The sequence below is a fragment of the Phascolarctos cinereus genome, unplaced genomic scaffold (genome assembly GCF_003287225.1).
Source record: "Phascolarctos cinereus isolate Bilbo 61053 unplaced genomic scaffold, phaCin_HiC Scaffold_726;HRSCAF=1367, whole genome shotgun sequence".
In the NCBI taxonomy this organism is placed as follows: domain Eukaryota; kingdom Metazoa; phylum Chordata; class Mammalia; order Diprotodontia; family Phascolarctidae; genus Phascolarctos; species Phascolarctos cinereus.
Genome location: NW_027556098.1, coordinates 181,035,364 through 181,107,452, shown reverse-complemented (window position 1 = coordinate 181,107,452; position 72,089 = coordinate 181,035,364). Strand labels below are relative to the sequence as shown.

General features: G+C 36.7%; 3 protein-coding genes and 1 pseudogene across 3 annotated transcripts; 2 read left to right on the top strand and 2 right to left on the bottom strand.

The window, feature by feature from the left end:
- Nucleotides 1-9,424: 9,424 nt before the first annotated feature.
- LOC110207077 (olfactory receptor 8A1-like) lies at nt 9,425-10,366 on the top strand. The gene has a single exon (XM_020984693.1). It carries the CDS (start codon nt 9,425-9,427, stop codon nt 10,364-10,366), a length of 942 nt encoding a protein of 313 aa, XP_020840352.1.
- Nucleotides 10,367-16,048: 5,682 nt separating this feature from the next.
- LOC110207129 (olfactory receptor 8D1-like) lies at nt 16,049-16,984 on the top strand. The gene has a single exon (XM_020984711.2). The coding sequence runs from the start codon at nt 16,049-16,051 to the stop codon at nt 16,982-16,984; it is 936 nt and encodes a 311-aa protein (XP_020840370.1).
- Nucleotides 16,985-35,627: 18,643 nt separating this feature from the next.
- LOC110207128 (olfactory receptor 4N2-like) lies at nt 35,628-36,691 on the bottom strand. The gene has a single exon (XM_020984710.1). The coding sequence runs from the start codon at nt 36,609-36,611 to the stop codon at nt 35,628-35,630; it is 984 nt and encodes a 327-aa protein (XP_020840369.1). The 5' UTR covers nt 36,612-36,691.
- Nucleotides 36,692-54,186: 17,495 nt separating this feature from the next.
- Nucleotides 54,187-55,127, bottom strand: LOC110207126 (olfactory receptor 10D3-like; annotated as a pseudogene).
- Between the last annotated feature and the right edge of the window lie 16,962 nt (nt 55,128-72,089).

The window sequence follows — 72,089 nt, the reverse complement described above, 5'->3', positions numbered from 1 at the left end:
TTATTAGTTTCTCTTCTTTGTGCTCTGGAAGGCCTTTCAGACACAAACTCCCTTTTACGTTTTGTCTGGCCTTAAGTTATAAAGACCTGGATGCCTTTGTCCTGAACAAATATTATCATGTGCTGAGGTATAGTCTTCACCCACTTTAATTTGTAAAATAGTCATTTCCTTAGGAAACTTTCATATAGAATGATACATCAATTCAAATGAACAGAGATTTGTTAAGGACATAATATTTTGCAAAATGACAGAATTATAAATCTGAAAATAATTTTAGTGATCTACCAATTTTATCAAAAAAAGAATCTTTCTATATTATTGTACATGGTCAACTGATTAGTTCACTTCCACTTGAAGATTCCCATTAAGGAGTATCCAAAATATTTCTATGACAATGCATTTCAAATGAGAGGTCTCTCCTTGTCAGGAGGAAGTATGCTAAAAAAAAGTCTATATTTGTAATCAGTGGATATGAGTTCAAATGCTGACTGCCACTTACTAGCTGTGTGATTTTTGAGGTCTTTTACAAAGCCTCTCTTGGTGTTAGTTTCCTCATTTCTAAAATGAGGGCCATAAACATAATAACCTCTAAGGAAGGTCTTTTCCAATTCTTTATTAAAAGCCTTAAAATGTTGAAGACTCTTCAATGTTGGTAGTCCACCAAAGTTTTCTTCTCTATGTTAAATATTCCCTTGGTCTTCAATGTATCCCCATATTGCATATTATCCAGCATCTCTAACTTTGCTGAACACCCTCATTTTACTTCCTGATTTTGACATTATCTGGGTGATTTTGAAAAAAAAAATCACTTATGAAACTTCTCGAGACTTTTGTTTACTCATCAACAAAATGAAAAGATTAAACAAGATGACCTCTGTGATTCCTTCCAATGCTAATTCTATGATACAATGTTCCTATGAAATTGGGCTTTATACTGAGTTGAACCTTTCTTCTCTGCAACTTCTGCACATTAATGCTATTTCTTCCCTCTGGGGCAAATGAAAACAAATCTTCTAAGTATATATGCAAGAATCGGCACAAAAATATTTTTCTAGAAAGTTTATGGTTAGAAAAAAGAGGTGGGGCAGGTCAAACAATAAGGTTAAGGGATTCAATTCAGTTCAATCAATCAATATTTATTAAGTGCCTCTTATGAGCTAGCATCTTGCTAGCATTGAAAAATCAAAAATTTAAAAATCCTTGCCCCCGAGGTACACACATTTTGTGGAAAGGAGAAAAACAAATGCATACAGACAACTGAATAAAATATATCCCTGTAGGGGCAATTAGGTGGCAGTGAATAGAGCACCAGCCCTGAAGTCAGGAGGACCTGAGTTCAAATCCAGCCTCAGATCAAAAGACTTGACACTTACTAGCTGTGTGACCCTGGGCAAGTCACTTAACCCCAATTGCCTAAAAGCAAAAAAAAAAAGACGTGTGTTTTATGATATGACATGATATGATATTTATGTTAAATAGTCACTGTGGAAGGGAACATTAACCACTAAGGGAGATCAGGAAAATCTTTTTTATTAGAAGTAACACTTGAGTTAAGTCTTAAAGGCAACTAGAGAACCCAAGAATCAGGGTTGAGGAGTTAGAGTATTTTTAGAATGGAGGAGTGCCCTGTAGAAATGTATGGTCCTAGAAGATGGAATGTTATGCATGAAGAACAGCTAATAGGCTAGTTTGTAAAGCATGTGATAGGGAGATATGTTAAATAGTAAAATCAACTGGATCAAGATTATGACAATTTTAAGTGGAGAGAGAGAGACAGAGAGACAGAGAGAGAGAGAGACAGAGATTGTATTCTGTACTAGAAATAGTAAAGTGTCACTTAAGATTCTTGATCTGAGAGTAGTGATATAGTTAAACCTATGCTTTAGAAATACTACTTTAAAGTCACACTGGTGAAAGATTGGATGAGTATGAGATGTGAATTAAATAGGTGTCTATAAGCAATGCAACAGGTGAAAGGTGGAGGTGATGGTGGCCTGGACTGAGGTGGTGGGCATGTGAGTGAAGAGAAGGGGATTATTGCAAGAGATATTGTGGAGAATCAACAAGACTACTGATCTAAAATACAACATCACCAACTTCCTTCGGGACATCTTGAACTGAATGTGTAGGCATCTTAATCTCAACAAATCCAAAACAGATCTCAATGTATTTCCCCCACAAACCTTTCCTTCTCACATTTTCCTTCTCCTTCAGAACTCCCCTATTGTTTTCAAAGGTATAATGCAACCCTGACCTTAAGTTTAATTCACTCACCCCACATAGTGGATCCGTTGCAAAATTTTGGTAATATCTCTCATATACATTCCTTTCTCCCCACTCATATAGCCACCCCACTAGTTCAGGCCTTCATTACCTTCACCCTTATGATTAAAATAGCCATCTAATTAGTTTTCCTGCCTCAAGTCTCTCTGTTCTCCAATCCATTCCCCTCTCAGCTGCCAAACAGAGCTTTCTTTTTCCCTATAGTATAGGTGCACCCACGTCACTACCTATTCCACAAATACCGTGGCTTACTTATTCCCTCTGAAGTCCTCTATCTGACATTTAAGGCCCTTCACCACCTGGCTCCTTTCTACCATTTGTGTCCTTCCACACACTCTGTGATCCAGCTACACTACTCTCCATGTTATTACTCACACAAGATGTTACATCTCCCATTCCCATTCCTCTGAAAGATTAGATTGTTCCCCATGTCTGTAACAGTCTTCCTCTTCATTTAGCTCTTTTAGTTTTCTTGGTTTCCATCAAGGCAGCTGAACTAATCCTTTGCATGAGGTGCAAGGCCTTACCTGCCCCACCCCCCAGCTTCTAGTGTCTTCCCCACAGAGATTACCTTCAATGTGTTTTTATATACCTACTCACTTAATTGTTTTTCCTCCATGTGAGCTCCTTGAAGGCAAGGATTACTTTTGCCTTTTTTTTTTAATCATCAGTACTTAGTGCAGTGCCTGACACATGGCAAATAATAAGCACTTTAAAAATGCTTAATGATTGATTGTTGACTGTAATAGCTGAAGATGTTTTATGACTTTCTTTTAACAATTGTTATCATAGACTTCACAAGAAAACTGAACTTGATTTCCCATTCAATAATGCTTTTTTGCCTATTAATGAATGATAAAAACCAATTCTACCACCTCTCTTAATTGTCTCTTCAAAGAGAGCCTCTGATCCATTTCTTTCATCTAACCTTGCTGCTTTTTAATTTTTTCCATCAGATTTCACTTAAAGTAAATATGGGGTATGTTATCCCTCTAAGACCCTTTTCATATGGACCAGTTTAGTGATGAAAATGATAGGAAAAAGTATTTTTGTGCAAAAGGAAAATATTTATATTAATTATCAAAGGATGAGTGGTTTTGCCACAGTTGTATAGAAACATTCTGACACATATGAGGCATAGGGAAAGAAATTTGTTTTAATTTCAATTGCCAATAGATTTATGAAGAAAAACATATTTAAAGTAGAATTTCATAAGTCTTAGAAAGAAAATAAATTCTGATGTAAGCATTATACATGTTTGATGTTATAAAGAAACAGAGAATTTTTAATTTATTAAAATTTGGAGAATATAAATATAAAGTAACACTTTCAAGGACACCAAAAGAATTGTTAGACCAAAGTTCTGGGCACTATATTCTTTCAGTCATTTGCATATGCGTAGTTTATGACTTAAGAGGATAAAGCTAAAAAAAGAGTCATCTTATAAATGTTTACAGACAAAAGTATAAATTTTTGAAGGACTCTTACTTTGAGAGGTGAAAATTGTGGAGTTGTGAAATTTTAAATGTGAAAGATGAATTGTTGAGAGTCAGGAATCTGCCATTTTAACCACTAAAGTATGTAGGAACTTGGTATAGAAACATGAAAGAGCATCTGATATAAAGAACTGATGACGATGGAACAGGGCAACGGAACTCAGTGCAGCAGCTTTGTTGCAGCTACAGCTTTTAAAAGCAATCATCTGGCTGAAGGGTTGAGCTAAGTGATTCCTGCTTGGTCACAGATAATTGACTTCATTGGTCGAGAGCTTACTGATAAATATTTGGTTTCCCCACCACCTAGAAATAGATGAAAATGAAGGGCCTTTTTCATTCTGCCCTTACTCCATGCTTGGTGGAGAAAGCAGAGGGACCTTTATAGCTGTTTTGGTATTCTATTGATCTGGTTAGGTTTGGTTTTGGGGGTTGTTTGCCTGTTATAGACTGAACTGGAACTATGTTGTTGTGACATTCATGATGATTGTGTAATCCAGCATCCAAATGAGACTAGGGCTGGTTACTATAGCTTTGAGAGAGTCATATTGCTAAACTTTTCCAATTTTCTACTTTCAAAAATTTATATTCACATTAAGAGATAACTTTTTTTAAATTTTCTTTTAAAGGTTATGGTAAACTGAATGAGCTTGTAAAGCTATATTTGTGTAGAGAAGAGAAGAGGATTTGCCCAGCAGTAGATTAGGGAGGCCAACAGTAAAGCAGTAATCAGAGATTTGTGTAATGTAGACATTCTTGAGTGAACTAATAATACTGAATCCTGTAGACTAAAGTTAGCCCTCTGAGCACAAGAATTTTCCTTCTTTATTTGCTTCTGTGCCAAGATGTGTGGCCATTCTTCAACAGAGATATTAAGTGCATTGATAGAGAGAATGACCCACTAAAATGTATTGTATTTTATTATTTATGCATTGACTTTAATGTAGGACCTATGATATTATTTCTATGTCTTTTTATTAAATAAATGGCTATTTTAAGATCTAAATGCATCATTATTGAGAGTGGCTATTGTATAAATATGGGGGCAGGAAAGAGAAAAAGCATTTAAAGGAATGTACCACTTACTATGTGCCTGACACTGTGTTAAGAACTTTTTAAAATATTGTCTTTTTTGATCCTCACAGCAACACTGAAGTAGACACTATGGATTTCCTCATTCAATAGTTAAGGAAGCTGAGGCAAAGAGAGGGATAGGAACTTGCCCAGCTAGCAGTATCTGAAGACAGATATGTACCCAGGTTTTCCTGACTTCAGGTTCAAGGCTCTCTCCATAGCACCAATAGCTGCTTCAAATTTTACTCTGTATTGGCATTTTACAATAAAAATGGGAGATAGTGAATATAGGGAATGCATTGGATTTGGGCTTAAAAGCTAGAATGGTGAATAGGGGAAGCATATTCCTCCTCAATAGGATAAACCTTAAGACATTGAGAGAAATTTAGTGTAACCATGCAGTGGTGGTCTATCTCTGGGAATCTGGACTTTCTAGGGTAAAAGCAGGATGTAGTGGGGAAAATAACTCAGAATGTTTGTGGGTTTTGTCACAGCACATTCAAGACAGAAATATATTGTGTGACATTGGTGGATGATTAATTTACACGTGACTTTTTCTGTTACCCACTGTTTGTCCAATAGCATCAAGATTAATATGATTCACTTTCTCCATCATTATGCCTATTTGCTAATCACTGGACAAGAATCTCACTTTTCTAATAGCAACAGAAAAGTTAATGTTTATAGAGTCTGCAAATTGTTATTAAAATCATTTGCCTGATTTTTAGTAAGTTTTAGTGTCACTGCAAATTTGAAGGAGCCATATAAGATTGATGAGCATTTTAAGTTTTTGTTTCATAGTTTGTTGTGACTAAAGAGTGTATCACAAGCTGCCCAACTTTCTGTACTTTGGAAGATTGATCCTAAGAAATAATAGATAGCCTGTTTCTATTACCGTGCTTGAACCTTTTCCAGCTTGGCAGAGCCTGTCAATGTTTGTTTTTTGCTGTACTAGCCTTTGGGAACTCAGGGTCACCTAACACAACAATGGAGTGTCCAGGGAGGGCTTTCTCCAGTATAAGAGACTAGAATCATCATTAGTGATACATCAGTAACTGCACAACAGTGATGCCAAACAAATCAATAAATTTCAAAACATTTGCGTATAACTGTGCTTGCCTATCTTTTCCCTGATGCCTCAATTCTCCCCCACCCCAATTTTTCCTACTCCATTATTTTTTGCATGAATTGGCAATAGGAATTAATTCCACACTGAATTTATGTTAGAAAGATCCACAAATTAGAAATACCACTGGTAATTCCTCTTATTTTCAGGGAACTGTCTGTTCATCAAAATGAGGAAACTGTGTGTGAACTTAATATCTGGTTCCTAAAAGCTCTATCCGTATAGTATTTGAAACTCTACTACTACTTTGTCAGATCTTGATATATTTCACAGGAAATCAAGAGATCATCATCAAGTCCATTTATATGGCTCACCTGATTTTCTTTCATGTTTTGTATATGTCCAGGGCTATATGTTGAAAGCAATGGTATTCAGCATTTGATTGTTATCTGTCACTCACTGTTCTCTGTCATGTCTGAATGGATTTGGTTTCTGACATAGTGTAGATGAATTCCTTGTGCATTGAATTGCTGTATGGGATTGTTGTCTATGGAGTATTAATATCTACTTGTTTTTCTAGCACCTTCTCAAAGGAATCTTACTCCAGTACCTATATCAATGTGTTTTGGTGGTGTTAATGGGATATTCATTGTGCATGGGTGGGGGATGAGCAAATTAATCAATTACCTTCCCTCCCATCAAGATGATCTAGCCTAGATATCTTTATCTGGTAAGAACACCTCTATTAAATTAATAAGTCAATCAAAGGCATTAAACTAGATTGTGAAAATTCCTGAGTTATCAATTTTGTAGGAGTTGGATGAAATGAAATGATGCTACATGGGAAATGCATTGGGATTGGCTTAAGAGACTCCATCATGCCCTGTGGGTCTTGGATAAGATAGCAAACTTTTTCAGACACTTGCATTCCAGTAGCAGTGAGGGGAATTACACCCTGAGAGCCATTGCTGGACCAAGGGTTGAGGGTGGGAGGAGTATCTAGGAGCAAATCTCTGTCTCTTTGCCATTTCTCCTCAAACCAGAAGATTACTTTGTGAACTGGGAGAAAGTTTGGAAGATTTTGGACCTCCATGGGTACTCTAATAGTGACCCTAGAAGAACCGTAGTCGATGACAGTATCTGCACTGGGAGACAAGAACATGCTAGACACTAAAAAAAAGTCAGACTTGGGACCCAAGGAGTCCAAAATAAAGCTACAATAAACCTAAGGAGAACTTGATAAGAATCTCATTAATAGAAAATATACAAGGACTTCTACCAACCAGAGCAATGAGTTATTCCTTTGCCACATGTGCTTTCTAAACTTGAACTTATTTTCTTCTCAACTTTTGAAGTACATGTGAGAGAGGTGACCAGTGGTTTGGAGGGATGACATATTAATTGTTGTTACTAAACCAGATTAGGGGCAGCTAGGTTGCATGGTGATAGAGCTCCGGGCCTAGAATCAGGAAGACTTTAGTTCAAATCTGGCTTCAGACACTTACTAGTTGTATGACCCTGGTCAAGTCATTTAAGTCTATTTGCCTCAGTTTCCTCATATGTAAAATGAGCTGGAGAAGAAAATGGCAAACCACTCTAGTACCTTTGCCAAGAAAATTCCAAATGGGGTCATGAAAAGTCAGACATGCCTGAAGAGCAGCAAGAACAACATACCAATTGGTAACTACCACTTTCTGAAATCTGAATTAATCTGGCTATTTATTGTTTTCAACTGATAATTAATGGTGGAAGAACACTGGTGTGAGATCATGACAAATAGCATTAAAAAAATAATTCCTTAGGCTGACCCCTAGAAAACTAAGGGGAGAAGTAGTCAACTAAGGTCTAATGGCTGGCAACTTCCTTTGGGAATGAGGAAGTAGCTCTAGAGGCTGTGCTACAAATATATTGGATTTGTAAACTCCAATCCCATCCCTCTTAAAGCAACTAGCAGGATGATCAGTGCAGATAATCCAACTAAAATACAATATCTTAAATTTTTAAACCTTATTCCTCTGGGATATCTTTCTTTATATCTGTTTTGCAGGATTAATGGTCTAACAAAAGTGAAGTTGGTGGATATGTTCAATACAAAAGAAGATTTTTTTTTTCTCATGTTCCTCTAGATCAAGTGTTGTTAACTTGGTTTTGTAGATGCCTTGGGGGTCTATGGAGAGATTTCAGAGAGTATGAACTTGGATGCACTTAGAATCATTATTTTGAGAAGAGGTTCATAGGCTTTACCGTACCTCTGTAAGCTCAAACACTGACAAGGGAACCTGTGAGAGATGCTATTCCCATTTTAAAGGTGAAAAAGCTCAAGTCAAAAAGCTAGGTAATTTGGCCGTGATTGTCCAGTAAATAACAACATTGTGACTAGGACTTTTTTTTTGCTTAGTATAAGACTTAAATCAAATCCTGCTTTCTTTGGGATACCTTTCTTGGTCCCCACTCCTTACCTCCATCTTCTGATACCTTTAATTAAAAAATTATATGCAATATAGGTTATATTATATTTACCCAATTATTTAAGTGATTCTTCCTCCCTTAGATTGTGAGTTCCTTGAGAGCAGGGACTGATTTTTACTTTCTTTTTATCTCTAATCCTAAGTGTGTGGCACTTAGCAGATGCTTAAATAGTGATGACATGTTGACTGGCTAGGACAATACGTTTCCCCCTCGATTAGTCCTAGTGCCAGTTCCAGGTAAAATTTTAATAGACACAATTTGTCTTTGGCATTCTCCACTTTAACTTCTTGGTCTCAATTTCTTCATCTGTAAGATTCAGAGGTAGAAGAACTAGAAGATTTCTAAGGTAATTTCTAGCTTTTACATTTATGATAAAAGTATAGAATAAATCTTACAATTAGAAAGGATTTTGGAAGTCACGAAGGTAAACTGCTTACCTCATGCTTAAATATCCTCTAAATAGCACCATCAATTCCACTTGGTCATTCAACATCTGTCCAAACATCTTCATTGAGAAGAACTTACTACTTCACACGAAAGTTTATTCTGTGGCTGGACAGTTCCTAGGTCACATTAGCAAAGTCCTGTGCTTTTTGTTATCTGCTTGACTTTATTGGACCATAGCTGATATAGCTGCCTTCTTCACAGGTTTTGGCTTTTTTTGTAGTGTTTCTTTTTTTTTTTTTGCCCCATTTAACTTCCAAACTCCCTTGTCAGAGATGAAGTACAGAGGGTTCCACTTCACAGTTATTGAACTAGACATGACAAGATAAAGTGGTTTTCAATTCTCCAGTTCTATAATTGTATGAGTAGGTTCATCAGATGCAATACCTAGTCCAGGTTTTGATAAATTGGCACTAGTCATTTGTATGATAAACAAGTAAAAATAAAAGGGAAGGGTGTGTGTGCGCGAGAGAGAGAAAGGAGAAAGAGAAACGGACAGATAAAGTGATAGAAACAGAGAATATAGAAATCATTTTGGTTACTAAGACTTTTCTCTCACTCCTGTGCAGATTTCCAACCTAATTACTGGAGAAGAATGGCAATGGGAAATAACACCATTGTGACAGAATTTATCCTCTTGGGCTTAACAAACCAAACAGAACTCCAGATACCACTCCTCCTTTTGTTTCTAGGAATCTACTTAGTCTCCATGGTGGGGAACCTCAGCTTGATTTTATTAATCTGGGTCAGTTCTCAGCTTCATACTCCCATGTACTATTTCCTCAGTAATCTGTCATTCATAGATCTCTGCTACTCCTCTGTCATTACACCCAAAATGTTAGAGAACTTTGTATTAGAGAAAAACATCATCTCCTATCCAGGGTGTGTGGCTCAGTTCTTTTTCTTCCTCTTCTTTGTGATTGCGGAATTCTACATGCTGACAACTATGGCCTATGATCGTTATGTTGCCATCTGTAGACCCCTGCTATATGATGTCACCATGGTGCCATGGTTCCGTTCCCTGTTGGTGGCAGGTGTATACATAACGGGGGGCATTGGGGCCATTGTTCATACAAGCTGCCTAGCCAGACTTTCCTTCTGTGGGGACAATGTTATCCATCATTACTTCTGTGATGTTCTTCCCCTTCTGAAGCTGTCCTGTTCTAGCACCTACATCAATGAGCTTCTGGTGATGATTGTTGGTGGATTTAATTTGTTGGCCACAACTCTGCCCATTTTGATTTCTTATATTTTCATTCTTCTAAGCATCCTTCGCATACAATCCACAAAAGGCCGTTATAAAGCCTTTAGCACCTGTGGCTCCCATCTGGCAGCTGTTTCTGTGTTTTATGGCTCCATCATCATCATGTATTATATACCAGGTTCTAACAGTGTGGCCCAGGGGAAAGTAGGTTCAGTATTTTATACCACAGTGATCCCCATGCTGAACCCTTTGATCTACAGCCTGAGGAACAAGGATGTGAAGGATGCACTAAAGAAATTCATGAAGAGCAGAGTGTTTTCAAGGTCAACATAGCGAATACCAAATCTAAAACCCATTAGACTATTGACTTTTCTTTTTATTCTTCTTATACAATAGAAGTTACCCTTCAGACTAGGCCTCATCTTAGAGAAAATTATAACGAAGGCAAGTACAACTTCTTGTTTCTCTGTCACTGCTCTTGTCTGTGTCTGTTCTCCACAGGCTACCTCCAGATGCATATAGCCTTCTACTCCATAACTATGCCTTCATACCCTCTTGTCAGTTGCACTTGCATATTGTACTTCAAATTATTTCAAAACTCTTCTCTCACAGGAGGAACATGGTAATGACTTTGTTTAGGTTTCAAACTGGAAGCCTGAACAAGATAACCTTTTGGAATCCTTCCAAGTTCTGTGATTACAGTGCTATACAAATGCTTATTACCTTTTTCTTTATATCCTTAGTGCCTTAATACATGAGAGATGCTTAATAAATACTTGCTAAATTATATTTGAGGAGCAACTTTATCTAAAAGGAAATATTGGGCTCATTTGAAGGTTTTTATAGTAATAGTGGAAAAGAGAGAAAAACTCAAACAATCTGACTCAATTGTGAAGCAAAGAATGAAGAGGATTTAAGGAATAGAAGAAACTATATTCTATGAGAAGAAGTCTTCAATTCCTAAGGTCAAAGGATGCAGGAGAGCAGTGAGCTCAGGGAACAGGAAACCCCTCATAGAACTCTTCGGGGAGGTTGTTTTCACTGAGTCCAGCCCACAACTTCACCACCATACTTAAGTGTGACTCCTACTCCTCCTACCAGAAGAAGAACTCCATTCTCTAGTCACCAGAAATGCTCATGAGAATGTCATTATCTCGAGACAAATGCATTCAATGCAATTGCTTCTTTCCCAGGGACATCAATCTCTGGAGTGAAGAAATTTTGAACAAGTAACTATTCTCTTTCATTTCATTAGGGAAATTTTCCTTGAGATAATCATTAAGCAAATGGAAATCCCCCCTTATCTAGACTAAGCATCTCAGAGAAAAGGTTGCTATTATTCTTGCTTCTGCCTGCTAACCCTTGAGGTACTGAGGGGAGAACTTCTTTCCTTCTTATGCCCTCAAAATTATCTACAAATTTATCAGAAATGTTCCAAAAATCTCATCCTTGAAGCATTGTCATAAAAATCCTGACAGTTGAACAATTATGTGGCAATAACCTTTATGAGTTATTCTCACATTATAAGAGATTGAAGAAAATCATCAGTCTGCTGACCTCTAACTCTGAAAAATGAGGTAAGTAACCAAATTTCATACATGTGAACTAAAAAGGAGTTGTGAATTGAAGAGAATATAAGGATGCTTGAGACACACACTTATGGTTTGTCTTATTTATTTGTTTTTGTGTGAATTTTTTACTCATTTTAAACTTAAATACAAAATAAGGAGAAAAAAAATCACCATGTACACAGCATAACATAAGAGAAGATTCAATATAAAACAATAAATTTAAATTCCAAGAAAACCTATACCATGAATACTACATATTGTTTTCCAAGCTACCCAGCTTTTTTTGTTTCCTTGTGGGTTTTCTTTTCTCTGCTGTGCACTTTTTACTTTATTTTTTGCCACTCTTCCATCCTCCCAGGAAGGCTGCAATTCAACATATATATGAATAATTCAAATTTACTTTGCCAACAGCCAGTATAATATTCAAAGTTAACACAAACCTTACATTTCTACTATTACAAAATCAAATTTGGAAGCTTTTAGACCATTGATTTTACATTTTTAGGTTAGCCAGTTATCATGTTGTTATATCCAAGAAACTCAGATACAAAGTGAACATTAGAACCCAATTTTTATGCTTGGCATTGTTCTTTACACACACACACACACACACACACACACACATATATGCATATGTGAATTTTATTTCTATATTTTACCTCCTTGAGATACCAGTGTCATCATCCTTCATCACTATATATGGTGAATGGAGAGATTAGGAATGATGAAAAAAGAGATAGAATGATCATAAAACATAAAATGTATAATTTGAGTATATAAATTCAAAAGCATTACCATAAATAAAATAAATGAAGATAGACTTACAAGCAATATGGTAGAGTTGGAAAAAATATTTGTAAAATATGCCTGGTATACAAAATATTCAAGGAATTGACATAAATATATAAGCACTAATAGGTACCTGGTCAAGGGATATAAATGAATTGTTTTAAAAAGAAGTATCAAAGGTATAAATGGCTACATGAATACATATCCCAGATGACTAATAGTATGAAAAATGAAAAATAGAACACGTCGGAGGTTTCATCTCATTCCATGCAAATTGACTGAAAAAAGATGAAAACAAGTCAATGTTGGGCTCTGAGAAGATAAGCACACTGATGTATTATTAATAGACTTGTAAAGTGGTTCAACATTCAGATTTCATTTTGGAATTATGAATAAAAATCTCCAAACTGCCTATCCCCTTAGTAGTATCACTACTGAGTCTATGTTCAGAGAAGTCAAAGAAATAAACATTGAATTTATGACAAAATATTCACAGATACATTCTTTGTGGTAACAAAAAGGTTCTTACTGATTGTAGAATAGCTTTAAATATTGGTATCTGGATGTAATTAAATACAATTTTACAATAATTAAAAATTATAAAGAATTCAGAGAAAGGCAATGTTCATACAAGTTGTTGAAGGATGATAAAATCATGCCCATGGCAACATTATATAAAATGATAATAGCAGTGTAATAATAAGAAAAAGATAATGGAAGGAAGCTAAAGTGTGAGTAATTGGAAAAACCATTGAAGGTCCTTGAGAAGAGATAAAGAAAGATACATCATTCTCATAGCAGAGAATAAGAGTACTACTGGGACAGAATATTGTATACAGTCAGATGAATTTTCTGTATTGAATGTTTTTGCTTAATGATGGTGGAGTTTTTTGTCACAACATTGTTCAATCTGGTGGGGCTAGGTGGGGAATAATGGTAATGTAAAGATGAAAGGCATCAATAAGTTTTTAAGAGTACCTGATTTTGCCTTCAGCAAATCTTGGAAGAAGGACTAATAATGACAAGTATTACAAAGATCTAGAAAGTTGCCTGAATGCATGTAGCATTCAGTATTGTTATTGATCAAAACTATGATTATATAATGAGAAGATCATGTAACAATAATAGAATACTCAGGATTTGTATAGTGCTTAACATAAGATTTGCAAAATGCTTTACAAGTATTATCTCATTTTATTCTCACAACAACTCTCAGAACAAGAATAATAAGTGCTATTATTTTCCCCACTTTGAAGGACAAGAAACCTGGGGCAGATAGAAGGTGAATGACTCTGAATCTTTATATTTCCTGACTGAGACAAACAATATGATTCATCTTTTTTTTTTTTGAGAGAGCTGTATGAGAACAAGGACAATTTTAGTTAAATAGTGAACATGCAAACCCATTAAAATGAGTTCTACAAGCTGAGAAAATAATTATTAACAATAGAACTAAACACATATAAGTTTCTGAAAGGAGTATAGAAATGGAACAGAAATTCATAGCTGTTCTAGGTCCAATGGTACCTTCTGTGCAGCCTAAAAGCAACTAGGTAACTTAGGGATAAATTGCTGTGCCTGGAGTCAGGAAGACCTAAGTTCAAATTCTTCCTCAAACACTTACTGGGCACATGATTTAAACTGTCTGCCTCAGTTTCCTCAATGGTGAAATGTACTTAACTCACAGAGTTGTTTATGCAATCAAATGAGATAATAACTATAATGTGTTTAATATAGTGCCTGGCATATTTGTTTCTGTTCAGTTGTTTCAGTCATGTCCCACTCTTCATGACATCATTTTGAGGTTTTCTTGCAAAGATACTTGAGTGGTTTACCATTTGCTTCTCCAGCTCATTTTACATGAAACAGAGGCAGACCAAGTGATTTGCTCAGGGTCACACGGCTTCCGAGAGCAGAGTTGAACTCAAGATGAGTCTTCCTGAGTCAAAGTCCAGTATGCTATCCATTGTGCTACCTAGCTGTCCAATACATGGCATATAGTACAGTCTTAATAAATACTTGTTCTCTTACTCCCAACAAAAGTGTTAGTTTTTATTTAAGGAAGTAGAACGCATGTTAGTAACTATGTAATCTATAGTGTGACTATCTTTGTGTGGCTCAGGTTCAGTAAAGGTATATGGACCATGGGATTTGACGAAGATTGAAGATCTGGAAGCTTAGGGAATTTGGGGGAGCACTGATATTAATAAGCAAGGGAGCATATCTTTATATAAATGCATATTTATATGTACACAAATATTTAATACAACAATGGATATGTCATTTCACTCAACTGATTAATTACTGCAGTAATGGAGATCTTAACCTATCCATGACTGTTCATCCTGTACAATTGTTCATGTCCATCCATTACTACAACAGGTCCACCTAAAATGCTAGGTTCCTTCCTTGAGTTCTCCTGGCCTTTAGTTTTTATAACAGCACACAAACTATCAATCCATTTTCTTAATTCTCTCCATGTGGCCAGTCATCTTTTTGCCGGGAGCGCCTGCGTCCCCGGCTGTGGTCTGATGCCGGTAGAGTGTGAAGAGAGAAAGAATCATGGGCCAGGTGAGAGCAGTGAAGAACAAACTCTGTTTATTGATCTGAGGGCTCAGGCTTATATAGTACTGGATCAAGCAGCAGTAACATTATTATTCATGAAAAGTACAAATATAATTAAGTGATTTCCTTACTTCCTTGTACCTTGTCTGTTACATTCTTTCCTGCATCCTGTCCTGTACCCCATCTGTTTCCTCCCTTCTTGCATCCTGTTCTCAAGAGACGGAACAGGGGAGTGGTGAGCCGGCATCCTGAGTTTCACAGCTGTCAGGCTTAGTACAATCTATAAGTAAGACCTGGGATGGCCTAAGCCCTCCAACTCCCCAAAGCTGGCCCTCTGCATCTTTTTTTTTTTTGGTCTCACATTTATTTGATGGCATCTTTTTACACCCATTCTGCTCTGTAATTCCTTGCTTACAATGTGTTGTGGCCTTCATATGCACATTGTAGACCTTCCCATGGTCTGGGTGATGCTGAACTTTATTTTTTTTTTATTATAGCAATCATTTATGCACCACAAATATATTATCCAATGGATACCTACTTTGTTTCCAGTTCTTTCTACCACAAAAAAAGTATTACAATTAATATATATTGGATTTCCCTTTTCCTTTTAAAAATAATGTTTTATTTTTCCTCAATTACACGTTAAGACAATTTTAACATTTGTGAGGTTTTTTTTAGTTTTGAGTTCCAAATTCTATCCCTTCTTCCTTCCCTCCAGTCTCTCCTCTATGAGATGGCAAGAGATCTGATATTGATTATACATGTGCATTTTTGTAGACTGTAATATTGTATGGGCCACAGCTATTCACCAGCTTTGGGTTCCATTAGTTTCACATGGTTGTTCTGCCCTGAGTATACATTTGTCTCTGTAGCTTTAGGGGAGTTTGACTCAGGTCTGAGATCAGCATAGGTTTCAGACCTTTGAGGTTTTTATAGATCAGTGTGGAGAACATGCATTCTTAGATTAACTTTTGACTGAAATCATTAGACCTATCTTGAATCAGAAAATATGTGCCAACTTCTATTTTGCCTAATTAGACTTTTCATTTTCATTTCTGCAGATCATCACCCCAACTTTCAAAGGACAATGACTTCAGAGAATCATTCTATAGTGACTGAATTTATCATTATGGGATTAAATGACCAACCAGAACTCCAACTCCCCCTCTTCATCCTGTTCTTAGGAATCTACATTGTCTCCATGGTGGGGAATTCAGTACTGATTCTACTAATCAGAATCAGTTCTCAGCTTCACACCCCCATGTACTATTTTCTCAGTAACTTGTCCTTCATAGATCTCTGTTACTCCTCGGTCATTACCCCCAAAATGTTGGTGAATTTTGTATCAAAGAAAAACATTATCTCTTACTCAGGGTGCTTGACCCAGTTCTTTTTCTTCTGTTCTTTTGCTGTTTCAGAGTGCTACATGCTGACAGCTATGGCCTATGATCGTTATATTGCTATATGTAGTCCCCTGCTCTATTATAGCACCATGTCCCAAAGAGTCTGCTCCCTGCTGGTATCAGGGGTATATACAATGGGCACTTTTACAGGTCTGGTTCAAACAGCCTACTTGGCCAGACTGCTTTTCTGTGCGGACAATGTCATCAAAAATTACTTTTGTGACATCCTTCCCCTCCTGAAGCTCTCCTGCTCTAGCACTTACATCAATGAGCTTCTGATTATATTTCTTGTTGGATTCAATTCATTGGTGACCACACTACCCATTTTTATCTCTTATGCTTTCATTTTCTCCAGTATCGTCGGTATCCACACTACAAAGGGGCGATCCAAAGCCTTCAGTACATGTGGCTCCCATCTAGCAGGTGTTATCATCTTTTATGGGTCCATTATTTTCATGTATTATAAGCCAGTGTCTAGTTACAATGTTATCCAGGAAAAGGTGGCTTCAGTGATTTATACTATGATTATCCCCATGCTGAATCCCCTGATCTACAGTCTGAGGAACAAGGATGTGAAGGACTCATTGAAGAAAGTTATGAAAGGTGAGGCATTGCCATAATCCACAAAATAATTAGCCAAATCAAAATTCATCATGATTTTCCATTTTCTTTCCAATTCTCCTCCAGAAAAGGGCCTCACCTGTGCATAATTGAGACATAGGTGAAGCTATGACTTTCATGCCCTGTTTCCTCTTCTGTTAGTTTCCTCATCCTATTTTGCATGCCCTTGCAGCCTGGCTGTCCAAGAGTCATGTGTGATTAAGCTGCCTAGACATCCCTGCCTAGATGCTCTACCAAAATATCCCACTCATGTTAATCTTCCAATTTATCACTCCTCTACCCAAGCTAAACTTTCATATGCAAATACTATTTAAAAAGCCCTTATTTAAATCTCTTGACACAGTTAGAATAAAAGCTGATAAACTACTTCATGCTATGTTGGTAAAGTTTAATAATAATTTACTGTGTCCTGTCCATAAGGGGGTGAGTTAATATTAATTAATATGTGTCTTTGATTACTTGAAACTAAAAGTTTCTGCACAGACAACTTTGATCTATCTAGGATAAGAAAGGAAGTAGTAAAATGGGGAAATTTTTTATAAAATTTATCTGGTAAGTTTAGTGTCCAAAATAAATAATAAATATGTATGTATACATACATATATGTTTATGTATATGTACATATGTGTATGTGTACACATATAAATAGTAGGCATTTAGCCATTCCTTAATAGACAAATGGTCAAAGATATGGACAAACAGTTCTTGAAAGAACTACTACAAAGAAAAAATTCTCCTATTTGCTAATAAAAGAAATGCAAGTCAAAGCAACTCATATTTTATCTCACACCTTGCAAACTGGCAAAAATGACAAAAATGGCCAAAAGTTAATGTTGAAAGAGTTGTGGAAAGGCAATAATATTAATAATATGTTGTTAATTTTTACATTCAATGTCTCTGAAAAAGGCCTCGTTTCTAAAACATATAGAGAACTGAGTTGAATTTATAAGAATACAAGTCATTCCCCCATTGATAAATGGTGAAAGGATATGACTCGGCAGTTTTCAGTGGAAGAAATTAAAGCTATCTGTAATCATAGGAAGAAAAGTTCTAAATCGCTATTGGTTAGAAAAATGCAAATCAAAAGGACTCTGAGGGACCACATCACACCTATCAGATTGGCTAACAAGACAAAACAGGATAAATAATAATGTTAGAGAAGATGTGGGAAAATTGGAACACTAATGCATTGCTGGTGGAGTTGTGAACTGATCCAGCCATTGTGGAGAGAGATTTAGAACTATGCCTAAAGGAATATAAAATTGTGCATACCTTTTCACCCACCAATATCACTTCTAGGTCTGTATTCCAAACAGATCATAAAAATGGGAAAAGGACCACAGTACAGAAATATTTATAATAGCTCTTTTTGTGGTGGCAAAGAATTGGAAATTGAAAGAATGTCCATCAATTGGGGAATGGCTGAACAAGTTGTGATAGATGAATGAAATGTAATATTATTGTGCTATAAGAAATGATGAGCAGGTAGACTTCAGAAAAACCTGCAAAGACTTATATGGACTGATGCTGAGTGAAATGAGCAGAACCAAGAGAACATTGTACACAGTAACAGCCACATTGTGTGATGACTGACTTTGATAGACTTAGCTCTTCATAGCAATGCAAGGATCTAAGACAACTCCAAAGACTCATGATGGAAAATGTTATCCACATCAGAGAAAGAGCTATGGAGTCTGAATGCAGATGGAAGCATACTATTTGCTCTCCTTTTTCTTTTGTTGTTTTGTTTCATTTCTTCTTTCTCATGGTTCCTCCCATTAGTTCTAATTCTTCTGTACATCATGGCTAATGTGAAAATATGCTTAATATGAATGTATGAGTAGAGCCTATATCAGATTGCATGCTCTTTTGGGGATGGGGGAAGAGAGAGAGGGGGAGAAAATTTTAAATTTAAAATCTTATGGAAGTGAATGTTGAAAACTAAAAATAAATAAATTATTTAAAAAATAATATATTGTTAGTGGAACTGTGAAATAGTACAACCATTTTGGAAAGCAATTTGGAATTGTGCAAATAAAGTGATTAGAATGTCCATGCCCTTTTAACCAGAGAATGTATTTACTGGCCTTATACCACAAGGAAGCCATTGATAACAACAACAACAAAAAAGGTCCTCATATACTACAAAATATTTACTTTTTGTGATAGCTAAGAATTGGAAGCAAAGTAGATGCCCATTGTTTGGGGAATGATTAAACAAATTGTGGTACATGAATGCAATGGAATATTACTGTGCTGTAAGACGTATGCGTGCTGACTACAGAGAAGCATGGAAAAATCTATGTGAACTGATGCACAGTGAACTAAGCAAAGTCAAGAAAACAACATACATAGTAACTCCAACAATGTAATTGCAAGCAACAATAGCAAACAAAAAAAGCAAAGATAAATGTAACAAGATTATAAAGATCAAATGGGACTTGAATGAAGAGATATGAAAAGACACTCCCAATCTATTCTCTCATAGAGTTAGGAGGTCGACAGATGTTAAACACTGCACATTTTCAGACTTTCTCAACATATTGATTAATTATACAGATGTTTTCCCTCTTCAAAACATATTTGGCATATGGAATGGCTTTCTGGGATGGGAGGAGGAAGAGATACATGTGATACTATGGTGATATAAAAATGAAATATCAATAAACTTATTTTAAAAATTCTCCTATGTACTGCTTTGGCTATATTCCATATATTTTGCTAAGTTTACCCATTGTTGCCATTTTCTTTGATGATTTTTTAAATTTCTATGAATTGTTCTTTTATTCACAAATTTGTTTTCAATTAATTTTTAACTCTTCAAATTCTTTTTTGAAAATAATTATTGTTCCCTTGTGGCCAATAAAGGATGTGTTTGGTTTTTCTGCTTTTTTTCTGCTTTCTAAACATCAAGTTTTGTAAAGGGACAATGCATGGCTTAGAAAATGTAAACTCTTTTTCTACCATTCAACAATTTCCAGAAATATATCATACATTTTTTCCTAAAATTTTATTCAAGTCTTTATCCCTTTTCATTGTATATATTTTTGCTAGATTTGTTAATATCTGCTCTTCTCTAGGACCTAAAATTCCACTCTTCTCACAAATCCCACTGTGTTTCTTGGCATAATGTATAGTGATTTTAAAAAATCGAACTTTTAATTGTCTACCGAGGCAGAATTGAGTATGTATGCAAAAGTCTCAAACTGATGAATACTTTCGGTCTCTACCTCAGCATCAGATGAAAGAAGAACTTCTGGGAGATTTTGAGTGGGGGAACCCTGAGTGAACAAATTTGAACCTATGTTTCTTCTTGCTTATGTATTTCTTCATTCTGAACTTAAGTTAGTGAGTATGCATCAATAGAAGAAACCAAGCAACTGATGAGACTTGGAGGAGAATCAAATTGATCAAAGTTCTGATTAATAACCAAAGCATAAAAACTACTAGCAACAGCAGCTGTGTCCAGTGAGGGACTAGCCCTATTTGAATGAACTACTTAAGCACTGAATTGATTTTAGAGCTCAGACACCATTTTCTGCAATAAATGGAATGACATCAATTGGCTATGCTACATGCAAAAGCAAATTTGGTGGAGGAAAATATTTTGTAACATCACTCTATGTATGCACTCTGTCTCCCCAGGGACTAAAGTATACAAAAAACATAGTGTGTTCACATTTGGTATTTTGTTGTACTTTGGTTCTTGCTATAACTTCTCCATAAATATTCCTTTGTAAAAGCTAATTCATGTTGATTGACATTGAGGAGATATTAACTGATACTGGGAAGCACATCAAATGGGTCTCATAAGCAATAATATCATATGACACCCAAATCTATCCGAATACCCCTATAAACCTAAGAATAAATAGTAGTTGCATTCTGGGAAGTCTATCAGTCTGATTAGGGGTTGGACAGTCATGGCCTAGGATCATTATGTTGTTATCTGTAGCTCCCTGCTCTATAGTCACCACGTTCCAGAAAGTCTGCTTCCTGACGATAATTTTTTTTTGTGATGCAATTGGGGTCAAGTGACTTGCCCAGAGTCACACAGCTAGTGAGTGTTAAATGTCTGAGGTCATATTTGAACTCAGGTCCTCCTAACTCCAGGGTCAGTGCTCTATTCCCTGTGCCACTCTGATGGTATTCTTTTTGATACAAAGTTCACTAATATTTTATAGGTAATTACAGTGGAGTAACAGAAATCTATGAAAGATGACTTATAAAAAAAAATAACACATTGGAGTATGAAGGTTGGAATTGAATCAATTAACAAGATCAAGCTAAGATTCCCCACTATGAAGACAATGTAGAATACCAGGAACAGGGGAAAGAGCTGTAGTTTTGGCTAGTCAGTTAAGCCCATGAAGATAAACTTAATTACTGAATTGTTTGAATCCAATGTTCACTGCATTTCAAGGGAGAAATCTGTAAGGATAGAGAAGAATAATGAATCTCCATTAGACAATAAATTCCTTGAAAGCAGGGATTATCTTTTGCATTTCTATCTCTAATATTTAATAAATCCTTGGTGACTGACATACTCGACTTATTAAAAAGTAGATGCCTGTGGATTGGCAAGTGGCTAGACATATTGTGACATATGAAATTGATGCAATATTACTATGCCATAAAAATGCCAAATATGGGGAATTCTGAGAATATGGGAAAACACATAAACTGGTATATAGGCAAGTATTTACAATCAAGAAAGCAATATGCACAATACTACAATATTATAAATAGAAAGAAATAAAACAGAAACAAACTGATGGTTATTTAATCATAATAGTCTAATTTTGAGAGAAGAGCTAAGAAAATGCACTTCTCTCTCACCTCTTTGAAGAGGGTAGTGGGTGGTTATTACATATGCTACCAAACAGGTATGATGATAGCATGGTTGTGTTTTTTTTTCCCTAAGTTTTTCTGTTCCTCTTAAAAATATTTGTTCAAAGAGACTATTCACTGAGTAGAAGTAGGGAAAAGAAATGAAGGTTATGCAAAACCCAGATAATAAAAAAAAGCAAATGCTTATTGATCAGTGGATTAATAAAGATTATTTTGCTGAACTCCGGTTAATATTATTTTTGTCAACTCAAGAACTGTTCTCAAGAGCCCCTAGAATTTATGAGTCTGAAAGCAGGAAGTTAAAGTCCAATTTTGGAAATACAAAGTCAATCAGAGGAAAGTTAAAATACAAATAAAAGGGGAAAAATTATCTACAGGATGGTAGGATAAAGAAATGTGTTTTTTGGTTCTACAAAGCAAATGAAAGATCCCAACAATAAGAACACATACAACTGTTTACAGACTTTTAAATCCTTCAGCAGAAACACTAGTCTCTTTCCCTACTCAGCCAATTTTTTGTCATGTTATCTAATTTTATGTTGGATTTCAAGCCCAGTATTTATCAACAAGCATTATTTATGTAGATGTTCTTAAATATTTTAAGTAGAAATTTCTCATATTTTAGGTAACCTGAAATTCCATATCAAATTCAGTAAACAGAGAATCAATTCTTATAACAGGAGTCTCCATTTCCCATCAATTATCTTATTGATTTGTTGGGAGATTAGTAGTAAGTGAGGGATCATTCTCAATTAAAAATCAACCAGTAATGAAGACATTATCCTTGTCAAAAAATTTTGCAGATTATAAAGATCAGATTTGCTCTCAAATTTTCAAGGTGAATGTTTTGTGATGTAAGTCATATCAGAACTCCCTGCTAATGCTAATGTATCCTTTTTATTCCTTTTGTAGATGATTGATTAGTCCTGGGACTCCTGAGACATTGCCCAAATGAGGGCTCTCTAGCAGATTATAGATTGATTGTAGCAGCCTCAGGTGGTTGTGCCTTGTAGAAGTATAGATGTATTTAAGGAAACCATTTCATATTAAGTGTCAAGATATTCAGATGCTGGGACTCAACAGTATTTACCAAAAGAAAGATTTCTAGATTTTGAGCCAAAATGTCTGGGTTCAAATCCTGGCACTTCCCATTACTTCCTGTATGACCTTAGGTAGATTACTTAACCTCTCTAGGCCTGATTTACTCATCCAAAAAATGAAAAATGAAGAGGACCTCTAAGGTCTCTTCTAACTCAATATTTAAGATGTGATGAGAAGTCTTATTCCTCCCTTTAATGAAATATAAGCATTTTTATGTTGACTTTGTGCTCAGTATTGGTGATACAATGCAATGAAACAGAACTGGCCATCTCAAAGGAAACATGAGGAAGGAAATGTGGAAAGTAATGGAGTCAAAAGGGAAGAGGGTCATGAAATCAAACTTCAGAACTTTTTAATTAAAATAAGCAGAATTTGTGAGGATATTAAATGCCACCTAGTCACTCTTTCAGCAGAGCCCTTGGGTGCTTTCCTGGGTTCAACTGGGGGGAAATGTAAGAAGGAATTTATCTGTAACCTCTGAACATACTGGAAATCATCATGGGATGGGAGGAATGGGCTCATGTAAAGGGAGAACATGACTTGTGAGAAATAGAATTACAGTTTTTTTCTGTGTCCTGGAACCAAGATGGTGGAGTAAGAAGTCACTCTCACTGTCTCTTATTAACATCTGAAAGTCCAGAAAATATCACCCCAGGAAAAACCCTGGAACAGCTGAACAAGCAGAAAGATAAGGTGCAGCAGTCCAGTAGCCCATGAAGCTTGAAGAATTAACCAGAAAGGCCCCTCTTGACCTGGGGGAGGGGCAGTGGTACCGAATGGGAAACATCCCAGGAAGCTAGCAGAAAGCCCCACCTCAGCATACCAGGGTGAAATCCTGAACCCCAGGTGGTGGAGCAGGCAAACACCATCACCAGGACCCCAATGCCTCAGTACAGGCAGGGGAACTAGTGGAAACTGGCTCAGAAAAACATCACATGCCATGGCATTCTAAGGCAGTGACATGTCCCAGTGCCGCAGCTAAACTCTAGGAAGGGAAAGCCCCAGGCAGAGAAACATCTAGCAGAAGTGAAACACCCATCTGAAATGAAACAACACATGTTATTAACAAGGGAAAACTGTTTACATCCCTACAGAGGGAGATGATACTTGTAATGCTTGAGAACTATATTGTTATTACACAATTTTAAAGGGTTATAAATAGAGGGGATAGTTATAAGTTGACTTTGATGTAATGATCAAAAAAAATCTACTCAAATGGGTTAAATGGATGTAAATAGGTGGATTAATCTGATCTAAGGGAACGTACTGGGAGAAAAGGAAAGGAGGGGGCAGACAAGGGAAAAGGTATAAAAACCTATTACATAGGGGGAAAGAAGGGAGGTAGATGAGCATTATTTGAATCTTACTCTCATCATATTTGTCTAAAGGAGGGAATAACATAATCAGTGAGGTATAGAAATCTAACTTGCCCTATAGGCAGTAGGAGGGAAAGGGGAAAGAAAAGGGAGGGGGAATAGAAGGAGGGAAGAAGTAGTAAGGGTAAGAAGGAGAAAATGGAGGGGGCTAATAAAAGGGAGGCAGGACTGAGGAGGTGGGGGTCAAAAGCAAAACACTAGTGAGAAGGGAATGGAAGAAAGAAGAAAGAAAAGCATAAATGGGGGGAAATAGGATGAAAGAAAGACACAATAGTAATCATAACTCTGAATATGAATGGGATGAACTCTCCCATAAAATGGAAGTAGATAGTAGAATGGATTAAAAACCATAATCTACAATATGTTGTTTATAGGAAACACATTTGAAAAAGAGGACATACACAGGGTAAAGGTAAAGGCTGTAGTAGAATATATTATGCTTCAGCTGAAGTAAAAAAAATCAGGGGTAGCAATCCTGATCTCAAAGAAAAGTAAAAATACATCTTATCAAAAGAGGTAAGAAAGGAAACTACATCCTGCTAAAAGGCAGACAATGAAGTAATATCATTACTAAACATATATGCACAAATGATATAACATCCAAATTCTTAAGAAGTTCAGAGTTACAGGAAGAAATAGACAGCAAAACTATACTAGTGGGGGACCTCAACCTCCCCCTCCTGAACTAGATAAATCTAACACAAATAAACAAGAAGAGTTAAGGAGGTGAACAGAATATTAGAAAAGTTAGATGTAGACCTCTGGAGAAAATGAATGGGGATAGAAAGGAATATACTTTTTCTTGGCAATACATGGCACATACACAAAAATTGACCATGTACTAGGGCATAAAAACCTCACAATCCAATGCAGAAAGGCAGAAATATTAAATATCCTTTTCAGATCATGATGCAATAAAAATTGTATGTAATAAAGGGCCATGGAAAGATAGACAAAAAATAATTGGAAACTAAATAATCTAATCCTAAAAAATGATGGGTCAAACAACAAATCATAGAAACAATCAATAATTCATTCAAGAGAATGACAATAATGAGACAACATACCAAACTTAGGGATGCAGTGAAAGCAGTTCTTAGGGGAAGTTTTATATCTCTAAATGCTTACATGAATAAAACACAGAAAGAAGAGATCAATGAATTGGACATGCAAATAAAAAAAAAACTAGAAAAAGAACAAATTAAAAATTCTCAATTAAACATCAAATTAGAAATACTGAAAACCAAAGGGGAAATTAATAAAATTGAAAGTAAGAAAGCTATTGAACTAATAAATAAAACTAATAGCTGGTTTTATGGAAAAAAAACAATAACATAAACAAATCTTTGGTTAATTTAATTAAAAAAAGAAAGAAGAAAACCAAATTACCAGTATCAAAAATGAAAAAGGTTTATCTGCCACCAAGGAAGAAGAAATTAAAACAATGCCCAACTGTATATCAATAAATTTGACAATCTTAGTGAAATAGATGAATATTTACAAAAAATATAAATCACCCAGATTAAAAGAAGAGGAAGTAAAATACTTAAATAATCCCATCTCAGAAAAAGAAGTTGAACAAGTCATTGATGAACTTCCTAGAAAAAAATTTCTAGGGCCAGATGGATTTGCAAGTGAATTCTATCAGACATTTAAAGAACAATTAATCCCAATACTATATAGACCATTTGGGAAAATAGCTGAAGAAGGAATCTTACCAGATTCTTTTTACGATATAAATATGGTGCTGATACCTAAACCAGGAAGAGTCAAAACAGGAAAAAAATTATAGATCAATTTCCCTAATGAATATAGATGCAAAAATTTTAAATAAAATGTTAGCAAAAAGATTACAACAACTTATCACAAGAATAATACACTATGAACAGGTAGGATTTATACCAGGAATGCAGGGCTGGTTCAATATTAGGAAAACTATCGGCATAATTGATCATATCAACAACAAAACTAAAAGAAACTACATGATCATCTCAATAGATGCAGAAAAAGCTTTTTACAAAATACAACACCCATTCCTACTAAAAACACTAGAGAGCATAGGAATAAATGGAGTCTTCCTTAAAATAAAAGTAACATCTACCTAAAACCTTCAGAAGCATCATCTGTAATGGGGACAAGCTAGAAGCATTTCCAAGAAGATCAGGTGAAACGAGGATGTCCATTTCACTGTATTGTTCAATATGGTACTGGAATGTTAGCTTTAGCAATAAGAGAAGAAAAAGAAATTGAAGTATTCAAATAGGCAAAGAAGAAACAAAGCTATCACTCTTTGCAGATGATATGATGATATACTTAGAGAATCCTAGACAATCAAGTAAAAACTACTTGAAATAATAAACCACCTTAGCAAAGTTGCAGACTATAAAATAAATCCACATAACTCATTAGCACTTCTATATATTACCAACAAAGTCCAACAGCAAGAGATAGAAAGAGAAATTCCATTTAAAGTTACTGTAGACATTATAAAATATTTAGGGGTTTACCTACTGAAACAAACCTAGGAACTACATGAACACAATCACAAAACACTTTTCACACAAATAAAGTCAGAACTAAATAATTGGAAAAACATCAGTTGCTCATGGGTTATGAGCTAATATATATATATATATATATATATATATATATATATAATATATATATATATATACATTATATATATATAATGTAAATAATATAAAAGCTAATATAATAAAAATGACAATTCTACCTAAGCTAATTAATTCATTCAGTGCCATACTGCTCAAACTACCAAAAATTATTTTATAGAGCTAGAAAAAATAAGATTCATTTGGAATAACAAAAAGTCCAGAATATCAAGAGAACTAATGAAAAGAAATGCAGAGGAAGGTGGCCTAGCCATTCCAGATCTTAAATTGTATTATAAAACAGCAATCATCAAAAATACTTGGTGCTGGCTAAGAAATAGAATGGTGGATCAGTGGAATAATTTAGGAATGCAAGACACAGTAGTCAATGACTATAGTAATGTACTGTTTAATAAACCCAAAGACCCCAGCTTCTAGGATAAGAACTCACTCTTTGATAAAAGCTACTGGGAAAACTGGAAAATAGTAAGGCAGAAACTAAGCATAGACCAAAATCTCACAACATATACCAAAGCAAAGTCAAAATGGATTCATGACTTATATATAAAGGCTAATACTATAAGCAAACTGAGAGAGCAAGAAATAGTTTACCTGTCAGATTTATGGAGAACAGAAGAATTTATGACCAAACAGGAGATAGAGAACATTATGAAATGCAAAATGGATAATTTTAATTACATTAAATAGAAAAGATTTTGCACAAACAAAGCTAATGAAACCAAGATTAGGAGAGAAGTAGAAAATTAGGAAATAATTTTTATAACCATTATCTCTGATAAGGGCCTCATTTCTAAAATATATAGAGAATTAAGTCAAATTTATAAGAATACAAGTCATTCCCCAATTGATAAATGGTCAAAGGATATGAAAAGGCAATTATCAGATGAAGAAATTGAAGCTATCTATAGTCATATGAAAAAATGTTCTAAATCACTATTGATTAGAGAAATGCGAATCAAAACAACTCTGAGGTACCAGATCACATCTATCAGATTGGCCAACATGAGAGAACAGGAAAATGATAAATGTTGGAGAAGATGTGGGAAAATCAAACACTAATGCACTCTTAGTGGAGTTGTGAACTGATCCAATCATTTTAGAGAGCAATTTGGAACTATGTACAAAGGGCTACAAAAACATGCATACCCTTTGACCCAGCAATAGTACTTCTAGGGCTGCATCCCAAAGAGATCATAAAAATGGGAAAAGGACCCACATGTACAAAAATATTTATAGCAGCTCTTTTTGTGGTGGCAAAGAATTGAAAATCGAGGGGATGCCCATTAATTGGGGAATGGCTGAACAAGTTTTGGTACATGAATGTAATAGAATATCATTGGGCTATAAGAAATGATGAGCAGGGGGCATCTAGATGGTGCATTGGATAGCGCACCTGCCCTGAAGTCAGCAGGACCTGAGTTCAAATCCAGCCTCAGACCAAACACTTGACGCTTACTAGCTGTGTGACCCTGGGCAAGTCACTTAACCCTAATTGCCGAAAGAAAGAAAGAAAGAAAGAAAGAGAGAGAGAGAGAGAGAGAGAGAGAGAGAGAGAGAGTAAGAGAAAAAGAAAGAAAAAAGAAAGAAAGAAGAAAAGAAAAAGAAAGAAAGAAAGAAAGAAAAGAAGAAAGAAGAGAAAGAGAAAGAAAAGAAAGAAAGAAAGAGAAATGATGAGCAGGTGGACTTCAGAAAAACCTGAAAAGACTTGTATGGACTGATGCTGAGTGAAATGAGCAGAACCAGCTGAATGTTGTACACAGTAACAGCCACATTGTGTGAGACTAACACTGATAGACTTAGCCCTTTTCAGCAGTGTAAAGATCTAAACATCTCCAAAGATCTCATGATGGAAAATGTTATCACATCCAAAGAAAGAACTACAGAGTTACATGTAGATCGAAGCACACTATTTGCTGTTTTTTTTCTTCTGTTTTGTTTTGTTTTCTCTTTCTGGTGGTTCCTCTTAATGATTCTAATTTTTCCTTATGTATATGTATATATATACATATATGTGTGTATATATATGTGTGTGTGTGTGTGTGTGTGTGTGTGTGTGTGTGTGTGTGTGTAGCTTATACCAGATTGCATGCCAACTTGCGGAGGGGGTGGCAAAGGAGGGGGAGAAAAAATTAAAACCAAAAGCTTATGGAAATCATTGTTAATAAATCAAAATAAATTCATAAAAATCTTTAAAAAAGAAATAGAATTACAGATGCCTGGAAGAGTGACCTCCCCATGTTCTGTATACGCACCATAGGGAGTAGAAGAAAGTGAGAACCTACTTCTAATTCCATACTAAGCTTCATAAAAGTTCTTGACAGGGCAGGGACAGTCCTATGGAAAGATAGATTTGTCATTATTATTCTATAGTTACATTTGATGTCAAGCATCTCACAAGAAAAACGCATGTAAAATTTGGACACTTAACTGAGAATTCTTGGGAATGAAAATGTAGCTACTAAGTTTGTTTCCTCGTTTCATGTATTGAAAATGCATCACACATTTTTTTCCTCAGCAAATACTGACTGATGAATCTAGAGAACATTGGAAGGACATTAGAATTAAAGGAAGATCTTTCTTACTACCTCCAAGCTACTAGACAGAAGCAAGGAAAATATTCCTGTTGATCTTGAAATCCTTTTCTAGTTCTGGGGTTTGGTGATTTTCTATAATTTTCTGATTTTTGAACCTCTAATTGGGGTACCCAGAACAAATGAGAATGGCTTTTTATTATTTGCAAATGCTTAGGTTCTAACGAGATGAATAAGGATAGAAGATCACCTAAGATCTCTTTACTCTCACATAGGTCACACTCTCCAGGGAAGAGGTAATTAACTTGCATGTCTTTGCCTCTCAAATATTGAGGTCTTATTGGAATCTCAGTTGATTAGAATCAGAGCCAAGTTCTTCTCCCCAGGTGGTAGGGAAGGGGAATGCATTATTATAGACTCATAGAATTTTGGAGTTGGAAAGGGCCTCAGTGGCCATCTAGTACAACCTGTACAAGAAAAAAAAATTACTTCTGTACGTGACCATTCCTGCAAGTGGCCATTCCTCTTTTGCATAGAAATAGCCAGTAAGAAGGAGTGCAATATATTCCAATATATACAGTCTGCTTCTGGATAGCCTTAATCATTAGGAAATTTTTCCTTATATTACGTAGGCAGGGATTTGGGTCGGGGTGGGGGGGGGAATCTTTTCCACTCCTTCTAATAGTTCTATGTGGTAGTGAAGACAGAGAATGGTATACACAAACTCATCTTGCAGTTATAAAACATGTCCTCTGCTCTAAGTTTTCCCATTCACATCAGGTCCTAGGCTCTATAAACACCTGAAGATGAGAACAGTGCTTCTAGTTCCTGTGCATCCTATTCTTTTTCTGAGAAGCAGATACAACCAATTTTTTTTTTGCATTCTTGCCCCTATTATGAAAAGAGCCTTTTAATATTTCCCAGCAAGGCCCTCAGAAGTAACTATTCCTCTTTCCTAGGAGTCCTCTTGGTCATTGGGGGAATTATTATGGTGTTTCTACTTGACATAAGGAAAACAAACAACTTAAAATTAACTGGAAATGTTTATCTAAGAGAAGAGAAGATGCAATGAGGGCTTTCTAGCACACTTCAAGAATGTGAAAGCTTGTTATATGTAAGAGATTCAAACTTGCTCTGTTTGGCTTCAAAAAGCAGGAGTGAATAGAAGTTGCAGAGAATTTGATTTAGACTTGCTGAAACAAAAAGAAATCAAGTAATTAGATGTTTTAAAAAGTGCAGTGGGTTGTTTCAGGAGTTAATGAATTGAGATCTCCCTCCCTTTCAGTCTGTAAGTAATGACTAGATCACTTCTTGTTGGTGATTGCAAGGGGGTATTGTGCAAAGACGTTTTGGACTAGTATAAATGAGTTGAGGAAAACTGTCTGAGATGCCTTCCAACTCCAAGGTTCTGGGTCAAATCAAAATTGAAAATATTCTCTGAATGGAAAAAATGCCAGATTCCCTGAGCATAACCTACAAAAATATAAGGGCTCAGAGTAAGTATTGGAATTCAGAGGATGAACTTTTGTTTGTTTGTTTGTTTACACTATCAGTTAATGCTAATTTATTCTAGTGTTTATGCCACCTAAATGCAAGAGACTCACTGAAGAGAAAGAATCCAGTTCCAGTTTAAAATAATGAAAATGAACATACCAGTTAGGAGAATGACATTCCATTCTGATAAGGAGAATAGAAGGGAAAATTAACATCCAAATGAAAGCCTTCCCTAACCCCTCTTAATTCTAGTGCCTTCCCTCACTAAGTATTTCTTATTTATTATTTATATAGGTTATTTTGCATATATTTGTTTCATGTTGTCTCCTGTATTGGATCATAAGCTACTTCAAGGCAAGAATTGTTGTTTTTCCCCTCTTTTCTTATCCCCAGTACTTAGCATGGTGCCTGGCACATAGTAGGTACTTAATAATGTTTACTGATTATTGATTCATTAGTAATTGCAAAATAGCTCAGTTTTTCTTTCTGGCAATAAAAATATTCATGCTTACTCTATCCACTAGTTCTGTGTGCACACACAATCACAATCACAAACACATACTCAATATATATGTGCATATATTAAATGAAGAGTTGGGACTGTCCTATTCACAGCTCCATGAAGTTGAAGAAGAAACACATATGTCTAGAATGAAAATGAAGATATGAGAAAGTCTCTCTTCATGTAAGGCAGGGACCATGTTCCACCAAAATAGCTTCTCCACCCATCCATCTATCTAACCAATGAAATATCCTCCGATCTACAATTGGTGACAGCTGGGGGGCATAGTGGATAAAATGCTGAACACATGGTCAGGAAGTCAGGAAAACTTAAGTTCAAATCCTGCTTCACTTACTAGTTGTGTGACCTGGGAAAGTAACCTAGTCTCTCTTTGCATTAGTTTGCTCATCTGAAAAATGGGGATAATAACGTCACCTACCACCCAGTGTCATTGTGAGGATATAATGAGATATTTGTAAAGGGCTTTGCAAACCTTGAAGAGCTATATAAATATTAGCTATTGATGATGATGATGATGATGATGATGATGATGAAGATGATAATGCAGGTCCAAGATGCTCCTCTGGGCTGATTTTCAAGAATCTGGTATCCATAAGCCAGCTGGAGGGTTCATGCACCTCTTCGAGATGAAGTATAAGATTGTCTTGGAGCTGTTATACTTAATAATGTCTGTATTCTCAGTCCTCTGACCACATCACTTCCCTACTCAAAAATCTGTGTAGGTCTGAAAAAGAGGTACATTGTGGTATCCAATTTTGTAGTTTTGTTTTTTATTTGTCCTAGCAAAATGAATAGCAAGTGTGAAATGAGATGTCCTAATTTCATCAGGAATGCTTGGAACTCCTTTATTTCATTGAAGACCCAGAACTCTCTTCATAGTATTATATTCAGTTTTGCTGAGTAAGTTAACCTTGGTTATAAGCCTATATCTTTTGGCTTTTGGAATATTGTATTTCAAGTTTTCAGCTCCTTCATAGTAGCAGCCACTTAGTATTATATAATCTTACTGTTACTCCTTAGTACTTGAATTCTGTCCGGCTGTTTGCAAAAGTTTTTCTTTGATCTGGAAGCTCTGGATTTAGGTTATGACTTTCCTAGGAATTTTCATCTTGGGGGGTTTCTTTGAGGAGGTGATTGCTAGATTCTTCCTATTTTCACTCTGCCTTCTGTTTCAAATAGATCTGAGCAGTTTTTCTTTGTTACTTTTTGAAATGTGGTATAGAGGTTGCTTTTTTTTCTGCCATGGCTTTTAGATTATCCATATATTCTTATATTCCTCTGACATGTTTTACAGGTTAGTTCTTTTTTTATTTTATACCTTACATTTTCTTGTTATTTTTTTCTGTCTTGTGATCTTTTATGCATTTCTTGTCTTATGGAGTCAGATACATTGTAATTTTCAGAAACATATATAAATATAGTAAAAGGGGGGAAATAAAGAGGGAGGAACTACTCATGGTGGTGAGAAGAGTTGACTAAGCCTTCTTGGAAGTGGTAGTATATAAACATATCTTTGAAGGAAAAAAGGATTTTGGAGGGGTCAAGATGACCAGAAAGTATAGTCTGGCATGGAAAAAAGTTTGTGGAAATGCATAGAGACATGAGGTTAAGTCTAGGAAATAGATCAAAGAATCATAGTTTTAGATATTTCATCTAACCTTCATCCTTCTCGTGAAGATAAGAAAACTAAGGCACAGCAAGTCATGCCCCCTATTAGTGATGTGATGGAACCAGCTAGAACCAGCTTGTGAGAGCTGATTATTTAATTTTCAGTGTGAGCCTTTACACTTTGGAAATTGGCAAACTAAAAATATTCAATTTAAAAGTGTGTAATGTACATTTTTCCCTGACAGCTGATTGTTAAGCATTTACCAGCACACCATTGCCTTCTACTTAATCCTCCTTTCTGAATAGATGGATTTATTCATTAAAATAACAAGGTACACAGACTTTATGTGCCCATTAAGAACAGGTTCATTTGTGCCTTCCAAGTTTCCAGCAGGACATTTTCTACTTGTTTGAATTTGAAGTGAGTTGAACCCCTGAGTCAACTATCAAGATGTTTAAGTCAGATACCAATTAAAGATGCATAGCATAGTTGATAATGTTAGAAAAATCTGAAGCAAAAATCTACTACAGGATTGTGCGAAGGAAAGCTTTTATTACACTTCTCGCAAGAAGTGGGCACCCTGCACCCAGCTGGCACACTGGTATAGAAGTAAAGTCAACTTTTAAATGGTTAGTAAATCCATACTCCTCTCATCTGAGCCAGGATTGGACCAGCTCATGTAGGTTACACTCTTCCTGAACCACCCATCCCATGTTCTTCCTTGTTGCATTAACCTCTCCCAGTTCATGTGTCACATATTCAAAAATGGTGGCTATCCCCACCCTTGGGGTCAGTTAATATTCAATAAGCTTATTAAGCAAGCACAGTATAGAAAACCTTCCCTGTTCCTTGACCCGATGGGTTATAACCAGTTTAGCTTCCAAGGCTAACAAACCTAGCCAGCATACTAGAACACAAAGTACTGCAAAAACCTCTCTACTTTTATTTCTCAAATCAGAAGGAGCTGCAGAAAAAAAAAAAACAAACAAACAAATAAACAGGTATTTATGAGAAATTTCACCTTCTTCCAAACTTAAGTTTCAGCTTCACCAAACTCTAGGTGTCACTGAGAAGCAACAAGTATAACTAAGGTTCTTGGTCAATGAAATAAAGTCTCTCTTCCACAAGTCAAGAACTATGTAGAAGGAGAATTCTACCAGCTTATTGTTCTTAAATGCAACAGCTATGACAGAACAGCTTTTCAGTCTTCTGTTGTGTCTTTTTGCACTTTTTTTGTCTCTTAACACTGTATTTACAAATGAGCTAAGACACTGTAATCATATGCAGCTCTAAAATTTTTAACAAAGTTCAACATCTTCTTTGGTGTCCTTCAAATAACATTTTTACAATAACATTTCACTGGTTTTCAGTACATCAAAGTTCTTTATCTGCTTCTTTAAACCTACAAATTATTTACACATAAACAAGGACTTATTCTACATCATCCACAAGATGATTTGTTATTGTATTTATGTCACAGTTCATTATACATTCCAACTTGCTCAAAATCTATCTGAAAACTGTTAATATACACATATACACATAATATAATGCATTATTTTTTAAATTAAAATAGTTATTTCTGCATTTTTAAGCATCAAAATTTTTACTTTTACCGTGACAATATATGATGTACTTTAGCAGTTACTGTAACTTTTCCTTTTTACATTTGAAAGGTTTTTTTTTCTGTCCCTTTCAACAATAATGGGCTCTGTTCATCTAAAAGTGGAAAGGTCTTCACATCTATTCAGCAACCTTTTCAGTTATCTTCCTATACTATGTAGTATAGGGTCAGATCATGGAAGATCTTTAGTACTATTCTAAGGTGTTAGGGATTTTGAACAGGGAATTCAAGAATTAGAGAACTGGTTACAAAGAAGCAAACTTTAGGCTTCATGTTAGGAGTTGTTTTTTTTTTTAAATTAAAGCAGTCAAAAAATGTAATATGATACCCTGACAGATGGTCAGTCCTCCCTGAAACATCCAAAAAGGTCTTCAAGAAGAGTCAGGATAAGGGCAGCTTGGTGGTGCAGTTGATAGAGCATCTGCCCTGGAGTCAGGAGGACCTGAGTTTAAATCCAGTCTCAGACACTTGACACTTAGTAGCCGTGTGACCCTGGGCAAGTCACTTAACCTCAATCACCTCACAAAAAAAAGAGTCATGATAGTAATTTGTTGAGAATGTAATAACAGTGATTGTTTTGGTATATGGCTTATGACATAACTTCTAGATCTAATCTTCTGTGAATCTATTATGATAGTGATGATAATAGCTCAAGTTTCTGTAGTGCTTTATAATTTGAAAAGGCAGCAAGATGGAGGAGAACAAGGAACTAAATTGGGAGTCAAAGGACCTAAGTTCAAATGCCAGCTCTTCTACCTTTGTGATCTTGAGCAAGTCCCTTAAGCTCAATTTCCTCATTTTCAAATGATGGTTTTGAATAACATGAAGTATAATATCTACTTCAGTTCTTAATCTATGATCTTAGGAAGAGTCAACTGTTATTGACTTCAATAAGCCCTATTACCTTCTCAACCAGAGGACAGCCCTGATGCAGCCACCCTTCATAGCCTCATGCATCTCCTTGTTCCTCAGAGTATAGACTAAGGGGTTGAGCATAGGCAATAGCACAATGTGTAACACTGAGATAGCCTTGTCTTTGGATTGATCCCGAAAAGGCCACGCATAGACACAGAGTGCAGGAATGAAAGTCATTACCACCACTGTTATGTGGGCACAACAAGTGGATAATGCCTTTGCCTGGGCATGGGCTGAGTGGGCCCTTAGGGTAACAAGGATAACAGAGTAGGAGGTGAGCAAGGCCAGAAAGACTATCAAGGTGACCAGCCCACTGTTGCTAACCAGCAGGAGTTCCACAGCATATGTATCTGTGCAGGCCAGTTCCAGAACCTGCATGATGTCACAATAGAAGTTGTCCAACTGGTTGGGACCACAGAAGGGAAGTGGAAGCAAGAGGGCAAGTTGGAGGGATGAATGCACCAATCCACCTAGCCAAGAGGCCAATAAGAAACGTCTCCTGGTAAGTGGATTCATGAGAGCAGCATAATGTAGTGGTCTACAGATGGCAACATAACGGTCAAATGCCATAACTACCAGATGAAGGATCTCAGTGCCACCCAGGAAATGGATGAAGAAGAGCTGGGTAAAGCAACCTGAAAATGAGATTTGCTTGCTCTCTGCCAGCAGGTCCCTCAGCATTCTTGGGGTGGCTATTAGGGAATAGCAAATGTCAACAAAAGACAAGTGGCCTAGGAGGGAGTACATGGGTGTATGGAGACGAGGGCTAGTCCATATAGTCAGAACTACAAAGAAGTTTCCCAAAATGGCAGTGATGTATACAACAATGAAAGCAGCAAACAGTAGGGCCTGTAGTTCCAGAGACTGCACTAGTCCCTGGAAGATAAATCCAGTCACTATGGTGCTGCTGTTTCCGTGGTCCATAGAACCCTCACTGAAGAGTGGAAGAAAAAGGAAGAAAAGATTCATCAGTTTTGTGATTTCCTCTCTTGCTTCAGTGACCCCTATAGAAACAGGGAAAAGAAACCTCAGATTGAAACTTTCAACCAACTGACACCCTCTATCTATTAAGAATTCTGAAATTCTGAGTAAGATACAAATAAATTACTCTTTAAATATCATATTTTAAACAGTTTTCTTCTGTATAGATGTATTTTTAAAGCTTTAGAGGAAAACAAGGGTATTGTCACTTTGTAGCAGAAGAGGTCAAGATTAGCTTATTAAAACTAATCCTGATTAGGGGTGGAGCCAAGATGACAGAGTAAAAGCAGTGACTTGCTTTAGCTCTCCCCCAAACCCCTCCAAATGCCTAAAAATGACTCTAAACAAATTTTAGAGCAGCAGAACCAATAAAAAGACAGAGTGAAAAAAATTTCCAGCCCAAGACAACTTGGATGGTTGAAAGCAAAGGTCTGTTACTCCAGTCTGGGAGAGGAGCACAGTTCAGCATGGGACATGCAAACAAAGACAGGGCTCCCCAGCAAACCTGGAGGAGGCATCAGGGACTGAATCATGGGAAGCTGTGGTGGTTTCCAAACTTCTCAACCTATAAATGCCAAAGACATCTTAGAAGGTCAGTGGGAAAGGTCTATCAGACCTGGGTGAGAGAGGAGCATGGTTAGGCCCCAGTCCTCAGCCCTGGGGCAGCAGCTTCTGGAGTTCTTGGGCAACAGACAGTGGGTGGATCAACTGCTGATCAGAGAGGTATTGCAGGGTTCTCTTTGCTGGTACTGAGGCAGGATTCTCTTGCTTTGCCCATACTTGGATATGGGTTTCAGTTCTGGGTGGTAGTCCTGGAGCTAGGAGGAGCACTGGTGGAGCTTGTGGTGGTGGTAAAGAGGCAATCCCTCTTACAATTCCAAGGCAGAAGAGTGCTTGTGGTCACTCATAAACCAGAGTACAGGCCAGGGAAGGAGTAAATACCTCTCCTTTGACCATACCACCTTGGAAGGACTAAACATTTACAGGTCCCTAGAAGTATCTCTAAAAACAGCTGCACAAAACACCTGAAGCTTGGGACAGTACGCCCTCCACACTAGAAACAGAGCTGTTCCTTAACAAAGAGTTTAAAAGTCAAGTAATTGACTGGGAACATGAGGAAACAGTGGAAAAACATGCAGAGTATAGATTCTTACTTTGGTGAGAAAGAAGGTAAAAACATACAACCAGAAGAACACAACAAAGTCAAAGAACCTACATCCAAAGCCTCCAAAAAAAAAAACAATATGAATTGGTCTCAAGCCATGGAAGAGCTCAAAAAGGATTTTGAAAAGCAAGTGAGGAAGTAGAGGGAAAATTGGGAAAAGAAATGAGAGCGATGCAAGAAAATCATGAAAAACAAGTCAACAGTTTGCTAAAGGAGACCAAAAAAAAATACTGAAGAAAATAGCACCTTAAAAAATAGACCCAAATGACAAAAGAGGTCCAAAAAGCCAATGAGGACAAGGATGCAAAACTGGCCAAATGGAGAAGGAAGTCTAACCCCTCACTGAAGTAAATAATTCATCAAAAATTAGAATGGAGCAAATGGAAGCTAATGACTCTATGAGAAATCAAGGAATTATAGAACAAAACCAAAAGAATGAAAAAATAGAAGACAATGTGAAATATCTCATTGGAAAAACAGCTGACCTGGAAAATAGACCCAGGAGAGATAATCTAAAAATTATTAGATTCTCTGAAAGCCATGATAAAAAAAAATTTAAAGAAAACAGCCTAAACATCATCTCTCAAAAAATTATTGAGGAGAACTGCCCTGATATTCTAGAACCAGAGGGTATAATAGAAATTGGAATAATCCACAGATCATCTTCTGAAAGAGATCCCAAAAGGAAAACTCCTAGGAATATTACAGCGAAATTTCAGAGTTCCCAGGTCAAGGAGATAATATTGCAAGCATCCAGAAAGAAGCAATTCAAGTATTGTGGAAACAATCAGGACAACACAAGATTTAGCAGCTTCTGTGTTAAGAGATCAAAGGGCTTGGGATATGATATTGCGGAGGTCAAAGGAGCTAGGATTAAAATCAAGAATCACCTATCCAGCAAAAGTGAATATAATCCTTCAGGGGAAAAATGGATATTCAGTGAAATAGAGTTCTTTCAAGCATTCTTGATGAAAAGACCAGAGCTGAATAGAAAATTTGACTTTAAAATCCAGGACTCAAGAAAAGCATAAAGAGGTAAACAGGAAAGAGAAATTATAAGGGACTTATTAAAGTTGAACTATTTACATTCCTACATGGAAAGATGATATTTGTAACTCGTGATATCTTTCTCAGTATTAGGGTACTTGGAAGGAATATGTATATACATGTGTGTGTGCATGCGCGAGTGCACGTGCATGTGTGTGTGTGTGTGTGTGTGTGTGTGTGTGTGTGTGTGTGTATCACCACTGGTAAATCATTTAATCTTTTGGGGCCTCCTTTTCATAATTTTAAAATGAGAAGTTTGGGCCAAAATATGTCTATGATTCCTTCCAGATCTAAATCTATGATCCTATGTATACAGTGGAGATACAATAGTTGCCTTTGAGAAAATGAAAAAAAAATTTGTATTTTATATTTGATTCTGTTCTTTAATTGATTCTATTCTGTAACTGCCTGAGCCATATTTCTTTGTCTCTGATTTAAATCCAGAAGTTCATGAGTCCAGAAGTTCAATTTTCCTCTCTGAATCAAGTTTAAAAGTTAATTTTCCTTATAAATCACTTTAATTGAAAGAAAACTGTTATCTCTTCAGCACTAATTGCCCTTGAACAATTGGAAGAAATCTGTTATCCTTGATGGATGCAGGTGGATGGCAGGGAGTCTAGTCCATTCTCTCTACAATGCTGGCTGTCCTTCAAGAAAGTCTGGTCTATTATTGCTGTGACACTAACTAGTCATGCAGGTGCACATCATCAATGAGCTTTCCAAAGCAACAAGATGGAAGTAGGGGTTGGTGCTAGCCCTGCTTTCCTGCATTCCATCTAATCATGTTGTTCCTGTTCCTGGTTATCTAGTACTTCCCAAAACCATATGAAGCACAATAAGCCCTACTTTATGGTCTTTTGGCTGACTGAGGAGCTGAGAGACCCATTTTTTGGTAATTGCTGGCCTTAACAATTAACTGACTATGTTCAGAACTTTGTGCCTCAGTTTACCTTAACTTCAGTCACACACCCTCATATAGCTGTTGTGAAGGGCAAGTGAAACACTGTATGTGTTTCATGTTATAAAGACATGTTGTAAAGACATCTATCAGTCACCTCCCCCTGAAATGAATAGAGGTGGTTTCATCATGTCCAAAACATATTACCTTCCTACCAAAATTGGCTTATCTTCCTAGACACTTCTTTTCTATGAAGAATGCCATTATCCTTCCAGTCTCCATGGATTATTGCAAGAGCCTCTTCATTATTCTCTCTAGCTCCATTCTCTCCTGCCTCCAATTCATCTTGTATCTCATAGCCAGACTGATATTCTCTGAAAATCACTCCTCCCAAACATCACTAAGACTAAGTAACCTACCATGACTGCTTAAGGATAAAGTTTAAATTCTCTCTCATTCCAGGCCTTCCACAACCCATCTCAACTCTATTTAACTATAGGGTCTAATTCTTTCAAATATATAATGATAGCCTGGACTTATATAGCACTTTAAGGGTTGCAAAGCACCTTAAAATATTATCTCATCTTATGCTCACAATAAAACTAGGATTATTATCTGCATTTCACAGATGAGGAAACTGAGGTCATCTGAAGTTAAATGACTTGTTCAGGACCACACAATTAATAAATGTCTGAGGCAGGAGTTAAACACAGGTCAAACTCCAGGTCGACATTTTATCCACTGCACTGCTCATATTTACTTCTGCACCTCCATCTATGCCTTTCTTTGAACCTGAAAAGCCTTTTGTTTGCACTTCAATTTATTTAAATTCTATTCATCCTCAAAAGACTTATTCACATCCTACCTCTCAAATGAAGCCTTCCCTTACTATTCTAGTTCAGAAAGGTGTTCTCACCTGTTTCCAAATTATTTCACTCAGAACTACGCTTTTTGGTACCTATTATTTTGTCCACTGAAGCACAGAATCTTAAAGTTGGATGGATGCTCTGTGGGCACCTCAACAGCATCTATTACCTGAATCTGGAATCATAGAATCACAAAATTGCATTGTTGGAAGGGACATCAGATATTGACTCATTTTATGATTTCCAATCAAATAAGAATTCACACTGTACCATATCCAATATGAGGTCATCCAGCCTCTTCCCAAAGACCCCTATTGTTGGAAATGTAAGAAGATAAAAAAGAAACAGAACAAACCCAGCCATCACAAATAAGCATGTGTTGATTATATTGCATTGGACAACATTACCTCACCTATTGGTTAGCCTTGCTATTTCAAGTCTCTTGCCATTCCAATCCATCTTCCACTCAGCTGTCAACTGATCTTCCTAGAATACAGATGTCATGATATCATCTCCCTACTCAATAAACTCAAATGGTTCCCTAAAACCTTCAGGATCAAATATAAATCTTCTATTTGGCTTTAAAAGCTCTTCAAAACATGCTCCTTTTCAATAGTTCCATTCTTCTTATATCTTATTCCTCTCCACATACTCTGAAATCTAGGAACACTGACCTCTTTCCTGTTTCCTGTATGTAACATTCCATCTCTTAGCTCCAAGTATTTTTACTCATGTCTCCCCTTGCTTGGAACATCTTTTTTCCTCATCTCTCTCTCTCTCTCTCTCTCTCTCTCTCTCTCTCTCTCTCTCTCTCTCTTCTCTCTCAGCTTCCCTGGATTCCTTCCAGTTTCAGCTAAATTTCCATATTCTGAAAAAAAGCCTTTCCCAGTCCTCCTTAATCTTAGTGCCTTCCTTCTGAGATTACTCTCACTTTCTCATGTTGAGGGAATTGATTGAACCATACTGACTCCATCTTGCGACTGGAAGTAGCTCAGTTCCCTTTCTATTCAATGATGGGTCTTGTACAATTTCTGTCTTGTGAGAAAAATTTATTCAGTTGTGGGAATTGTGAGAGTACTTTGTTGCACTGCTTGAACCTATTCCTGCACAGCTAGGAAGTTGGACCACCTCTACCTGTTGCTTAGAGACCCTCAACTAAGGACCTAGATTATGCTGACAAGAAACCTTATCAGATCTGAAGATTGATGCAAAGAGTTTTCTCACAATAATAAATCTCAAGCAACCTATAAGTCTTTTCTGAAAACTGGCCGTGTATTGGTCAATTAGTTGTAGTTTTCCATGTTCCTTCGATTGAATACAGACACTTGGGGGAGTGGGACACCTCTTTTTCTGATTTCAGAGAACTGTACCTGTTTGCTCTCCCCCTCCCAACTTGGAGAGCTCCTAATCTTTCCTCCAATTGGAAATCTATTAACTAATTTTGTACCCCTTTTAATCATTTTCTTTTAATTACTTTGTCTTATTGGATGGATTATTTTTAATTCATAAAAATCTGTCTCACTCTGCATTCAGGGTCTTTGACTGGGGAGTCCATTGACCTTTTTTATGCCTGTTTCATTAATAAATCATATAGCTCAGATCGTTTGCTCAGTTATTATTATCTATCCACCACAATGTATAAGTCTTGTTTGAACATAGTTGTTTACATGTTATCTCTCTCATTAGACTGTGGATTCATTTAGAATAGGGACTGTATTTTGCCTTTTTCTTATCCCCAGTACTTTGCATGCACCTGGCACATAGTAGGTTTTTAATAAATGCTAGTTGACTGACCTCTTTATGTCTCTTCCCTCATCTGTAAAATTAGGGTGGATGTGGGAGGAAAATGACTTTCAACCTGTAAATCCATGTTAGATGTGAGATAATATCATTATCACAGTTGTATTCCTCCTCTCAAAGGCAGACACATTCAGACAGCTTAAATTAGGAAACTTTTCTTCCTATTACTACCTTTACTCTATTTCACAAGAAAACCCTTCAAGGATTTCGAAGGTAATGTTCTTCTTCAACTTCCCCCTCCATCTTCTCTCCTTTTAGTTAAACATCTATGGTTCTTTTAATCTATTATCTCATGGAATGAGGATGAATCCATCTACCATTATCATCTTCCTCCTATGGACATAATTCAACTTGTGGTTTCCCCTTTAATAAAGGGCAAGCAAAATGGGACATAGTATTCCTGATGTGGTCTGACCAAAATGTAGTACAGTTGGGGATAATCCGATGTTTTATTTTTATTAACAAAGGCTATGATTGCATCAGGTTTTTGTTTTTGTTTGGTTTTGGATGATACTTCATACTGTTGATTGAAATGAAGCTTACAGTTCATTAAAAACCCTAACTAGGGATTTTTCACATGGATTTCTTTTTAGTGACATCTTTCTTCACTTATACAACTGATTTTTTTTTGTTCCAGTTGAAAGACTTTACATTTATTCTTATTACTTCATCTTATTAGCATTAGGCAACTGTTTCAATCTAACAGGAGCTTTTTTTCAATCCTGCTTTTATCATTCAACATTTTGTCATTCCTGTAATCTTCACATCATTTGAAAATGACCATCTACAGGTTCATCAAAGTTTTTAATACACGTGTAAAACAGAATAGCGCCAAAGACAGAACACACTAAAATATTACACTCCAGACCTTCTTTCAGAAAGACTCTGATCCATTAAACATCAATATTTGAAGATCTAGTCAATCAACTAGTCCCTCACCCATCTAAGTGTGGTATCTATCCTACAGTCCATATATATCCATTTTGCCCACAAGGATAAAATGAAAGAACTTTGCTAAATACTTTCAGAACTCTAGAAACCTACTTTTAACATTTCCTTCATCTGCCAGAATAAGAAAAGTGAATGAGGTTAGTCTTGAATACTTTTTCTTTCTTAACGGATCCATGATGGCACACAATGATCAGTAAATCCTTTTACAAATGTTCACACACTATCTTTTAAAACAGCCATTCTAGGTATTTGCTTAGGACTGAGTCAAATTCACAGACTGTTGAATACAACTCTTCTCCTTTTGAAACCTGGAATAACTATTGCCTCCTCCTTCTTCTACTACCTCTTACTCTCCATAGTTCTTCAAGGATTACTGGTAGCAATTTGGTCTAGTGGAAATTACCTTGGATGTGGATTTCAAGTGTTGGCCCTGCTACTCACTAAGTATATAAACTTCATCAGGTCATTTAGCCTCTCTAGAACTTAGTTTCTTCATCTGTAAAATGGAGGGATTGAATAAACTTTTACTTCTCCTAAAGCTCTAAATTCTATGATCCCATGACATCCATAAGTTTTTATTTGCTTACTTTTGAGGTAACCAGTCAATTGAGAATACCTAACTCATGCTCCAACTGACTCTACTTTACTGATCCTCTTTTTATTTCCTTCTTATTTCATTATCTTCTCTTTCCTCTTTTCTACCTTTTTTATTTTTCTCTTGTGTTCATCTTTTCTCTTTCTTATGCACTTTTTTTATAGCAAAGGGGGAAGAAAATCTCATTCCTTCAGTTAATATACATTTAAATTTTCTCCAGGAGAAAGGCCAAAAAAAAACTTGAGTCAGCTTGAGAGTCAACTGGGTTTTAATTACAATATTATTATATTAGTCTTAACTATTATTCTGTCCTATATTATTTTTTGAAGTATATAATCTTGTAAGAATGCATTATTTTATAATTGTAAAAATAAATCCATTTATAATTAAAATCTTATTTTTAAAAGTTATTTAGGATCAAGATCTCTCCTCTGTAATAGCCATATTAAATTCATTCTTCTTAAAGTTGCCTACTAGTCCAGAGGAGCTTCCTTTTTCATTCAATGAGAAAAATAATTAGTTTTTAAACCATGGAGAAACATAATAGGAAAAAAATACTCAAGCAGGTGACTTACCCTCTGAATTGTCAGGGATCCCATCAGCAACTATACTGGGCCCCAGACGCTTTGGCCTGTTCAATGGGAAGAATGACCTGAGGCATGGAGCTTCTTCTCTCTGTAGCTTGTTCCAATTCCCCTGCCTTTCCAAGAAGAATCCATGCAGTAATTTCAGCTAATCTCTGCCATAGCAGTATTCTAACTTCTCAGGTGAAAAACTCAGTCTCATCAATAGAAGTTTCCAAAATATCTGCATTCCTTTCCCTACCTTAGCTTTTGTATTCTAGTCTGCTTTTCCTGCTCATAGGGCAAAATCTGGGGTATTTTCAGCAATTTTTGGAGAGGCAATGTTTCTCTTGGGCACTTCACACCTTCTACTCCTGAATCAAGTACCTAGAAACCCTAGGGTCCATGAGCCCAAGGGAGGCAAAATTCTATAATAAGCAAGGACATGGAGGGCCAATCTCCCAATAACTAAACAATCATCCCTAGACATAGTATCCCTCCCCATCATTCAGAGTGTCCTGCTTTATGAGAGAAAACCTCAGGTAGGATGGGGTTAGTAGTCACATCTGTTCCAAACTTTGTACTTTCTGACGTGTTTTCTATCTGCATCAATTCTAGTAGCTGTTAGGAACCATGAACTAAACAAAGTGAGGCCACCTCCACAAGCGACTTTTTAGAAACAAAGTTTTAAGTTTAGTTGGTCCCTGAACAAAGACCTCCCAAAATCTAGGATGAAATCAAAGAAAATAATCACAGATAATGAGGTTTCAAAATAAATGGAAAGATATGTGTAATCATAAAAATGTAATGGGAAGGACTAATATGCAAAACATAACACATTTATGGACCTGAGCAGCATGAGAATTTCTTTTGTTTAACTGTGTATTTGTTGCAAAGGTTTTATATTATTTTCAGTGAGGGGAAGGATGTGAAGGAGGGAAAAAATAAATGCTTGATAATTGAATAAGAAAGATTAAAAAAAAATCATGGGCACATGATGAAGTTTTAATGTATTAAAAAGTGCATAATCCTATGCTGCCTTTTTAGTAGATAAATGATAAATAGAGAGATAGAGAGATGGAAGAGAGAGAACATTTATTAAATACTTACTATATGCCAGGCACCATGTTAAATGCTATTAATACAAATATAAGAAAATAAGATGGTCCCTACCTTCAAAGAACTTTCATAATGAGTAAAGAAAGTATACAAAGGGACCCCAGAAAAATGGGTGAATGAAATGCTGTGGTTATTGAGGAAAAGAATTTGTAAAGTAAGATGAAGGGTGGGTGAGCTCTAAAATAGTAGTTCTACCAAGGAAGTCAAGAATCAAAAGAATGGGACCTCAAGGGAAGATTCAAGGAATCTTGGAATAGCTACATGACATACATAGTGGATAGACCCCTGGGCCTAGAATCAGGATGACCTGAGTTCAAATCCAGACTCGGAAATGTATTAGCTGTGTGACCTTGGACAAGTCACTTAACCTCTTAGTCTCAGTTTCCTCAACTGTAAAACCTGAGTAATAATAGCTTTCAGATCATATAAAATATTTGTGTAGCACTTGGCATGGTGCCTGATGCATAGTAGGTGCTGTATAAGTGCAAGGTATTAGTATTATTATTATTGAAAAATTTAAGCCCCTGTAGTGCAAGGTTGCAGTAGCCTTGACCACATGTGTTCCCTACATGTGTGTCTCACTACCACTGTATTCTAACTTTTTTTTTTTACCCATTTCTGACACTGTCATAGCATTTGTGGTAGAATATTCCTCCAGGTTATGGCAGAACCAGGCTATGGTTATGTTTTGTAGCCTTACAGCCTAAGAATCTGAGCTTTCTCAAAATAGAACGGCATCTTAGGAAGTTCATGAAATTCTCATCAATAAATATATTAAATGGAGCAACTAATATCTTATTGGGTTTGTTATAGAGAGATTCCTGTTTCATCATGGGTTGAGCTGTTTAACCTCAGAGATATCTTCTAAAGCTAGAAATCTATGGTTGTTGGGGTTGCTGAGTTCAAGCTAATTTAAAGGACTGAGGATAACCTTAGCCTTTTGTTTTTAAAGAACTTTTCCCCCCGGGTTAGGGAAAATAACTGAACGGTTTTCTTTTAACTTTTGAACTTATAATTTTTTTAAACAAATATTCAATATCCTTCCATTCTACACTGCCCAAAGTGCAATAAGAAAATATAAGAAAAACCTGATAATAGATATGTATAACCTATGAAAATAAATTCCCACATATTCTATGTACAAAAATGTACATATCATTCTAAAGAACTATGGAGTCTGAATGCAGAATGAAATATACTATTTTCATTTTTTTTCTTTCTTGTGGTTTTCCCTTTTTGTTCTGATTCTTCTTTCACAACATAACTAATATGAAAATATGATTAATATGATTGTGTAAGTATAACTTATATCAGATTACTTGCTGTCTTGGTGGGGAATGGGTGGCAGAGGGAGGGAGAAAATTTTGGAACTCAATCTTATAAAAGTGAATGTTGAAAAATCTTTGTATGTGATTTGAAAAAATAAAATACTATTGTGGGGGAAGAAATATAGTGGTGGATCAATGGAGTACATTAGGTATGTAATACACAGTAGTAAACAATAGTAATCTAGTATTTGGCAAACCCAAATATCTAATATTTGGGGACAATAAATCATTATTTGATAAAAAATTACTAGAAAACATGGGGCAGCTAGGTGGTGCAGTGGATAGAGCGCCAGCCCTGGAGTCAGGAGGACCTGAGTTTGAATCTGGCCTCAGATCAAGCACTTACTAGCTGTGTGACCCTGGGCAAGTCACTTAACTCCATTGCCTAACCCCCCCAAAAAAAATATTACCAGAAAATAGTTTGGCAGAAAATAGTTAGAGATCAACAACTCACACCACATGCTGAGATAAGGTCAAAATGGTTTTGCAGAAACAAAAGCAAGATTAGAAGGAAAGCAGAAAGCTGGAGAAAATTTTATAGTGAGCTTCTTTGAGAAAGGCCTCATTTCTCCAATATGTGGAGAACTGAGTCAAATTTATAAGAATATAGCTCATTCCCCAAAGGATATGAACAGCAGTTTTCAAAATAATAAATCAAAGTTATCTATAATCATATGGAAAAATGTTCTAATCACTATTGATCAGAGAAATGCAAATTAAAACAGCTCTGATGTACCTCCTCATACCTATCAGATTGGCTAATAAGACACAAAAGGAAAATGATAAATGTTGGAGGGGATGTGGGAAAACTGGGACACTAATGCACTGTTGGTGGAGTTGTGATTAACCCACCAATTCTGGACAGCAATTTGGAACTATGCCCAAAGGGTTATAAAACTGTACATACCCTTTGACTCAGACATATTACTACTCTTGGTATTTACTCCAAAGATATCAAAGAAAAAGGAAAAGGACCTTTAGGTACAAAAATATTAATTTGCACTCCTCTTTATCCCCTCTTTCTCCCTCAATTTTGCATTTGTTCCTATCATCATGCCTCATAAATAGTATGTGCTTGACAAATGTTTGTTGAATTGAATTAAACTGAACTCTGGACATGTAAATATTGCTATCTACAGTCAGTACAAGAGTTCCTCATCCTAATTTTTGTGGTGACTGACTCCCACATATTTTGATTCCTTTTTTACTGTTTAAATTAATGGTCATAATTAAGCTGGGGCTGCCAGAGATTTTTTTCAGGTGCAGGGACTGGGATAGAGGAGGGCATGCTTCCTTTCCACCCCATTACAGAGACTATTGTCCCTGAACCTCTTCGTTATCTATCAGCTTGTGTCACTACAGGGCTTGAGTTGGCAATGCAGGTTCTAGGAGATGATGAAAAAGTTTTGATTAATGTTAGTACAAGCTGAAAGAAAGGGATGGGCTAACAATTTATCCATATAATTATATCTGCCATTAGTCTGTCTCCATTAGGATCTACATGTTTTCATACTTAATCTTTGATAGAGTATAGGTTGGACTCTTTCAGGAAGTTATTTCTCTATCTTCCCCCAACCCGATTCACACAACTAAATTTTCCCATGTGCTGAGATTTCTAATTGTGCTTTTGCTTATTGAACTTTCTAACTTGTCCTCCTGCTTGAGTGCTATGTGTCTTAACTGCTTGATTAAAGTGGCTAGCTGAAAATTCCACAATTCCCAGCTAACCTATGGCAAATTCACTACTGACCATATCCTAGCCCAAAGCTGCCAGTGGTTTTTATTGGACCTCTCTGCATGCTTATGCCTGCTCAAGACTGATAACAGCGAACTTTGGCAGCCATGTAAATCTCTGTGTTGATAATGATGACAGCAAATAGAGGTTTTGGGAGAGATTTCCAAGCTTTTGTAGAGACAGGAGGCACTGCTTTTGAGGAGTAGCTGTTTTAACCACTGGTAGTTAGTTGGACTAAGAATTCTGTTATCATTTGCCTACACAGGTGTATAACTCAGTTGAATACTCATTTACCCAGGTTCTCCTTAGCTTCTCAAGTTGCTTCATGCAGACTTCTCTACTCAGAGTGTTCTTGGGGATTATATCTTGTTATTTGTGCAACTATTTATATACACTGTCCTTTGGTACATTTCCATTGTAGTAGTCATTGTTTATATTGTTTTCCTGTTCTGCTTACTTCTCTCTATATCAATTCACAGGAGTATTCTAAATGCTATTGTTAATTCTTCATAGTTGTTATTTCTGACAGCACAATGATAGAATCCATTATTTTCATGTACTATAATTTGTTTAGTCATTGATGCTGAGAGTTTCTGAGGTGCTAAAAGGTTACTTGCCCATTGTTTCCTTTTTCTTTCACTAACGTTTTCTCTGGTATATTGGGGTCAACACATTTGAAATTCAGTTAAATAAGCATCTCTCGATGAGTATTTGGTTACTGAGTGGAGGGTTGTCTTGCCAGGATGCAGCCTGGACTGAAGGCTGGGTGAAAGTAGAATTACCTGGTACCATGGACAGCTTCATTCCTGTTATCAAGCTTAAGAGTTACTTTGCAGGAAGGGTGAGAAGGGGAGAAAATTTGGAACTCAAAATCTTGGGGAAGTGAATGTTGACAACTAAAAATAAATAATTAATAAGACTTAAAAAACAAAAAAAATTACTTTGAAGTATATATTACTTTGCTTTGTATGTGGAAAATAAACTGGGTCTTTTGGTGTTTTGCTCTCTGGGACTGGGAGGTATAGTACCAGCAATATATACCAGTGACCTCAAAGTTTGACGTCAACATCCTAGATCTCAACATTCCAGTCATAGCTTTTATCACATATTTTCTGGTTGCTGGCCTAGCATTGGGAATATAGGGCAGGTTCTCCCCCAGTCTCCTGGATCAGCAAGCTATCTTACCCTGGTTTGGATCCCAGTGGCAGTCCTAGCAACCTTTCTAAGGCTTTGTTTAATCACCATCAACATAGACCTTATCATTATTGACTTGCTGGACTTCTCAAGGTATAAATAGGGATGATCGGTGGCCTATTTTTTGGGAGGACTGTGTCTTCCCAATCCAGACTCTATGACTAAAAATCATGTCAGATGCAGTGGCCAAGGCATTCTTGGATGAATGAGAGTCAGAACCAGCTGTGTATGTATCTGACCGTGGCTATCGTAGCTGCTCAGTTTCTCTTCATTTATTGGCTCACCTTCCACCTGGTCAGGTGAAGGAACCAGAAGTCTCCTCCTTTCCTTCCTCCCACATCCTCTGTATGCAGCTAACTCAACTGCTCAAGGGTCAGAGTCAGGATTAAAGAGGACCATGACTTTATTCAATGGAAAGACAAGAAGCAAGAGGAGGGAATTCATTGCTCTGGAGTAAGAAGGTTAGAAAGGTAGGAAGGGGTCAGGTCACGGAGGACTTTAAAAGCCAGAGGATTTTATATTTGATCTAAAAGTCAATAGATAGCCATTGGAGTTGACTGAATAGCGGTATGACAAGGTTAAACTTGTGCTTTAGGAAAATGAGTTTGACAGTTAAATGGAGGATGGACTGCAATGGGGAGAGACTTCAAACAGGGAAACCAAATAACAAGTAACTGGATCTTCAGGTATGAGTATAACTCCTTGTGCGTCCTGGTGCAGGTTTAATGAACTATGATCCAGATTGAGGACAGAACAAGAAACATTTATAGGTACCTCCTTCTTATTTGCAATGGACATTCTGCACTGACAGGTTTCTCAGAGTATGGGGGTGGATACCCATTATGGTCATAGTTGTTAGTCTGTGAAAGCAATCTTAAATCTTTCAATTCAGTCTTGTGGTAGAGGACATTTTTTTCCCACTCAGGTCATTCTCTTTTGGTCCCTGTTCTCACTTATGCTATTCTATGTGGCTATGACACTTTAGTTAAACTCCTTAAGGAAAAATTGTAGAAAGGGTACTAGAAAACATAGATTATGGATATAGGATCATAGCATCATGGATTCAGAGTGGGGAAGGACATCAAATGTCACCTAGCCTTTTATTTTGCAGATAGGGAAACTGAGCTCCAGAGAGGTTAAGTGATTGGACCAAAGTCATACAGGTAGTGCTACAGCAGAGTAAGGATTTGAATATAGGCCCTCTGACACCAAATCCAGCCTCTACATTGTGCCACATTGCTATCACTTGGGAGTGTGTGATGCAAAATAGAGTGTTTTCAAAGGGGAACAGTTCATGTTGGGGAGAGGTCCTCAAATATCTCAGATCTGGGGTCTTAGGGTGAGGAATGTGGCAAAAGTGGGAAAAACATTAAAGATATACAACAGTCCATGCATGAAGCAACACAGAGGGCTCACAACTGAAGTTGTGCTTCTGCACTAGAATAAGGAAGGGGGACTTGAGTCTCAGATTTAAGTGTCAGGTTGAGTCCTTGGTTCCCAGTGGCCTCTCTGAAAAGTTTTTGGGTGGATGACTCTATTGAGAGACTTCCTATTTCTATTGACTGGGGAATCTGAGAGAATCTGTCCTCTCTGACAACAGAAACAGACTCCTTGAATCCCATTAATGGCTAAGATCTCAAGAAATGGTTTATATTTTACCCTAGCTATTTTCCCTACCTCTCTATCCTTATGCTTGTACTTGTCTCTTCAGTCCATACTGAGCTGCAAAAATATAAGAAGGGAATAACTTTGGGACTGATTCGCTCTCATCCTCAGGTTCTCTTCTTTGCTCAGAGTTTTCCCTCTGGAGTTATAGGGATCCTCTAGGAACCTCAAAACTTCAAAGTCCATCATGGGCAAATTTTGGAATTATGTTACAAACAAGGACAGGAATTTTCCTGTGCTCTCAAGTTCTGTGCCAAACTTTTTGAGTCTTCAGAAACCTGGGGCCTGTGCCCAGAGAGGGGCACTGTGGCCCCCTGGAACCTAGCAGTCTCCAATTTGAGAGTATTTTGACACTGACATCAGTGGCATGGCTTCTATATAAGCAGATTTGGGTTACACTTAGACAATACCAAAGTCTGACAATATCACCCTAAAGTTATACTCTACATGCTTCCTTTGTAGGTGTTTTTGCTGATGGTATTTTTAGTGTATGTGTCAGGGAATAAAAATTTTCATAGTGGTTTCTATCAATATAAATTTACCCCTACTCTGTGGTAAATGGGAGAACTTAACAGGAGGACATCTCAGGGACCTTAGAAAAAAGGGAGGGAGAATGGCCAAGGATCATAGTGCAACAGAGACTACCATGGCTTTCACTGCCTGGAAGGTTATGTAGGTTAGATTTCACCCTTCCTCCAGGATTCTTTGGTACCCTTAAGGAGATGAGGGAGTGTCTAGGTTCTTTTAAAATGGCTCCAGTCTCCACCAATTGTGTTCTCTCCAAGTGTAGAGGATCACTTCTACTCCAGTTCCATTAGCTACTAACAGTCAAGTTAGTTTTTATTCAGAATTATTTACTTCAGAAGGTACAATCACAAATATAGAAACTTGCTCTCCCCAACCCTGCATCACACTATGGAGAATGGAAGGGGATTAGGTTCATAGCTCATTGTAGTTCCTATAGAGCACAATCTCAGTTCCAAGTCCCTAAGCCCTTCAGGCTCAAGTCCCAAGTACTCTGTTTTTTCAGGGCTTCGGTGCCACTTGGCTGCAGCAACATGCCACTGCAATCCTGGCTCCAAGTTGTTGCAATGGCTCAAACTTACAGGTCCATTGTGGATTGCAGCTGACATCTGAAACTGAGAAGGACAAATGAAACAGAAAAGAAACAAATACCTTCAGGTCCATTTCTTGAAGTAAGAGTAAAAGAGGGTTAGGGTTAGGGTTAGGATTAGAGCAGCAGAAGAAAATCGTTTGCAACCTGGAATTTTTTTTCTACCTTTTCAGTCTTCTCACACTTTCCTTCCCTTTATATACTCTTTGATCCAGCTACACTGTCCTCTTCCTTGTTCCTGGTATAGGACACATCATTTATCAACTCTATGCCTTTTTACTAGTAGTTCTCTATTCCTAGACTGCTTTTCCTCCTCACCTTGCTTCTAAATTTTTCTGACTTCCTTTAAGATTCAGATCAAACCCCACTGTCTGAAAAAGATCTATTCTAATCCCCTCTACTGTTAGTACCTTCATACTGAGTTTGCCTTCTATGTACATACAAGAGTTATAGATATAGGTGTATCTATACATATATAGATACACCTATATCTATAGATCATGTATGTGCAGTTGTTTGCATTTCGTTTTTGCCATAGGATGAGCTTCTCAATAGCATAGACTTTTTTTTTCACTTCTAGACCTTAGCACAGTGGCTGGAATATAGTAAATATGTGTTTATTGACTGATTGACTGCAGGATGGTCCCTGAGAGAGAGAACTTCTTAGTTTGAGGTTGGATTCTGAGACCTGACAGCAGGGTGAGGGATTGTTCTTGCTGGCCACATAGAGAGAGACATGGTGGCATCAACCAACCCAAGAAAATATCATATACTCCCTTTTCCAGAAACAATGAGGCTTTCAATCCATGACTCAGAGGCTTTTTATGAAGCTCAGTTAGAACAACCCTGGGACTGATGTATGGAAGTTGCAGATGCCAATTTTTAATTCAATATTAGGAAAATTTTCTCAACTTTTAAAATGGTCTAGAAATGGAGTGGCTTCCTCAAACAAGCCTGTCACTGAAGGACTTTAATGGAGATAATCATTGTCAGGTACATTCAGGTACATACTGGATGTGATGAGATGGCTATCAATGTCCTTTCGATTCTGGGATTCTATGACTTCACTGTAACAAAAGCTGTTCTCCTTCTATTTGAGGACCTATTCCAGAGCACTATTCCTTAGCACTGCTACCCTATCCAGCTCTAGATACCACTTATTCCTAGAATAACTCGCCTTTCCACCTAGACTAACTCAAAGTCTTACAAGCCTCACAAGACAATTTATATAATCAAAGTTCTTTACAGCATTTAAAGCACTATGCAAAAGATGGTTGCTTCATTATTAACAATATTATTAATAATAATTATCGTTGGAAATTGCCAACACTGAAAAGAGTGTTTCCAGACCCACTGTGGCCTCTAATAAGAAGGTGGAGATTATCAACATTTAGCATTGTGAGGAGTAGCTCTTAATAATCTTTGATATGGAAGCCTCTCCAATATTTAATCCAGCTACACTTGATTTTAGTTTTTATTTTAAACCATTAGGGGAGAAGAAAGGTAAATCAGTTGTACATCAACTAGTGACCCTGCTCTGATGTCATCTGTTCCCCAGCCAGTTTCTTTAGTGCTCCCTTGACATCCTCATTTCTAAGGGTATAGATTGTGGGATTAAGCATGGGGGTGACAACATTACCAAAACTCTGAACAGGAGTCACTAGCACTTCACTCAGGGATGGCTGGGTATAGATGAGGGCACAGGGCCCCAAAAATAGGGTGACAACAGAGAGATGAGACACACAGGTAGATGCTGCCTTGCGCCGACTGTCAGCCAAGTGCATCTTGAGAATAATGATGACAATTCGAATGTAGGAAGCCAAAATAAGGAGGAAGCAGGTCATGGGCACAAGACCAATATAGGTAAAGCTCACTGTCTCAATGATGAGGGTGTTGCCACAGGCCAACTTGACCACAGGGAAGATGTCACAGAAAAAGTAGTCTACTACATTTGAACCACAGTAGGGCAGCTGGAAGGTTAGTGTGGTAAGAAAAGTATCATGGAATGAGCTGGTGAACCAAGTCCCAGCAGCCAGGACAGCACAGACTTGGCGGTTCATGATGATGGTATAATGCAATGGGTGGCAGATGGCAGCAAATCGGTCGTAGGCCATCACAGTATAAAGCAGACACTCAGTACTGCCCAAGAAGTGATAGAAGAAAACCTGGGACATACAGCCACCTAGGAAATGACCCGATTCCTCATCAAAAGGTTTGCCAGCATCTTGGGGGTACTGACTGAAGAGAAGCCAATATCTAGCACTGATAAGTTGCACAAGAAGAAATGCATAGGAGTGTGGAGACAGGAATCAGACATCACAGCCACAAGGATGAGAAGGTTCCCCAGCAGGGTACAAAGGTAGAAGATCAAGAAGACAACAAAGAGTACTTGTTCCTGCCCTTCTGTGTATGGGATGCCAAGCAAGATGAATTCAGTTACAATAGTGTGGTTCCTTATCTCCATAGACATCAGATTTGTTCCTTTAGGAGGGACATAAAAGAAATACACACGCAGTGAACAAATGAATCTATATACTCAATCCCCTCTCTTGTCACCTCTTCCTGGATTTTTCCTACTATTTGGGATGGGAGAGTTTAGGAGATGAGGAGATAAAGTTTACTGTGAAAGATACAGCCACTGAAGCTTTGAGCCTAGTCTCAGGAAATAACCCAAGAAAGGGATAAAGGAGGAACCTGGTGTCACCTTTAATTTTAACATTTCCTCAGAAGGTTATGGATAGTCATGAAGGAACAGCAGTATCCTGAGCACCAGAAATTAACCATTGGCTTGGCAGTATGGGATTTGTCCAGTCTGCTTTGCAGATATTAGAGTCATTTGACTGGAGATTCTCTTATTTCAAAAGTTTCCATCCAATAAAATTCAAAGCCTTACCTGATAGACTGGCAAATCAGTTGTCCCTGCCATAATCTTTGTTCTAACTCTCCTTTTGGTTTCTTTGTTTCTTAACAGAAATGGTCCTACAAAAAGAAGGGAGATACTCTTGTACTTACAAGTCTTGTTCTGCCTGCATCACATTATACTGGGCTCAAGGACGATATCAACAATCACAGAAACTTCATCCCCCAAACAGAAGTTGCAAAATTAGATAAGTAGTTCTTTGTTTGGAAATGGACCCTTGAACCTATAATTCAGGGTCTGCTGTGGTAATCCATTATTTTAGCTTCCTATTGCTCTTTTTCAAAGACAACAACCATAGTCAATTGAAGAAATTTTAAAACCAGTATTTCTGTTTTATATGTATGTGTGTATGTATGTATTTATAAGTAGTACACTGGTTTCCAGAGAACTTGAAGTCAGAGGTCCTAGATTTGAGTACTAGCTTTTCCATTTATTAGCTATGATGCTCACTTTCTTTACCTGTAAAATGATGGGTTTAGACTATATGATTTCTTCTAGTTCTAACATTTTGTTACAACATTTGTTGTATCTGGGGATCTATGGTATGCCCTTTAAGAAAGGAGTCTCAGAACAATCTCTATATCATATGTATAGACTTAACAGTATCTGAACAACCTTCTAATTGCAATCTAACCCTGCCCATACTATCCCTTGACACCACATAAGGTAATAAGTATACCATTACGATATAGAAAACAGCCAGAGGAGAAAAACATAAAACACACAGCTTCTTTTTACATCAACCAGCACACACACAGACACAGACACACAGACACAGACACACACACACACACACACACACACACACACACACACACACACACACACAGAGGCACACAGAAACAGTCACACCAGAAAAACTTCCAAGGAAAGAAGCCATGTATCTTTGCCCTTTCTGAACCCGAACATCTTATCTAGATCTGACTCATGCTTCAATCCGCATAATCTACCTAAAAGTATTAAGTTTATGACCAACCTACTTATTCTTAGGCAATAGTCACTGCCTTCTTCACCCTTGAGTATTCCCAGCTATTAGGAGAGTCATTATGCTTCCAAGTAGCTTCTCTAATTAAAAGACTAAAAGAATCCCTTTTTCTAATATGACTCCTTCTCCTTTCTTACCCAGCCCAAGAGAGTGATTTGATTTGGCTTCCCTACATGTATCTAAAAGGAATTAGTTCATATCAGCAAGGGCATGGACTTTTCCCATTGGCCATTGCTATGCAATGTAATAGACACTCCACTTGCTCCATCTATCCACTTACACTTTCAGGATTCTGACTTTGGAAGCAAACTATGTATATCCGATTTTTTTTCTCTTCTTGTGACTTTTCCAATCAATGTCCAAGGCTTAAATTTCAATTTTATCTGTTCAAGTATTCTCTTTGCCCTTGCAAGCAAGAGACTCTGAACTTCAGTGTCCATGGCAAATAAGATGTTGGCTTGCTTATAATAATGTCTGGGCCCTTCAAACATGCCCATACAGTGAAAAGGCAGGTTCTCACAACAAGGGTGAATGAGAAATGAACCACTTGTTGTGTTTGCCAACTTGGCAAAATCTTAATAATGCAGATTAAGCTTATAAGTATGCCAAGCCTTTTTGGAGAGCCAGTTACTAAATATTTACTAGCACATCTATCATTGTCCCTATTTTAAAGATTAGGAAACTGAGGTTGAGAAAAGTAAAGAGCCTAGCTCACAATCACATGACTAATAAATCTCAAAGGCAGGATATATCCCCAGTTCTTTCCTCACTCCAGATCCAGGCTGGTTTTCATGACACTGTCTTGCCTCTCACATTAAGATGGTGCCAAGTGCCTCCATAAGACATCAATGTTAAGTACACGTGAACGTAGGTATACTCCTCTGGCTTCCTCCCTGTCACTTTAGAATGCTCGAAAGAAGCATAAAGACACATCTGCATTACAAATGTGTCTCCTAGGAAAACACCAATAATATTTCAGGAGGAGGATCTGAAGTCTCAAGGAAGTGTTAATCTTTCATTGTGAATGCACCACAACTAAAGGTACAAAGATCAGCCAGTTAATCCAATCTACTTGCACCAGTAACTCCTTTCTGGACTCCTTCTTAACCATCCACAGTAATACTGCAGCTTCTCTCCCTGCTAACCACAAACCGCCATTGACTCAATAACAAGATTGTGTAGTAGAAATATGACTGAATGAGGACAAATAGCACCTGGATTTATCTGGACTTTGCTAATCATTCACTCACTTCTACTTTGCATGTTAGTTTCTATATCTGGCAATAAGCAGTTTGGATTTAATTAGCTGTAAGTTTCCTTCCATCTCTAAATACTATGATTCTGGAGAGGATTCTGGGAAGGTGGCAGAGTAGGTCAGAAAATTCCAAGCTCTCAAGATTTTTCTCCACAAAAGAGATAAAATAGTGCCTCAGGGCAAACATAGAGTACTGAAAATAAATAAAAGAAGAGTCAGAACAGTGGTCCTCCTGGAACAATCTGAGAATATCTAAAGGAAAAGTTTGGCTCCTATGCAGAATAAACACCTCCAGACTAGGGAACATTTAACCATAAAGCCCTGGTATTAGAGTGGTTGGGAGACTGCCTTGGCCCCAGCTATAGGAACTTTTACCCCTGGGACAGTGAGGGGAGTTGGGCATGTGAGCCTGGGAAAATCAAGAGATCCTCTGCTGACAAGGAATGCCAGATCCAGTTGTGCTGCAGAGAACTCTACTAGGGGAGAAGAAACCAGCCTACACACAGTGAATGTAAAAGCAATGGGACTGGGACACTGCTGGCTATCGGCACATACAGGAGGCTGTAGGTCTTGGTTTGGGATCAAGGTCATAGAGGACAACTGAAGAAAGATTTAAGGCCAGAGGCACCATCCCTCATCCCCCAGGACTAGAGGTGATTACAAAAAAAAATTAAGTTATTACCAAAAAAAATTCACAGACAATGGAGAAAGAACCCAACCATACAGAGGTACTATGGGAATAGAGAAGACCAGGATTCATCTTCAAAGTAGGGTAGTGAAGTAAAGAAAAACTCTTCTACCTCAAAGAGTATTATCAAATGGTCAGCTGCCCAAAAAGAATTCATGCAAGAACTTAAAAAAGACTTTGAAAATCAAATGAGAAAGATAAAGGAAAAAACTTAAAAAAAATAAGAACAATCCAAGAAAAACAAGGAGATTATGAAAAGAAAGTCAATCAATTAGAAAAGGAGATCTAGAATCTTATGGAAGAAAATGACTCCTTGAAAATCAGAATTGGGCAAGGGGAAGCCAGAGAAGTCATGAGACCAAGAAATAATAAGACAAACTATAAAGAATGGAAAAAATAGAAGAGAATGTGAAATATCTCATAAGAGAAACAATTGATCTGGAGAACAGATCAAGAAGAGAAAACATAAGAATAATTGGACCACCTGAAAGCTATGGTCAAAAAAGAATCTTGATACAATAATACAAGAAATAATTAAAGAAAACTGTCCTGAAGCATTAGAACAAGAGGGGAAAGTAGAAATGGAAAAAAAAATTTACCAATTACCACCTGAAAAATATTCTATGAGGAAAACCCACCGGAATATTATAGTCAAATTCTAAAACCCCCAGTTCAAGGATAAAATATTATAAGCAACAAGAAAAAAACAATTTACCTATGGCAGTGCCATATATTAGAATCACACAAGACCTAGCAATGGCAACACTAAAAGACCATAGGTCTTGGAACACCATATATCGCAGAGCAAATGAACTAGGGTTCTCTTACCCAGCAAAGCTAAGCATAATCCTGAATGAAAAACAAATGGACATTTAACGAATTGTCAGTCTTTCAGGAGTTTGTTAAAAAAAAAAAAAGAAACTGAACTTAATAGAAGATATGGTATACAAGAGCCAAGAGAAATATAAGATACATACCAAAGACTAATTACAATGGACTCAAATAAGGTTAGACTGTTTACTTTTTGTGTATGTAAAACATATGTCTAAGGTTATTATTAGTAATTGAGTACTTCATAAGAAAGATTGGGGTAGACCTGAGCATGACACGACTTCGAAAAGTAAAATAGTTCAGGATCAGCTAAAAAGAGTAATTATTTTATACAAATAAGGTGTGAGAGGAAGAACTGGCACAGCGGAATTAGATGGGGGAAGAAGGCTGGTATGTCTGGAAACCTGCTTTCACTGGGAATAGGTTCAAGAGGGAACAATACATACATACATACATACATACATACATACATACATACATACATATATCTAGAAGAGTATAAAAGTCTTCTAAATGTGGAAAGAAATAAAATGCTAAGGGGATAAGGAGGAGGCAGAGGATAAGGAAGGGTTCTTTAGAGGGGTTGGTGAAGGAATAGGTTAAAGGGGGATATAGAAGGGTGTTTAGATTAATGGGAATATGAAGATAAGGAAGGGATCCTTGGATGGGGATAGGTTAAGTAATAGGAGGACAAGGTAGTGGGTGGAAGGAAATTAGAGGAGTCTGGAGGAATAGTAAGTAAGAGATATGCACAAACAGAAAAAAACAAAGATTAGGAGTAAAATGTGTTATGGATATATGTTTATATATATGTGTATATAGGTATATATCCTTACCTATATGTATCTATATATCTATATGTATATATATATATATATATATATATATATATATATATATATATATCTTTATCTATATAGAAATATATCCACACTTAATTGTAGCAGGGGGTGTGGGAAGGAGGAAGAAAGGGAGAAAAAAGAACCAAGTAAAAAGTGTGCAGCAGATGACAAAAGAAAACCTACAAGGAAGCAAAGAAATGATGGATAGCTTTTAACACAACATGCAGTATTTAATGTATAGACTTTCTTGAAATGGAAATTTTTGCTATATATATTTAATCCTCTCTCATGTTCTGCTGTACACATGACTTTTTTTTTCTTATTTTATGTTTAAGCTTCAATATTTGCTTATAACATTTTTTCTTTTATTATATATTTGTTTTAGTATTCAAGTCCAAAATATAAAAAAATAAATTAAAAAAAATAAATAAATACTATCATCCTGTGATCCCTGATAGTGTCATTCTGGTCACTAACAAAATTATATGGCCAAACCTAAATGACCCTTTGCCAATCATGTCAGTGGAGTAGTTTCCTCTTACACAAACTTCCCTCTGGGGTACTCTTGAACTATGACAACTTGGTAAGAGATAGTCTTCTTCTAGTCTACTTCTATTGTCTAGTCTACTTCACCACTAAGCAAAATACAGGTAGTACTGATTCACAAGACTCTCTAATCAAGCATGGCTTACATTTGCTCAGCAGAAACACAATTGCTTAGCATGTCTCCACCAGGCTTCTTTAATTATAGTACTGACAATTGGTGGACCAGCTCTGCCTGGTTCTACTGAGTCTAAAAGTCTTTGAGTACCTGTCCACAAAAAAACTATGTGTCTATAATCTGAGATGCATTACTAGGGAATTGGGCACAAAGAACTTTTTTTACACTCATTGTAATTAAAAGAAAGGGACAGAAAGGGCAGGGATGGGGAGAGAAAGAGAGACAGAGAGAGAGAGAGAGAGAGAGTGGTAGTTTTCATAAACCGCTAGGATCTTTGGAACCCTTGGGGTAGATGCCCCCAATCCAATTACTCACTCCAATAAAACATCTGGTCCATAGCCCCTCCCCATTTCCAATCCTCAACACATTGCCCAGCAAGTTGTTCAGAGCTGGGGATAGCAGGAGTTTCTAGAGCTGTCAAATGTCTTAAGTATTAGAAGGACCAGATTACCCCCAATCCAAACTCCTCTAAATTTACCCCCAATTTTGGCTTTTGTGAATATTTAGCCACTTCCTGAAATACAGTTCACTCCCTGGCTCCTAGAGGAAGCTCATAGAATCTATCATTCACTTTGGTCAATTTGCTTTGGCCATAAGGAAATTGTGCTGTTAGTGATCACACAAGTTTTTGGCTCCAAGAAAGTAAGTCAAGAAATCACACATAATTCTGTGATTAATATCTCCTAAATATATAATCATTAAGCTATAAATTTAAAGGAACAGGAGTTTAAGAAATATTTCCCTTAAATATAAGTTGATATAGTCATTCCTTTTGCAAGAGTTAGGAAGAAGTGAAGCATCTTTTGATTATTAAATACCTCTCAAAACAGGTCAGGAAAGGCCCTAATAATTATATAGTACCCAGGGGATCAAAGCATTATTGCTCCCTCCTCCTATGCTAAGAATTGAAAAGGTGCAAATTTCCCCTCTTCCCTTCCTCCCATGTACTGCTGAACAGGAAAAAAAAAACTACAGTGGAAAGAATAAATCAGGTGATAAGAATAAAAGTAATTGATTATTCTCCATTTCTACTGAAGACATAACAAATGGGTCTCTCTTGAGATGACAACAGAAGCAATTCAGTTCTGCTTAAAGAAAGATTTCCTAGTTGATAAGATTACTGGAACTTTCAATGGATGAACAAGGGGACTTGAAAAATCTCATTATTTGAAGGTCAACATAAGAATGACTAGTTCTCTTACCATGTAGTTCTACATATTAAGGCTCGTCTCTACTAAGGATATAGTGAAAGATCATCATTTTAAGTTGTATTAGGAAAAGTATGACATAAGAAAATACTAGTTGGAGACAGACATTGGGAGTAGTAACAATGAACCACAGATAATTGTTCTGTTATGATATAGGCTGATTTCCAAAGCAAAAACAAATATGGGAAAGACAGAGACCCTTATGCCTCTAAAAACATTAGAAAATGCAATATAAAATTTTCTATTTTTTAATGACTCAGTGGCAATCGATGTTTATTGATCACCCACTATTCACGCAGCAATGCTGGATAAGTTATAAACCTCTCTAGTACCATCCTCTGGGTTACTGCCCCTGCTCCAGCCCCTACATAGTGACGAAAGTACATAGGCTCCTGCCTAGGGAAGAAAATTCAAATAGTACATTGACCTTAAATACTCAATAAGACTGTGAAAATCTGAATAATGGAATGAATGGAAAAGCATTAGATAGTTAATGCTTACCAGTCACTGTGCAAAAACATGCCTTGAGAAATGGCACTAAATTAACACATGAGATTTATTTTCAGTAAGTGTCATATGATGGCATGTTAGAGGCAGCTAGATGGCTCAGTGGATAGAGCACTAAGCCTGGTAGAGTCAGGAAAACCTTAGTTTAAATCTTCTCCTCAGATACCAGCTGTGTGATCTTGGGCAAATCACTTAATACCTGTTTACCTAGGAGGCAGCAAGGGCTCAATGGATGGAGTGGTAAGCCTGGTGTCAGGAAAACCTGAGTTGAAATTAAGCCTCAGATACTCACTAGCTGTGTGATCGTGGGCTAGTCACTTAACTTCTGTTTGCTTTAATCCACTGGAGAAGAGAATGGCAAGTGACTCCATTATTTTTGCCAAGAAAAAGCAATGGACAATGTGGTCTATGAAGTCATGAAGTGTCAGACATGGCTGAATAATTGAACAACGACATGGTGCGACAGCAGAAATTGGAGTCACTAAGTCACAATGAAGACAATACTGTATTAGAGTGAAAAGACCTAACTATGAGTTCAAATTCAAGCTTAAATTCTTCCATTAATTTACCATTTGAACTGATACAAATCACTACACATTTCTGGCTCCATCAGTAAAAGGCCAGAGCTACATTATACGTTCCCAAAGGTTACTTCCAGGCCCCAAAATGTGCGTACCCAGATCCAAGACTCATTACTTTTTTTGTTGTCTCACCAAACTGTTTCTCCTGGGGAGTTTCCAGGTACCCACTCTGCTCCTCATCAGGGTAAAATGCCGTTGTAGAAACATGAACTACACTAAGTAGGCCTAGATACAAACTTTAAGATCTCTTCTAACTAAAATTATTTGGATTTTTAATTCAATTATTCTCTAATTATTCTATTTCTCATTAGGTTGTAGTGTTAATCACAAAAAAGTCACTCATCTTGCCTAATTCTGAAAAGGTAGCCTCACCCAAATCAACTCAACAAACATGTATTAAACACCTCGCACATGCAAGGCACTTTGCTAGGTGTGAAGTGGGAGAGAATTGCAAGACATAAACAAAATTGCCCCTGCCCTCAAGAAGCTTATGTTGTACTGGGGTAGGATACTACATGGAAAGAAAAAAGTAAATACAAAACCTAAAAGAAATGATTTCCAAAAGGAGAGAGTGCTCGTGATTGAGGAGATAGAAGGGGCCTCATATAGAAGGTAGTCCCTGAGGTATGATTGGAAGGAAGCTCAGAATTCTGGGTAGCAAAGCAAAGAAAAGATTGTATTCTCAACATGCGGGAGCTTTTCAGACACACAGAGGCAGGACACAGAATTTTAGGTAGAAGGAACAGTTAAAATGCCCCTTTGACTGGAAAAGAAACTATAGGAAAGGGAAAGTGGAAATCAAATAAATATGGTACCTTGCTGACATATGAATTTCTTCTTTCCAGGGACAAAAAACATTATTATATCATAAGAACATTGACTAAGGAACCAAGAAAGAAACCTGACAAAGAGGGAGGGAGAGGAGAAAAAGAGGGATAGATTAAAATGAAGAAAAACTAAAAGAAATGTTGAATAAAAATTAGATGCTTATAGCCTTCATTTGTATAATTCCAGTAAGTTCCAATTAAGCAAATACTTTCTGTTACTTAGGTGTAACTCAAGGAGATGATCTTCTCAGTCACCTCATTGAAAGAGATCTTGAAAATGTGCCCGATCTCTTCAAATTGGAAATATTTAGGTTTCTGTGCTTACAAGACCACCAGGAAGTGAACGACTAATGCCCACACCTTCACTAGGCCCCATGGAGCCTCAATCCTTCCTGGAGGCTCTCAAGCCTCTCAAGAGTTTGCATCAGAGGTTTAAATAGTATCATTGGCACTGAGAGACTAGGTCCGCTGAAACCTTCCAAGGGTCCCAATGCTTGCATCATGCTTTGTCTAATCAGGTAGGTAATATTAATGATTGCATGGGGATCAGGCACCTGCTGTGGTGAAGTTTATAAAACATCCTCCAACAGGAGTCAATATGTTGAATATGATGAAACTCTTTCTTAGTGCCATTTTGTAGAATATGCTCAGATTCTAGGTATACTGACAACTGAAAGGGTCATAGACTCATAAAACTGGCTGGAAAGGCCATCTAGTATACCTCTTTTATTTTATAGATGAAGAAACCAAGGCCTTAGTGAGGTTAAATTTCTCACCCAAGGTAACACAGCCTCATTAGAGGCTGAAATTACTCTGAGGTCTTCTGAGTCTAAAGTCAGTTCTCTTTCCACCGAACCACACCTCCTCCGTCTGAAATGACATGTTACATTTTGAATATCTTCACCTGAAAAGCACAGATATGACAGATGATTTCTTCACTCTTGATTGGTACCCTTTCATCCAGTAGTTCAACTTAACAATTTAATTCAACAAACATTAAATTCCTATTCTGCGCAAAGGGCTATTCAAGGGAAAGCCAAAAAAAAAACCAAGAAAAAGAAAAGAAGCTGATCTTATTATTATTATTATTATTATTATTATTATTAAAATCTTAGATTCTACTGGGAAGAAACTACATCATTACTGGCCACCCAAAATCATTAAAAGGTCCTCTTCTTGTACTGCATAAGAAGAACAGTACTTTGTTAAAGAGGAATGAACTGGGATTTGAGAAACACGTGCTCTTTAATTGATTGGAGAATCCCACCCCAACCAATATGCATTTATTAAAGATCTACCATGTGCAAGGCGCTATGCTGGTCACTAGGGATACAAAGACAATATGAAAAATGACCCAGATAAAATTTAATCCCTTCTCTAAGTCTCAATTTCCCTAAAGTGAAACAATGCTTTCTCAACTACAAATTAAAGAGAGTTAGGAAATTTATTGCAATGGAATTTTTTGAAAGAGAGAAGGAAAAAAAATTCGATTCTTTAAGAGAAAAATAATGACCAGTGAATTATTTTGATGTGGCTGCCACACATAATTTTATCCTTAATCCCATGTGCCTAAGATATTATGTCTCTATGTTTTTGTGCAGATGTACTTTATATGTGATTATATATTGCTGGGGAAGTCTCCTTTTATACTTCTTTTGGATTGTCTGTGATTAGAAATGTATGAGTTGTCCAAATTTCCATAATTTTCTATCTTTTTTTTTCAAATCACATGGTTAGGAGACCAAAATGTTTTGATCTATGACTGGTACTCTGCATACCATAGTTGCTCAATAAATGTTTATGACTGAATGTTATTTTTGAATTCTACTATATGCAAGGTGTATATAGGATATTCAGGAAGGACTAGCACCTCAACATGAAGGCTTGCTGAGCCATCTTTGGGGTCCACCTGTCACCCAAGTCTAACTGTGGCTCTAAGAAGCTATAGCATATGCAGGGATCACACCCCAATAAAATCATCTAGGCAAATAGGCTAAACCAGGTTAAGGGTAACCAATGGGCCTCAAACCCAAAAGTGAGTTACAGGGATGTCTACTCCAACCATGTGAAGACATCCCCCAAGCAGAACAGGCAGATTAGAACAATTTGATCCAATGGCCATGAAGGCAGCTAAAGCTGGTGCTGTGGAACAGAGCTTGGTCAGGCATCAAAGACAAGATCATCCATTGTATTCTGGACCATCACCAGTTCTCTTGACTTTTGTCTTGACACTGGACTTTGATGACTTTGGAAGAGAGAGTGGGGCTGACAACTTATTGCAACTTTGCCTCACTTAAATTCAATTCATGCACAAGTCATCACCCCCATGATGTCGTTAATTCTCTTTGAAAATGAAGGATAAACAACAACTATATGCAAGGAATTGTGGTATGACTTATAGGGATTACAAAGATGATTTAAACTTTATCCTTGTCTTAGGAAGCTTACAGTCTGGATGGGAACATGCCCATATGTATAAGGAGACTATAATCCTATCAACTGGCCTTTTATTATTGCTTATCTACCTCCAGATGGCTCCCTTCACTTCCCACCCTTAATCCTATCTAGACTCCATTTTCCCTTGGCCAAGTGATCCAGGTCCCAGGCATTCTGTTTACCCCAGCTTACTGGCCACCAGATCTTCTTTAGACCCCTCCTCCAGTCATCCCAAACTACTTGGCCACTCCTAGATCCCTCCCACAGAAGTCCATCTTACCTGCATTAAAGTGCTCAGATTTTAAAAATCTAAGCCACTGTTAAGATTCTTATAATCTAGCCAATAGCTCACTAATGCTTAGATTCCTTAAGAGTCTGCCCAATATGGTGGATGTTCTAATAAACCTTGTCTTTGGCTGAAAAAATAAGGAAGACGATTACCAATCATACCTGCCTAAACAGGATCCCTGTCCTTCTAAAAGCACCTGATATCTCAAAGCTGTAATTACATTCAGAGACAACATAAATAAATTGAGTTAGTATCCATTACCACTCTGCTAAGCAAGCTGTCTGAGTTGCCTTGAAGAGCGTGTCCAAGAAACCTAGGCTATCTTATATGCTTTCTTTTTATTATTTCCTAAAAATTATCAGACCTGAGATGCCAAAGCAATACTCTTGATTTTATATCTTTCCTGCTTTGTCTTAGTCTCAATTTGAAGAAATCAGTCCTGACTCTAGTACAGGAAAGGTTGATAGGCTACCCTAGTTTGGAAGTATTGGTTTTTGATCAAATTTGAGGCAATCACTGGGTTGCCTTCAGTACTCTCCTCTTGTGTTGTTTTTTTTGTTTGTTTGTTTTGCTTTCTGCTATCTAGGGGTGGCATTAGTAAAGCCATAGTCTTCCCTTCTGAGCTTCAGTCTTCCCTTCATAAATATCTTTTTTAAGAGAAACAGACAAACAAAATGCCAAATAATAGAACTTCTTGCTGAAATCATTGCCTAAGTTATTTAATTCTTCTCTGAAACCTTTTTTTTTTTCAGCAGGAATGGAACCTGACACAATGACTGATACTTTTAACTCATGCAAAGATGGGAAAGGCATGAGAATCTAAATGACATGGAAGCAAACATGAGCCAAATGAATTACGAATTTTATGAGACTTTTAATTTCACTAATAATAGATTGAAACCTGGGTTGAGGCAAGGAATGACTGTATCTCAGAATTTACTGGTAGTGAAAAAATAATTACTTAAAACTAGAACACAGGAGAGGTTCACTCATGCAAAGTGGAAGTGAATTGAAACAAGTCAAGCTTGGAAGGCCACCTGATGGCTTGTTCATATATTGTACCCCAAGAAGCTATTAAAGCAGGTGTGAGTGGAGCTCAAGATATGTTGTGCTTATTTAACACTTTGCTATAATTTTCATCTATCTAGAGCATACTGGTCAATAATAATTCCTGGGGAGGTATGGCATGATCTTAATATTCTTCATCAGCATTGTTCTTTTTTTCCTCTCATTGACTAATATGTGGTCACTCTCTCTGCAGATTACTGCTCAGTACAATGTAAATTCTTGCACACGTAGGCCCCAAACTCCTGCCTCAATTGCATACTATTTTACCTATTAACCCTTCCCTCTTCTAAGTATATGAACAAATGCAGGAGGCAACATGGAATGCTGGTAAGTTGCTGATTGTGGAGTCCAAAGACTTGTATTAGAATATCATCTAATGCTTGTTTAGTTTTGCCCCCGAGTGAATCAAATACTTTAACCTCTGTTAGGCTGAGTTTCTTCAGCTATAAAATCAAGAAGAACATACTTACAGTTGTTATGTTACCACACAGGATTGCTATAGGGTTCAAATGATAAAATAGTTGCAAAAAAAATTGAAAATTTTAAAATGCAAAATAATCATTAGTTATTATACTTCTTATGAAATACAAAATATTAACCATGAGTATAAGCATCATTTAATAAAGCAATGATCCCCTTATATCACAAAATCCACAAACAGAACACTGAGCGCTCTCAAATGGAAAGTCAACCTGTAAAAACTAGAAAGGAGAGGAAAAGAATGTAAAAAAAAAAGTCTTCTTTCTACTGTATGGTTTTTGTTATACCTTCTCTGTTTTGTTTTGGTTTTTTTTAGGTTATAGGCATGTGATCAATGTTTATTTGCAAAGTTCGGACCAAAGTTCATTGTGTCATAAAAGCCACAATGGTAGCAATTTATGTAGTACTCTGTGTCATTTTATCATTTTATTTGATCTTGTCAACTATGCCAAGGGGCAAGTAACATATTTATCATAACCTCTATTTTACAGGAAGGTAATCTGAAGCCTGGAAAATGAAATAACTTTCCTGAAATAGAACAGCTTAAAGAAATAAATAATCAAAAAAGAGTAAGGAGCCAGAATTCAAAACCATGGGTTTTTGTTTTTATACAAAGGCCAGTACTTCTTCCAACAGACCACATAAACACTCATGTCGCCCATGTTATTGAATTTCAAGAATACAAAACTAAAGCAGAGAAAGACACTGTACTGTTATGTGTAGAAGAGACCCTAGCTCCTAGTTTTCCAATATAGTTATGACAGCCAATTGTTAGGTGTTGTGGTATTCTAGAGGAGTCAACCACTAGTGTAATAGGTGATGTTTCCATAGCCCCAGATGTCGGAATATCCCCCAGACTGTCTGTTGGTCAGCTGAGAAACATTTATGTCAGAAACACTTATGTTAGAAACAGGGTTCAGACACTACTTGGTAAACCTCAGAGTTCTGTTCTCCATCAAGAAATGAAAGGGAACCAGAGAGAAGAAAGCATTGATTTATAGTTCTTGCAAGAAGTAGGTATGTGTGGTACCCCAAAAAGACACACACAGAGAAGCCAGAGCAAGCCTTTTATGCAGCTAATTCCTTCTTGTCCCTCCCTTCAGAGCTAGTATTGGTCCCTGTTCTTCCAGATTACAATCTTCCTGATACTCCCACTTCATATTACTCCTTAATATGTCCTTCCCATTAACATATAAATGTGCCTAGTTTTGGGTTATTGCTCCCCTCTGGGCAGAAAAGTTTGTATTAATGAGCCCATTATGCATGTGCATTCTAAGTAAAGCTTAACCTTTGTCCCACTTCCAGCCTCTTTAACCAAACAACCAGTTTTATCCACTTTTAGCCTGTTCCAGAACCTCTGACCTAGAGCTACCTTTTCTCTCAATTTCCTTATATGGAAATATAATTGTTTCTTCTCACACCTACTATTTACCAGGCACTGTGCTAAGCCCTGAGGATACAAAGAAAGGCAAAAGACAATGTGTGTTCTCAAGGAGTTCACAGTCTAATGAGGGAGATGCATGTCTACATGCATGCATGCAAACTACTATGTGCAAACAAAATATATACCAGGACAAAAGAAGGAAAACTCTGTAACTAAGGTGTACCAAAAGAAGCTTCCTGAAGATGAGATTTTAGCTAAGACTTGAAGGAAGCCAGGAAATCTAATGTGTGTGGATAAGGAGATGAAGAACAGCCAGTAAAAATCTGTAGAGTTGGGTGATGGAGTTTCTTGTTTGAGGGAAGACAAGGAGGGCTAGTGTCACTGGATTACAGAATATGTGGTGGAAGGGCAGGGTTAAGTGGGGGTGTAAATTTGTATTAAAACTGTAATGCTAGTGGCAGCAGGTATAAAAGGCTTTGAACATCAAACAAAAATTTTACAAATAATAATAGCTAACATTTTATATAACACTTACTGGCTTACTGTGTAACAGGCACTACACCAAGTGCTTTACAATTATTACCTCATTTGGTCCTTACAACAACTCTAGGAGGCAGGTGCTATTATTATACCTATTTTACAGTTGAGGAAACTGAAGCAACCCATTTTTTTGGCAGGCCATTGCGCCTAACCTTCCCATTATAAAATCTTTTCTCTCTAAAAGATGTCATTCCATCACATCGTGGTTCCAAAGAACTCATATTTTATTCATCTGTTCCTCTCCTTGCTATGAAACTCTTTTCTTAGGAAAGGATCAATTAACTATTATTTTTACCTAATTTATTTCAGAGGAATGAGTTTTAGTCACCGTCTTCTCTTTCCAGGAGAATTTTAATTGTAAGCTTCTTTTCTAATTGTGAAATGAAAAAAAAATATATATATATATATACATGTATATATGTATATATATATACATACATACATACATATATATACATATATATATATGTATATATATGTATGTATGTATGTATATATATATACATGTATATATGTATATATATACATACATACATACATATATATACATATATATATATATATATATATATATATATATATATATATAATATATATATATATATATATATATATATATATATATATACCCTCTACTAAAAGGATTTCAAGTCTCAAAGAGAGAAGAAGGTATTTATGGTAAAGACAGCCCAGCCTTTGATCACTACCACTTCCTCCCTTCTGGAAGACTCTTTTTGTTTGTTTGTTTGTTTGTTTAGTAGAAAAAGAATTTAATTTTATTGTGTTGCCACCTAAAGAAGAGTAAGATGGGAATAAACAAGCTTCAGCACATTACAGATAAAGAATAAGGCAGGAGAATCAATGTAAAAGACACTATCAAAGAAATTGGGCTTGGAATCAGGAAGCTCTGATTTCAGATCTAGTCTCAGACACTTACAAGCTATGTGACTCTGACTATGCCACTTATCCTTTGTCTACCCATTTCCTCAACTGCAAAATGAGAATAATAATAATAATAATAATATCTTAGAGGGCTGTTGGGAGAAACAAATGAAATAATATTTGTTAAGTGCTTAGCACAGTGCCTTACACTTGGTAGGTGCTTAACAAATATTTGTTTCCTTCTTTTCAAAAAGATGGGTTAGCATGTGGAGAGAGCAAGGGATAATCAATGAAAGCAATGCACTCCCTTAGAATGTTTTGTGTAGTTCAGAGAACATAAGGAAAACTTCTCAAACAATTAGCAGGCTCTTTATGTTTAATTTATAGTTGGACATAAGCATCATTCACACAGAATGAGCAGATATGAATGGCTTTTGATCTACATCTAAATATTTGGCAATGTGGGGAAGAACCACATCAATGAGAGCACAGCTATATGTGAGCATTAGAGTGCCTTCTTAAGAATTTGAGAATAGGCTTTTTATATCTTTGGAGTTACTCTAGTGTATCCTCTAAACATTATTGAGAATCATTGGACAAGCCGGTTGACCAGTCAGTTACAATGAGAGATTAGATGCTTAGGGAAATATAATGATAATTTTCTAGACACTAAGGAGACAATTTCATATCTCCATATACCAGCCATTCTTGGGGCTGAAAACAGTGGTTCATAAAGTGTGGTACACAAATATATTCCAGGTAATCCATGGGATCATCTCTAGTAGAATCCAGATTTATATTGTGGAATAACTACACTTTTGTTTCTGGTCTAGACAACTAATAATATTCAATAAGACATTTCCTCTAATCTCTCACTTCAATAATATCTCATCTAAATGAGGCTATCCATTTAAAAAATCCAATATCATAGCCTCATTAGACTTAGATGTGGAAAGGGTACTTGACATTACTAGTCCCCTTT

Excerpts from the sequence above, each read along its gene's own strand:
- LOC110207077 (XM_020984693.1), top strand. The coding sequence starts at position 9,425 with ATGGCAATGGGAAATAACACCATTGTGACAGAATTTATCCTCTTGGGC.
- LOC110207129 (XM_020984711.2), top strand. The coding sequence starts at position 16,049 with ATGACTTCAGAGAATCATTCTATAGTGACTGAATTTATCATTATGGGA.
- LOC110207128 (XM_020984710.1), bottom strand. The coding sequence starts at position 36,611 with ATGAATCTTTTCTTCCTTTTTCTTCCACTCTTCAGTGAGGGTTCTATG.